Consider the following 70,380-nt stretch of genomic DNA (forward strand, 5'->3'; position numbering starts at 1 on the left):
TTAATCTTATTTTGCGGAGAAGCAAACAGGTTAAATGAAGTGACTTGAAGCATCAAAGCTGTCATGAGTCAGAGGCAAGATATGAACCTAAAATCTAGCTGATTCCAAAATCCATTCTCCTAATCTCTGCCTCACCTGCCTCTCAATTGTGTGCAAAGCACTGCTGGGGACACCAAGAAAGACAGCCTGGTGATTCAACAGGCTTTAACTGAGTACCTACTATGTGTCAGGCATCCTATCAGGCTCTGAGTACTCGGAGGTCATTGAGGTAAAATTTCTCCCTTCTATGAGGCTCATGGCCTAGAAGGAAGCAGCCACACACCTATAATGACAACCTAGCAGGAAAGACTATTTACTCCTGTATTGGGCACTTCACATACATTATCTCATCGAAATCTTTTTAAAATATATTTTTTAAATATATTTTTTATGCCCTAGCTGGTTTGGCTCAATGGATAGAGCATCAGCCTTCGGACTGAAGGGTCCCAGGTTTGATTCCGGCCAAGGGCACATGCCTGGGTTGTGGGCTTGATCCCCAGTGGGGGGGCGTGCAGGAGGCAGTCAATCAATGATTCTCTCTCATCATTGGTGTTTCTATCTTTCTCTCCCTCTCCCTTCCTCTCTAAAATCAATAAAATATATTTAAATATATATATATGTATTTTATTTTATTTTTTTTCAGAGAGGAAGGGAGAGGGAGAGATAAAAAACATCAATGATGAGAGAGAATCATCGATCAGCTACTTCCTGCATGCCCCACACTGGGGATTGAGCTTGAAACCTGGGCATATGCCCTGACCGGGAATCGAATGGTGACCTCCAGGTTCATAGGTTGAAGTTCAACCACTGAGACACACTGTCTGGGCCTCGTTGAATTTTTAAACTGGATCCCCGAGTTAACAGAGGGACAGTGAGGTGAAGTCACTCCAGGTCACTCAGCTGTTCGGGCAACTCTACCTGGTCTCCCTCTCTGGGAGCTGTGAAGGTCAGATCATCGAGCAGACAGCCATGAGAAGCACAGGTCCACGGGGAATTCAAGGCCTGGAGGCGGGGAGGTGCACTGTGGATGGGAGGGTCGAGAAGACTTCCTGGGGAAAGAAGCTTTGCTGAGCCGTGGAGACTAAGGTACAAAGTCAAGGTGTCCTGACTGGCACCGGTGCCAACCACTTCCCCACGTGCTCTGGGGATTGGTGTTTGCAGGATTCCCACCTCTCAGAATTCCCACCCCAGAATCCCAAGCAGGGAAACCTGCTCCACGCTCTCGGTATTACTCAAAACCCCACGTTAGCGTTAAGAGAATTTTAATAGCGGCCATGTACAGCCCCTTCTCGGTGCCAAAGCTTCATCACCCTGCAAGTTAGGAATTGTAGACGTTTTACAAGCAAGGAAACTGAGGCTTAGAGACAGAGTTCAGAGGTCACGGGGCCAGAAATTAATCTCCAGGCCTGACTCCAGAGTCCTTGCTTGTCCTGAGACTCTGACCCACACTGCTTTCCATATCCTGGCCGCTAGGGGTGGAAAAGGCTCGTGTCCTTCCCGCGTCACCCTCCCTCAGCTTCTCTCTAAACAGCCCTCTGACTAGGGCTCCGAGCTGTGGACTTTCTAGGACCCTCACCCACATTGTGGGTGCCCCCTCAGCAGGGAGCTGGGTTCCCCAAGCCTCTCTCAACCTGCCGCTCATTTCTCAAAGTCTTCATGGAGGAGATAAAGGCAGAGAGAAAACTGTAGCAGAAAAGGGCATGGGTTACGAAGACGCGTAGACCCGAGTTTGAATCCAGGCTCGGCCACTCACATGCTGTGTGACCTTGGGCCAGTCCTGTCTCTGAGCCTCAGTTTCCAGAGCTGTTAACTGAGAGCCAATAACCCCCACTATGTAGGTTGCTGTGCAATCCAGAAGGATGGCTCGAAGCCATCCTTGGAGCGTTTATCTCTTCCCACCCCTTTCCCATCCAATCGGGTACCAAATTCACCCATTTTATCTCCAAAATATATTTCAAATGTATCCATCTCTCTCTCTGTGTCACCTATGTCACTTCCCTCATCCAAACCACCATCATCCCCTGCCTGGACTACCACTGTAGCCAACCAACTGATCTCCCGATGCCTACTGGCCCCTTCAATCATCCTCCATAGTGTCGCCAGAAAGATCTTTATAGAATATATATTCAATGACGCCACCCCCAATTACAACTCTCCAATGGCCGCCTTTTGCTCTCAAGGAGACTCCAACATTCTGTTACCCACAGAGAAGCCCATGGGAGCTGAGCCTGTCACCCCGCCTATTGACCTCTGGCCCTCTGCCTAGGGCTCTCTGCACCCAAATTCATGGCTACTCTGTTCCCTCTGCCGTTAACACTCTTCCCCATCCTAAGCCTGTTAACTCCTGCTTTTGCCTCACATCTCTCTTCAAAGGCCACTTCTTCGGGGAAGCCTTTTTTGATTTCTCAGATTAGATCAGATTCTTCCACTTATTGATCTCACCTTGTACTTCTCCTTCGTTGCACCAATCACAGTTACAATTACATAAGTATTGGTTGAATCGGTCCTTGGATATCTGTCTTCTCAGTCATGGACAAACTATTTTTGCCTCTCCCCGCCCCCCCCCCAACTCTACACACACACACACACACACACACACACACACACCTAATGGCCTCAGAGGTGGGTCCAGATGAAGATGCTAATAGAGGAGGGGGAGCTGCAGGGACATGGGATGGGGCAGGCATCCTCTGTGCCCCACGGAGAATGCACAGATGAGAATGAAGCCCTAGGACAGAGAACGTAGAACCAAGAGACAGAGAGAGAGCAGCTGAGCCTGAACATATGCCTTTGCCTGGAGTCAGTGGTGTCTGAACATCTTCCCAATGGCGATACCCGCCCTCCCCACCACCACCACCACCATGTTTTGCTTTCTTTTGCTTTGCTTAAGCTGTTTCACCTTGCAAACTACAGAGGAGAGGAGACCAGTACAACCCTTCTTGACTGCAACTCCGTGGAGGTGACTCTGAGTTTGACTTCTTCGGTGCTGCACCCCAGGCCTAGCTCAGAGCCTGCTCCATGACCTCCTGCTGGATGAACACATGGAAAGGAAAGTGGGCAGCCCCAGTATGGGATCCGAAAGGAGTCAAGATTCTTCAGAAACGCCGTGTCCTCTTTCTCGCCCGTCACGTGAGGGCTGCCAGCTTGGTCAGAGCAGAGCCTCCCTGATGTCCCAACTCCAGGACCCCTCCCTGGGCAAGAGGGGCTGGCTTCTGTGCCAGCAGGCTCCTCTGGGGCCCCTCCTTCACTTTCTGGAATATTCCAGAGCTGACCCATCACCCAGGTGCATACCCAAGTAGCCAAGGCAACTGTTTACCCTCTGCCCTTAGAAACCACCTCCGGTTTGTGGCAGTGGGCACCCCACACAGCTGTCCTCTGCCCACAGCCTGGCCGAATAAGCAAGCGTGTTTCCTGCTAGGGGTTGGCATGGCCAGGCTGGGTTTCCTACCCCTCCATGCCATCACCCCCCTCCGCTGTTCCCCGTCCACCCAGCTCCTCACAGCCCCAGCGTGCCACACACTCGGCTTCTGGTCTGCCTGGGGGCCAAGGGACGAGGAATGAGCACTCACCTCCTTCTGCTCCTCCGACCCACTGCCCACGGCTTCAGCAAACACCAGGCCGATGGTGGAGGACCACCCTTGGGCTCTGGAGTCAGAGAGACCTGGGTCCAACTCCCCCTCTCCACTTGCAGCTCCGTGACCTCTAGCAGAGCACCTTGCCTCTCTGAGCCTCAGTTTCTCCATGTGCAACATGAGGATAGTCACCGTGACCATGAAATAGCATCGTGCCTGGCACATGACTCAGCACTGAGCGGCTGAGGAGCCCTGGCCAGGGGCTCGGGCGTCGTGAGGGGACACTGAGGGCTTCGCTCCTTACCTGAGGGCACAAGAGGACTCAGCCCTTTCCTGGGGGGCCACGGGCCTGGGAGAGCTCTGCCTCGCCCAGTGGTAACTCCTGCCTTTGGGGACCACCTTCTCTTAGTCACCCGGTTGGAAGGGAGCCACAGGGTTTGAGCTGATGCTGCATTTATGTAACCAAAACCCTGTATTAACGTGACTGGTGGTTATGTAGCGAGGCTCTGGGAGGTCCGATGGTGGCTTTGGGGTCTGAAGAGCTCCCAAGTTGTCCCTCAACACTGCTGACACCCTGGTGGCCCTCGTCCTGCCGAGTGACTGGGACCTGTCCTGACCTCTTCGGGACCCTTTGGAGCCCCATCACCCCATCACCACTCTAGACACGGGCCTTCATCAGCACGCACACCCACCCAATCCCCCAGAGTTCCGCTGTTTCCTAAACATGGGTCCCCCCAACCTGTGAGCACTGGTCTTGAAGTCGGTGATGGAGGAAGTTCCACTGGCTGTGTGGCCTCGGACGAGTCACCTCGCCTCTCTGAGTGTCCTAGGACGGGGAAAACATGACCTAACCCCCTGGACACGGTGAGGATTAAACACAGAAACTAAGGAAGTTCTGGACGGGCCAGCAGGCCCTAAATAAATGATGAACATACGTGGCAAGGAAATGACACATTTACATTCTTCTTCCCACCCCTTCCCTCGCTTGCTTTCTAAGGAGGGCGCAGGCTCGAAGCGGAGGAACCAGGGGAGAAGGAAGGAGAGGGTGAGCCAGGCACAGACCCGAGCGGCCCTGGGAACACGACTGTGAACAAGACTGGGTTTTGCTGCCCCTCAGCCAGAGCGCGTCTGACGGCTGCAGCCTAAGCCGGTCCCCCGCCCTTTCCCCCGGGCTCGGTGTGTGGCTACCCCAGCCCACACGTGCAAACTCTGCCCACGGCCACCTCGGCCTAGCGGTGCTCACACCTGGCGTGCAGAATGGCCCGGAGAACCCACAGGGACCCTGGAAGCGGGATCGGGCCTCTGGGCGTTCCAGCGTCTACAGGGTGGTCTACGGGGGGGGGGGGGGGGGGGGGGGGGGGGCGGCGCCACATCACCCTGGGAGATGGAGTGCAGGCAAAAGAGGACCAGACAGCGTCCAGGGTCAAGGTCGGGGCCTAGGTCTAAGGGCAGTTAGGAAGTGACTGAACCCCTGCTCTGGGGACAGAGAACAGAAGAATTTAAACAAAGAATTCTAGGAAAGTAGGATCTGTGACAAAAATGCCTGTGCAGGGATCAGCCTGGCTTCTCTTGGGGGTTCACCTTCTGGCACCCTCAACTGAGCCCCTACACCCCCTCCTGCTGCACAGCCCCCTCCCAAGGCCTTCAAGGAAGGGTGTTCAGGGAGCCGCGCCCATGGCTAAGCACCAGTTCCGCCACACTCTGGGCCCCCTGGATGTTTCCCAGTGTTTCCTGACCAGCTGCAGATCCCTGCCCACCCCACACCCTCCAAATCAGATCCATCCCTGGGTTGGGGCCCCAAGTCAGCACGGTTAACAAGCGCCCCGGGGCTCTGATGCGCCTTGACGTTTGCATCCCACTGTTGGAGGGGATACACCCCACTCAGGCATTTATTTACTCAGCAAGCTTTTGCTGAGCACCTACTGTGTGCCTGACACCGTTTCAGGCACTGAGGATGCATCTGTGAACAGATACAACCCCTGACCTCAGAGCTGACATGCAGAGACAGTAAGACAAACAAATCTATGACAAAATAGCTCCGACAGTGGTCAATACTGTTAGGAGACTAAAACAGAGAAGGGGTGGTCAGGGAAGGCCTCTTGGAGGAGGCGGCATCTGAGCTGAGACCTAAAGGATTCCAAGGCAGGTCTGCCTGCGTCCACACCCTGACCGCTGTGTGCTGCCGCCTCTCTCCGTCCGGTCGGCCCCCTGATTCTGAGGGGCCAGGAAAAGCGAAAGTGACGGTGGAGGGAAGGCCAGGCTTCCTCCCGCTGGAGAAAAACCTTCGCAAACTGAGCCTGGAGGGAAGCGGGGATAGAACGCCCGCCACATATAAACAGGCCCGCCGCTCCCGAGTCGCCCTGGAAACCTGCGGTCAGTGTGGACTTTGCTTAGGGCCGAGCTCCCTGCCACCAGGAGCCCAAAACGGCTGAACAAACTTCGAGCTTCACATGGGGCCGGCCCTCGATGAGTTCAAGGCCGGAGCACTTCTCCCAAGTCAAAACCGCAACAGGAAGGCACCGAAAGTCTTCTGAGGGCCCGGCGCAGGGCTCTGGGCAGCCCTCCCGAAGGCCGCCATGGAGGAGGAAGCGGGGAAGCCAGGGACGTCCCCTCGCTCCCAAGTCTCCACCCTGCCCAGGTGCCACTGTGCCTGAAACTCCACCACGAGGATGGGGGCTGTGGGGTGAGCATCGCCCCGCGTCTCACTCCTGGGAGGAACCCTACGTGTAGGCCCTGACCTGGGGAGTGGGGAGGAGGGACGCTGTGGTTTAATTGTGCTGACTCTGTCCCGGATTTTCCTGGACAGTCCTGACTTCAGGTCATCTGTCCCCATTTCCCACGGAGCCAACTAGCGTCTTGTTGGGAAAGAGGATCGTCCTAGTGGTTATTCAGAGGAAGTGGCCCTGGGCAGGGAGTCTGGAGCCCCGGTTCTTGGTTCTGGCTCTGCCTCTTGGCAAATCTCTCTTCCTGTCCCTGGAAGGGACACTTACCAGAGGGGACTGTGGCCTAAATCAAGTGCAGGGGCCCTCGGGCTAATTCTCTTCTCTGACCGGAGGGAGGGAGATGGGCTCCAGAAGGAAGGTGGTGGTGGCGCTGGTGAGGAGCTGGGAGGGGAGGGAAGGGCCGTGGGAGGAAGGATGAGGTGTTGGGAAGTGACCTGCCGACTCCCCGGTGCTGCCACCACCTGCTGCCCACTAGCCCACCTTCCTGCTCCTTCCTTTGGCCCTTGGGCCCCCGGGACCTTGACTCCACAGGGTGTCAGGCCAAGCCACGCCCCAGGGCAAGGCAAGTCTCCTGTGGGATTGAACAGAGACTTCGTCAGAGCTGCTCGGGCCGTCACACTGGAGCTCAGCCGGAGAAAGCGAGCAGCACAGAGGCCTGGGCACTGTCTGTGCAAGAACGAGCACAGGAGTTGGGGCGGACAGGGACCGGGGCTGGAATCTCCATCTTTCGTGCCCTGTATGACCTAGGCCCCTGAGCCTCCTTTGCACCATCTGCAGAATGGGCCGAATGGGCCCAAAGAGCCTATGTGAGACTCCCAAGAAATCATGGACCTACTCTGCCCACTTCCGTGCCTGGCACACAGTAGGAGTTTTAGAAATTATTCCTTTCTCCTAATAAATGTTCACTGAGTTGTGCTTTTGATCCTAGTCCCAGCATTTAACTCAGAGTCTAAGCTTCCTCCCAAGAGAAACTGGACTTAGCTCAGAATTACAACCACCCACATCACCCTCACTCCTGCCACCAAATTTCTGCACATTTGTGAGTGAGGGACTGTCCAGTGCATGGTACTACCACCATTGGTAGTAACTACAGCTTATTGCACACCTACTACATGCATGGTACTTTACACACTCACTATCCCATCACATTCTCACAACAGCCCTATGAGCTGAGGAAACTCCCATTCTACAGATGTAAAACCGAGGCCCAAGGACCACACAGAGATGGAAAGGAAGTCAAGCCAGGATTCACCACTAGGCTACCCGGCCTCCCAAAACGGAGGGGAGCCTCTGCTCTCTCAGTACTTCAACAACAACTGCTGGGGAGACCCCAGAGGAAATAGCAGAGGCCCAAGTGGCTCCCCTAACCAACCAACACTTAACCATTTCACTAAAACGGAATGTTCCCTACACTAAGGCTCCTCCTCCTTTTTTCAAAGTAAGAACCGGGTTTCAAGGTAGACCCTACAGCTGCTCTGAACCCTGGAGGAGCCAAGAGTGGGGCTGGGATGCTGGGAGCGCATTTCTAGGGTGATCACTTTTGCCAAGCCCAAAACGGACACACGCGGCCTTCCAAGGACAAGGGTCCCCAGATATGTGAACTGGGGGCCATTTGGAGAAGTCCGTGTCTGGGACCATTGCTGGCAAATTTCCGTGACACTTCAGCGCTCTCCGGAAAAGAGCATTTGTGCCTTTATTTGTATATATGTGTGTGTGTGTGTGTGTGTGTGTGTGTGTGTGTGTGTGTGTGTGTGTATTTATTATTGATTTCAGAGAGGAAGAAAGAGGGAGAGAGAGATAGAAACATCAATGATGAGAGAATCATTGATCAGCTGCCTCCTGCATACCCCCTGTTGGGGATCAAGTCCGCAACCTGGGCATGTGCCCTTGACCAGGAATCATACCGTGACCTCCTGGTTCATAAGTCAACTCTCAACCACTGAGTCACACCAGCTGGGCCAGCTGGGCCTTTTGACTGCAATTCAGTCAACACATTTTTGGGCCAGCGGTGGTGATCAGGGCTCTGTGAGCCTCTCTAGCCTCCTGGACACCCTGGTGGGGCTGGGAGCTGGTCAGGGAAGGATTCCTGGAGGAGGGAGGGCTGGGCAGGACCTGTGGACAGAGAGGATTCAGGCAGGCAGAGAGAAGGGCGTGTCTTCTCCAAAGAGGCATCCTGGCACCACAGAGGAGGGTGGTCTTCATGGTCAAGTGACCTGGGTTTGAATCCTTGGATAGACGGATGGATGGATGGATGGATGGATGGATGGATGGATGGATGGATGGATAAACGGATGGATGGGTGGATGGATGGGTGGATGGATGAGTGGATGGATGGATGGATGGATGGATGGATGGATGGATGGATGGGTGGATGGATAGATGGATGGATGGGTGGATGGATAGATGGATAGATGGATGGATGGGTGGATGGATGAGTGGATGGATGGATGGATGGATGGATGAGTGGATGGATGGATGGATGGATGGATGGATGGACGGATAAATCTTTGAAAAGATAAAAGGAGGGAGGAAGAATGATTTGTTAATCCTCAGGCTGCAGTCTCATGTGGCCCATTTCCCCACCACCCCATCCCCAAACCTATCAGTCGGGATACCGGGGTTATGTCACAGTACCAGACAACCCCACACCTCGGTGTCCTCGGCAGCAAAGGGTTAGTTCTTGTTCTTGTTCACAGCACATGCTTGTGAGTTGGCGGGGGCTCTGTTCCATAGAGTCCTCACTCAGGACCCAGGCCACCACCATCTTGCTAGTTGCTGGCTGCTGTCACATGTCATTGGCCAAAGCCACTCACATAGCCACCCCTATATTCCAGGAGTGAGCAGGGCACTCCTACCACAGATCTGGAACGAGGAGAACCCCGACATTTGTGAACAGCCCTGACGCTGCCACGTGCCCCCACTCCAGCTGCCTGGGAGCTCTGTGCCCTGAGTCAGTGAGACCAGGATTGGGTCGGAAGGGAAAACAGAGAATGAGGGCCCTGGCCCATCTCCTCAACCCAGGGATCCCAGAGGCCTGTTCACTCCTCGGCTCCGGGCCCTGTGCTGTGGGTGTTGACTTCAGGATCAACCATGAGCCTAAGTCTCCCTGTCCTGGTCCTGTCGGAGACAGGCCCTTGCTTCCAACTGTGCCCCCCTGGGCCCAAGGACTGGCCACCCTCAGGAGAAATACGGGGTGGGGCGTCCACGCTGAAATTTACAGAGAGATTTAGGTTGTCATTTACAGAGAGAAACTGAGGCTCAGAGAGAGGGAGCGGGTCCCGTGGCCCAGCTTTTGTAAAAGGCAGAGCTGAGTCTCCAGAGGGTCTGTATGAGTCCCTTTGACCCTCACACTGCAGGCAGGCACCTTCAGAATGGGACCTGGGGACAATGGTACAGAGCTCGCCTTTCCCCTGGCCACAGCTTGACTGCCAAGCTTAACACACAACCGTGGGCCTCAGGGGTTGCTGGGGGCCTTTAGGGCCTCTCCCACTGGGTCAGAGCCCCTTCCCATATGTAGGGGAAGCACTAGGTTTGAAGTCAGGCATGTTCCAGGCCTTGCCCCACCACGTAGGTCCCAGTGAGTGACCTTGGGCAAGTCACTTCACCTCACTGAACCTCAGTTCCCTAACCTGTGAAATGGGGGCAATGATAACTACCCTGTGTAGTTCGCTGGGTTCTGGGAAGATGTGGGACTGTTTCTTCCATCACGACCTGGCTATAGATGTGTACAGGAGGTGCTTTCATCCCCTTCTCCCCAGCCATCCCAATCAGCCCTGGATCCCCAGAGGCCAGCAGGAGTCCTGCCCAGAGTAGTGCTTAGGCGATGTTTTCATGAACTGAATTGTTTTGTTCTTGATTCATTTCAGCAGGAACCTGCCAACCAGGGGCCAGCACTGTGAGTGTATGAGTGACAAAATCCCTCGGTCAGGGAGGAACCCAAATACGTCCACTAAAGGTGCAGAAGAACAGAAGGCCCCAAGCCATGCTCCGTGTGAGATGTCCGTCTGTGTGTCCCTCCCGCACTGATTGACAGCCCATTTCCCCCACCAGGCTGTGAGCTCCCTCGATGTAGGGACTTGCTAAATTTCCAACGACTCAGGACCTGGCACATGGCTGATCTCCACTGACTACATATTGACTGAAGGAAGGATCTTCTGGATCCCAGATCTGTTCCTTCAGGCAGCTCCTTCTCGCTGAGTCTCAGGTTCTCTATCTGTAAAATGGGGAGGTTGGGTAAATAAACTGAGCTAACAATGAACTTAGATAACCTTGTTTGCAGAATCCCTGGATCATCACAGGCCAGCAGTGGGCATGGCTGTTATCATCGTTGCTAAGTGCTCTGATATTGTAGAGACGAGGGAGAGCGCTCAGAGATCCCTGGGGGATCCAGGCTTGCCCCCAGATTTTCTATGAGGACATCAAGACTCAAAGAAAAGAGAGAACTCCCCCAGCTCCACCAGAACCTAAGATATTTGACCCTGGGAGAGAGCATTTCCTGAGTGTCCACCGTGTGAGCATCTACAGTGCCAGGAGTGACGCTTCCCTTGCCTCTGTGTGTCATCCCCACCTTACAGGTGAGGAACTGAGGCTCACAGAGGTCATGAGACTCTCCTGAGGTCCCCAGCCAGTGAGTGAAGGAGCACCTCCCGCCCCTGCCCAGGGCCTCAGCCTCAGACCTCAGTCCCCACTCCACCCCCCGGGAGGCTGGGATCTGAGCAGTGCCCCGGCCACCCTCGGCTGCTCCCGGAAGTGCCCCGTGTCTGCACCTTGATCTCCACGCCCACGATGCCAGGAAACCCCAGCAGGGCGGCCGAGCCGAGGGGTATTTATAGCGGACATGCAGAAAACTGCCACCCCCATCTGTTTACCCAACAACGCTCTTCTAGCTGGACACGCTCAACCCCGCCAGCCACAGACAGACCCTCACCGCCGCCTCATCTATTTTTTCCTCCCCACTTAATTTTGCATCATTCCAGCTTCCAAAATAAACTTCTCCAAACCAGCCGGACTCATTCTGGCCCAGAATCCTTCACGGAGAGCCCCCTTCAGCCCCAGCCCCAGCCCCCACGTTAGCCCATAGGGCAGAGCCACCAAACCCGACCCCGCCCCTCGGCTGCCCTTGGCCTTGATTTAGAAGCAGCTGCTCCTGCCCCGGCGGGCTCCTGACACTCCAGTGCCGGGATGTCTGTATCTGTGGGGATGCCGGCGGGGCATCTGTGTGCATGGTTCCTGGCTGGAGGCCGAGAGTGCTGCCCCCCCAACTGCTCCCTCACACACACATACACGTACATATATGCACACACACACACACACACACACACACACACACACACACAGCATCCCACAAGCTTCGTCTCCTTCGGGGCATTCCTGACATGTTAGGTGGCCTCCACCTCCTGCTCTTGCCCTGGCCCCTGCTGACTCCTTCCACCTTCATCAGAGGACACGCCCGCCACTCTGAACTTCTTCCTTCCTCAGACAGGCCATGCCCTCTCACCTCCAGGCCTGGAATACCCACTTAGTCTCTCATTTGCCAAGCTAACCTGACCAACCCTGCAGGCCTGAACTTCGGTATCACTTCTGCCAGGAAGTCTCCCCTGACTCGCCAGGAAGTCTTGCCAGCATTTTCCACCTCAAAGGCCACTCCCAGGGCAGAACGGAGTCCCCACAATTCCCCGTGGATTCCGCAGCCCAGCCCTGGGCCCCGCACACACAGGCAAAACCAGCTCCCTCATCCCCACGAGAAAGCACTCCTTCACCTCAGGACCTGAGAGAGTCGTCTATTCGTCTCCCTGTGGCAGAAACCAGGGACATCCCGACCATTCCAGGCTCACAATCCCAACTTTGTGTTTGCTCCCTGGAGTTGTGGGGTTTCCAGGCTAACAACTCAAAAGACCATTTATTTCTTTTGAGTTTTTTTGCAAGAAGTGAGAATAGAAAAGAAACTAATGTTTGTCAAGAATATCTGTTCCCAGTTAAAAGAAAGGGACTCATAGGCCCATTTTTTGGATGAAAAAACTGAGGCTTCGAGAATTGTACATCATGTATTCATCCAGCACTGTGTATGTGCCAGGCACACAGCAGCACCAGGAACACAGCAGTGAGCAAAATGGGCATGACTCTCCCCTCCCCTCGCCCCCCCCCCACCTGAGATCATAACCCATGGGAAGAAGCACATTACAGATAACTTTACAAATAACTACTTAATAAACATGTTGATGCGGTTGACAGTGCTTCTAGGGAAAAGTCCAGGGGGCTGAGAGAGGATATGGAACTGAAGCCCAGGAAAGCCTTCTGGGACGTGGCAGGGAAGCTGCATCTGACGAGAATTAGCCCGTGAAGGGCGGGTTGAGGGGCATCCCCGGCCCGTAAACAGCACATGCAAAGGCCTGGAAGGGAGATGGAGGGGAGATGGAAGAAAGAAGGAAAACAGATAGAGGGAAGAGGAAGGGGAGATGGAAAGGCAGACGGAAGGGAGAGGGAGGGACACAGCGGATGGTTTTCTGAAAGCCGTACAGCCCGTGAAGGACATGCCTGGGTCAGATTTCAGGCTAGCTGACCTCAGGGCCTTTGCTGTGCCTCTCCCATATGAGGGCAGTGACTGCTGAACGGAAACAGCCCCGGTAGCTGCCTCCATTATTGCCTCGTATCCAGAAAGTTGGTTTTCAGACATAAGCAATACAAACAGATTAACATCACTCAATCTACTTGGGAATGTTTAAGAAAATTAACTCCTCTACTAAAACATCTTCGCAATCCATTTTTGTAAAGGTTCTAATAAAAACGCGTCAAGAAAATACATATTCAAGGGCTATTTAGCACCTATGCAGTAATCCTTAGCTGTCGATTAAATTCCCTGTGACCATGAACTTAACAGAATGCCTCTTGTAATTTATCTTGGATGTTTCTTTACAGGTCAGACCTTTTTTTTCTGAGACTCCAGGATTTACAAGTGTCCGAGGCCTTGTGGGTAATGCGAGTTACCTTTGAGAAAAAGTCAAGTTCATGCTGCCCATCCCCAAGTTCCCTTCAGGCCAATGAGCTGCTATAGCGTGCTGCCAGATGCAGGGGATGGGCCGCACAGGGCCCTCCCCACCTGAGGAGTTGGTTACCCAGATTGAGACCTAAGAGCAGCTTCGTTGCAGGCTCAGATTCAAACTTCTGGCGCCAGGCATAGCGCTAAGGAGGCAGTCATAGTCCCCAGGCGCCTCTTTGCTTCCCGGAGGAACCAGCATCTCTTCTAGATCAAGCCATTTTCGAGGTTCAGGCAGAATGCTCCCCACAAGAAGTGTTTTCACCACAGCTCCCTGTTTCTGGAAGGAAAGAGCCAGCTCCCAACTGAGTCAGTGAGTTGGGGTCGGGCCTCAAAGGAGCAGACAAGAGGATGAAGGTGCGGAGGAATCAGCTTCCAGGATTTGATCCAGAGGGGAAAGTGGGCAAGGACAGGAGTCCTATGGGGGACCAGAACCAAGACATGACGTTGGGTTGGGGGACAAGACCACAGACCTGCCAGCCAGGTGCACCGGGGGATGCCAGGACAGTGGCCCGTGAGGACCCCCATCCTTCAGGTGCGTGGAGAAGGTATGCACAACTCCTTCTGGGGCTGGGGGCACGAGATTAGAACCACCTCTGGGTGAGTGATTACCACTTCAAGTACAGGATTTACAATCCTAGAATCACAGGCTATTCATGGTTGCTTTTCTCCTCGGCACTAGGAGAGACTTGAGAGGAGGGAAGTTAAGAGATTCCAGGGTTCCCGGTAGAGAAAATGGGCTGCACCTAAAGCAGGGAAGACTGCAATTAGACATGAGGTGGAACTGCCTGACCATCCAAGTGAGAGTACCCTGGAATGAACTCCTGAAGGCAATTCTTCAACCCTGAGACCGGAATGTAGACAAACCTGCCCAGACAGGTGAGGCCCAATCAGAAGGACCGAGCTTGCCTGACTCTGAAACCCCTCCTTCCTAGCAGAAGATTCTATAATGGGTGTGCTTGTAGCATATGTTGATGATAAAGTAACCAAAGCCGCCATAAATCTAAACATGCTTTTCAATAACTCTGCATTTCATTCATCACAGGTCATCTTCTACGCACTGGGAAATGAACTGTCCAACCCAGCACGGTCCAAGAAGCCTTCTGGCACCTCCCAAGAAACAACAAAATAAAAATTGAACCTGAAGCTATTCAGACTTTAAAGACAGGCAATACGGGAACAGAGGAACGCTTTAACTAATCGCACAAACAGCGAACGCAGCCCGGGGATCCTCCACAGATCAACCCCCCTGGTGTCTGCAAGGGTCAAGGGCGTAAGAAAGCTGCAGGTGAGGGACAGAGGGGCATGCCCTAAGGCAGTGGTCGGCAAACTCATTAGTCAACAGAGCCAAATATCAACAGTACAACGATTGAAATTTCTTTTGAGAGCCAAATTTTTTAAACTTAAACTTCTTCTAACGCCACTTCTTCAAAATAGACTCGCCCAGGCCGTGGTATTTTGTGGAAGAGCCACACTCAAGGGGCCAAAGAGCCGCAGTTTGCCGACCACGGCCCTAGGGTAAGAGATATTAAGAGACATAACAACCCAATGCCATAGGTGGGCCTTGTTTGAGTCCTGATTAGACAAGCAACCTGTAAACACACATTTCTTTTTTTAAACCGTTGGGGACATTTGATTAGAATGTTAGCATTAATTTCATTAGGTAAGATAACAGCATGATGATTATGTAAGAAAATGTCTGTCTTTTAGACAGTGGTGGAAAAGTTTAACAACTCGTTCTCTGGGATGGGATTTGGAGGGGAGCCCTGGTTTGTCGCGTTTGCTGATTTCCGTGGTGTAAATGCTCCCACCGTGACCGATTTCAAGCTACCAACAGGACGTCACTAGCCTCAGAATTAAAAAGAAGTGAGCACGGTCCGCTCTTAGCAGCCGGAACCAGCTGGCTCCCACACACCCCTGGTTTCAGAGACCTGCACTGAAGTATATAGGGGTGACATGAGATACCTGGAATGTGTTTTGAAATAAATCAGTAAAGAAAAAGAGAAACTGCCCTAGCTTGTTTGGCTCAGTGGACAGAGCATCAGCCTGCGGACTGAAGGGTCCCAGGTTCGATTCCAGTCAAGGGCACATGCCTGGGTTGCGGGCTTGATCCCCATTAGGGGACGTGCAGGAGGCAGCCAATCAATGATTCTCTTTCATCACTGATGTTTCTACCTCTCTTTCCCTTTCCCTTCCTCTCTGAAATCCATAAAAATATATCTTAAAAAAGAAAAAGAGAAACAGAAAAAGAGTAGATGAAGCAAATGGGGCAGAATATTGATAATTGCGGAGTCTGGGTGACGTGTACGGGCGGGGGGCGGTTATTATACTACTACTTTCTTCTGTTGTGTATATTTGAACATTTTGATGATAAAAAATTTAAAACTATGATCAATTTATCTGAACGTAGGTGGGAGAGCTTTATTCCAACAATTCCAGGTGTACACATTGATTCTGGATCCCTACCCTAGCTCCACACGCCCCCGGGGGTCTGAACATAAAGGATGGGAGCCACGGGCATTGACATGACCTGCCTAAACCCATCTATCAGCCCATCAGCAGGCCGTAACCAGGGTTTCTCCATGGGCCCTGTGCGAGGCTTAGGGTGGGAAGAGAGTCCCAAAGGTGACGAGCGGCAGGGGGCCTGGCTAGAAGTGCTGGCTGCACCGTCTGCTAACACTGTGAGCTTGGGCAACTTGTCACAAACCTCTGAGCCTCTGCTTCCTCATTGGCAAAATAAGGAATTAATAATGTATGGTGATGGTAAAATTCAATATGTGGGCATCGCAGCTGATGCGGTCCCTGGCACACAGGATGCTCAGGAAATATTGGCTCTGCTGGGGGTGCAGGGGCATGAGTGAGCTGTTAAAGATGTGTGGAGGTCGCTCCTCTTCACCCAGGAATGTGGGTGCCCTGTTGCCAAGTCTCCCCATGTTTTAAGAGGAACCAGGGATCCAGCTTCTTATGTGAATCTCCCAGTCTTGAAATGTTGTCAACAAATTCATATATCTAAAAACACACCTGCAGACTCCCGGAGTACAGTTTAAACTTCCGGTTTAAACCCTAAAACAAGAGGACGCGCTAACATCCATGACGCTGGGCCCGTGCTTAGAAGCCTTTACACACATTACCACATCGATTCCTCACCACATCTCTTACAATCTCCATTGCACAGATGAGCAAACTGAGGCTCAGAGAAGCGAAGGGATCTGGCAGGGCTGGGAACAGAGGTCTTCCCGAGAACGTGATGCTCCACTTTATCCCCGCTCTAAATTCCTAGAAGGGTCTTTAGGGAGCAAGTACCAGGCCCAGAGAGAGCAGGAGGCTGCCCAAACAGGCATGGCTGGCTGAGATTGATCGGGTTCCTGTCTGCCTCTTGTTCGGGGCCTCAGGGTGGACAGACCCATCCAGCTGAGCCCGAATGGTGTGTGGGCCATGATGGCGGGAGGAACCCTCTACTTTTTAGTTCCTTGAACAATGCGTGTATAGGCTTAAGAGTGTCCTAGACCCCAAGTCCTCATTTCTCCACCTCGGAAGTCGGGGAAGTTGGACTGGAAATCCCAGTCACCAGCTGCCCAGACGATCCATTCCCGGGCGCTTCTGAGATTGGGCTGGAGACACACCCACACATGGCTCTAGACCTACTCGCCGAGACCTAGCGATCGTTTAGACCCCTGCATGTGATTCTTTCTGATTGAAAATGGCGTGGCTCAGTGGTTGGACGTCGACCTATGAACCAGGAGGTCACGCACGGTTCGATTCCCGGTAGGGGCACATGCCCCAGTTGCGGGCTCCATCCCCAGTGTGGGGCATGCAGGAAGCAGCTGATCAATGATTCTCTCATCACTGATGTTTCTATCTCTCTCCCTCCCCTTCCCTCTCTGAAATAATTTTTCCCCCAAATGTGGCCAGGTTTCCCTGCCTTGATGGATTTTCAGTATTACGAATGAGAAAGGTCTCACTTCAAAGGTGAGCCCACTCAGAAAATTAAGAAATTGTTTCCTTCAACCAAGGATGAGGAATAAGGAAGATGTGTTCAGATGGGCACTCAAAGCTCTGGGAACAGAGAGGGGCACAGAGAAGAGAGTCCCCACCTCAGGCCTTGGGGACGTACAGTCACTTCCGGGAGGAGCCTAGAGAAACCCCAGGACCTTCCCCTTCTGGACCCAGACATTAGACTCTTGTCTACTGAACAGTATCGTGGGTGATGCATCACCCAGGCCTCCCCCTTCCCAACCCTGGCTGTGCCGCTGAGTAGCTGTGTGACGGTGGGCAATCCGTTATACCTCCCTGTGCCTCAGTCTCTCCACAAGGAAAATGGGGATTCTGATAGCAGTGCCTGTGTTGTAGGGTTGTGGATAGATAGATCTTCAAGCACTTAGGGCAGCCTGGGCTTCAGCACCCTTACATCACAGCAGAATCCACCTCCCAGGGCTGTGGCCAGGATTAAATGAGTTAATAGAAGCAGAGCGCCCGGAATCGTGGCTGGCACCGGGGAGCACTTGTCCTTTGCCATTACGCTGTGCGGTGACATATGAAGGAGTTGTTGACCATTGAGCTTTTTAATTAATTTGCATTTGTATCTTCACAATTAAACTGTCCCGGAAAGTTAGAAGAACATTTCCTCAAAGAGACTTTCACATTAAGACTTTCCACTGACTCAGAGACTCCTCCTCCTCCTCCTTATCACCATCAGGGTGGGCCTCTCTGGCCCCGGGCCCAGTTCCCGCCCTCCCTCGCTGGCTCCGCTCACTCCAGCTCCCAGGGCTCCGACCCACGGCGTCATGTGTGTCTCCCAGCCGCCCCCGGAGAAGGTGAGGCAGGTAACGTTGTCCTCAGCTGATGGATACAGACACTGGATGTCCAGCAGCTCCCCAAAAGTCAGGGGGCACATGCGGTGGGAGAGAGGCTAGAGCCCAAACACCTGAGCCCCAGGCACAGGGCAGCATGGGGGCCAAGGACATGGCTCTGGAGTCTGGGGTCCACCACTTTCCTTGGACAAGTCATTCACTCCATTTTCTCGTCCGTAAATGGGGGGAATGACCGTACCTTCTTCCAGGATGTGTTGCGAGGCGTGAATGAGTGGCAGCACGTGAAGCTCTTAGAACACCGCCTGGCGTCCTCGTTTGCCAGGCACAGTCCTGCTTCGTGCCTGGTAGCCCAGCAAATCTCCCATTAGAGTCCCCATCCCACTTAGAAATGTCCTGGTTTGGGAGAAAATTACATGGCCACCCTAAAATAGCTGCCTGTGCCATTTAAGTTATTATCAGTATTATTATTATTATTATCCACCAGACCACAGAGAGATGCCAGGAAGCAAATTCATTGGCTCAAAACAGTTCAGTAATTTTAGTACCACCCTTAAGTGAGAGTGGGCCCTGCCCTGGGACCCCCCACTCTGGCCCTCCTCCAGCTAAGCTCTCATCACAGGAAAAGACCATGGGGCTGAAGGGGCGTGCCCACCTGGAGCCTATGCCCCCTCCTGCAGACCACACTCTGGGCACCCAGGACCCTGGGATTGCCTGTCCAGATGAGCAGGACCTGGATGGGTCTTTTCCACAGAGACCTGAGGGCAGACTGCACCCCTAGGACGCTCAGCCCTGGGCAGCTCTCGGGGGCAGGTGCGGTGTAGACAGAGCTAGCATGTGCAGGCTGAGTTGTCCACATGTGTGTGCACAGGCCCCTTGCAGAGCAGGCCGAAGGCAGGGCGGGGGGGGGAGGGGCGGGGGCGGGAGGGGTTCTTCTCCCTGCTCCACTATTCTCCAGTGCAGGGTCCGAGTAGCTGGGAATGCCACACTCAGAGCTGGTCTTCCAGGTTGTTATGAAAGTGTTCTTGTCAAGGGAGGAGAAGAGAACATATTTTATTTCACATTTTGTTAGCCTGATTTATAACTTGCAAATATTTAGACATATGGTATGTGAGCCTCCATCTGTACTCCTGCTCGGCCCCACAAATCCCTGCCACCTTCTGCCCACTCTCAACACCAAGTGTTTACTGAGCCCTTCCTCTGAGCTGAGCCCAGGGACTCCCGAGTGGAGAGCACCATCCCAGCACCCAAACATAACCATCCGCGTGCGATCAAACCGCAGGCCCCTAAAACAGCGAGGAGCCCTGCCGAGGGGGGAGGGCGTAGGCCTGGCTTGCGGCTCTGCCCCCAAGCCCTAGTGAAGTGGGGCACCCCCATGCCCCTCTCTGGGCCCTAGTTTCTCCATCTAGACAAGAGGTCCCTCCCGGTCTGAGCTGCTGTAGGACTCGGCCGGAGGCAAGGTGAGGAGGCACACAGAATCAGATCAGGAACCTGGTCACTGGTTACCTGAGGATGGGCAAATAACTCTTACCAGTTACTATGGTGTGGAATTGATCACTCCACACTATCAAGGCACACGCTGTAGCCCATTCCATTTCAATCATTCATTCCACAAACATTGCAGCCAGGCGCTGAGCTAGGGGCCGACTCTGTTGGACTGGGAAGGGTAAATAAAACAAGCGTCCCGAAAGCAAAAACGCCAAGCACGACTTGATGAGTGCTAAAAATAATAATAATAAATTTAAAAAGACCTTCCTTAAGCTCCTTCCACTCTCACAGCCCCTGGGTCTTATGTTTATCTCTTGGATGAGAAAACGGAGGCCCGGAGAGGTAAGGGACTTGCTCAAGACCCTGCTGCTCAGGGCGCGCCCCGGTCTTAGGCTAGCCAGAATCCCGGTTTCAGATTCCCGCAGTCTCGGGCCCCTGTCCCAAGCCGCCCGAAGCTGGGGAGGCCCCGTCCAGCTCCCGGAAGGCTGAGGGAGGTGAGCGCCGGGGAGGGGCTGGGCCAGAGGACGCGCTGGCCGGGAGGCGAGGAGGGGCCTGGCGGGGGGCGGCCCGGCCACCCCGAACTTTCGGGTGTGCGGCCGGAGCGCATGCAGCTGGGTGCGTGCGAATGGCAGCAGCGCTCCGGCCGGTCCGCTCCGGTCGGGCCGGGGTCGGGCTCCGAGGCGCCGCCGAGGGGGGTCGGGGGGGCCAAGGCGGGGCGGCGAGGGCGGCCCTGCAGTGCCCGCAGCGGCGGGCTGGGGGAGCTGTGCCCGCCTGTCCCCAAGGCCCGGGCGGGGACCAGGCAGCTGGGTCGCCGCGCCTCTAATCGGGCGGGCGAGGCGGCGCGCAGCCAGGCGCGCCTGGAGAGGGCTCGGGCCCCCCGTCCGCCCGGGCGCCGGTCCGGGGAGGACCCCGGAGAAGCCCAGTCCCGCGGGCCAGGGCGGCCGCTCCTGCCGCCGCTCCGGCCCGCCCCCGGGGGGTGTCCCGGGCCGCTGGGCCCGCCCAGGTAACCCCATCCTCGGCCCGCCCCCGGCCCGCCCCCCCGGCCGCCCGCCCGCCTCCACCGCCGCCGCCGCCGCATCCCGGCTCTGGGGCGGCGCTGACAGTCTGGTCCGCGCCGGGCAGCGGGCGCAGCAGCGGGCAGGGCTGCCGGCAGGCACGGAGGCAGAGCCCCGCCGCGCGCCCCGGCCCGCGCCCGGCGCCGCACCCCAGGCCGCCCGTGGGGTGCCCACCTGCCGCCCCGACGGGAGGCCCCCCGCGGCCCCAGCCGCTGCCCAGGGTCGGGCGCCCGCGGCGGCACCATGAGTCCCCGCTCCTGCCTGCGTTCGCTGCGCCTCCTCGTCTTCGCCGTCTTCTCGGCCGCCGCGAGCAACTGGCTGTAAGTCCGACCGGGACCTGGCTGCGCCGGGCGGGGGCCGGCGGGGCGGGGCGGGGCGGCGGGCGCGGGGGCGCCCGGCAGGTGTCTCGGCCGCGGGGCGCAAGGCTCGCTCGCGCTCTCCCCTGCCCCGGCCGCCCTCTGGGCACCCCTCCTGCCCGCTCAGCTCCCAGCCCGGAGGCGACAGGGGTGGCGGCAGCGGCGTCCGCACCCATAGGCGGCGTGGGGCGCCGGAGAGCGCGAGGGGTGCGAGCGCGGGGCGGACCCCGGGATGGCGTGGTCGGGCGCGGGGTGCAGCCCGGGCCGAGCTGACAGGTCCCCGAGGAAGTCCATCACCGGGAAGGGCCCGGGTCCCAGCAGCAGGTTAATCCCGAGACGTCCGGGATCGAGCTCCGCGCGCCGCGCTGCGGGCTGGGCTGGAGGCGTGCAGAGACCTGTCTCTGCTTGGGGGGCGGGAGCCGGGGAGAGACGGAGAGAAGGGACCAGGACACGGGGCCTCCGAGAGCCCGTGGCCGGCCTGGGCTCTCCCTGGGGCAGGAAGAAACAACGTGGAGCCCTTACGAACGACAACAGCCCCCCACTTCTCGGTGTCTCGCCTGAGGAGGGAGGGTTGGTGACTGCTGGTGTCTGTCGTCGTCTTGCGGAGGCCTGACTCGGGGGACTCCCTGTGAAGGGTCAGAGGTGGACTGGGAGGTGCGGGGTGTCTAACGGGATGCGCCCGGCTGAGTGAGTCCACAGGGAAGCAAGAGGACCCGACTCCTCCATCCCCCTCATCTTCTGTGGGCAGCCGGTGGGGAGCCAGCCTCCAATATTGATCTGAAAAGCGTGAGGTGGGAAGGGGGTTAGCCAACAGTGTAGCTGGGGTTTCCATGGAGACAGCGGGAGAGGGAAAAATTCTCTCTGCATCAAGACCAAAGAACAAATATCGCCCGTGAAATTGCCCCCAGTGTGCAATGGCTGTTGCTATGAGGTCATTGCGGCCGGTCCGGGCCCCGCAGGCTGGAAGAGAGTGTTCGCTGGGGTCCGAGCCACCCAGGGCTTGGGGGACGGAGGTGATGTGGAATTCTCCCAGCTGTTGGGAGCGAGGACGCTGAGGCCGCCTGAAGTGGCTGCAGCGCTTTTGTTTTTCTTGGAGCTTTAATTTGATTAACACTTCAGGGGCCGTGGCACGGCGTCCAGAAACCAGGGCATCAGCACGTCCTCCCACTGCCCCCTGCAGACCAGCCCCCTGCGTGGGGATGAGTCACAGAGCTGAGGTGGGGAGCTGGCTCGGACTTGGGGGAGCCTGGGCTCCCTGGAGCTGACTCTTGAAAGCGTCGGTGCAGAGCTAGGTCTCCACAGTGAGCGTGCGCATCCGGAAGCGTGAGGACGGGGTCTGACCGCCCAGCATGGTCACGAAAGGGCAGAGAGAGAAGTGGTCATGCCAGGGTCTGACCCAGGCCTTCGGGGAAAAGAATAACATCCACCGAGGAAAGTCCTCGAAGAGCATCTAGTGTTTGGGCTCAATTCACAGATGAGAAAACTGAGGCCCCAGGAGCTAGGAACTGAACCCAGGTGCTCTGACTCCCAGGCCGTGACATACCCCCTTCTCTGAAGCCATTCCAGGGTCGAACCAGTGTGTCCCAGGTGGTGTCACACCTGGGCATCGAAGCCCAAAATCCCGGCCCCAGCTTTGGGTCCCGCAAACCGTGGGGAATTCCAACAGCTCAGTTCTGGTGCTGGCGCCGTGGGGGGCGGGGTGAGGAGGGCGGCCTAGAGGGAGAAGCAAGGTTGGCAAACCTGTTCTCTGCGACGGTGATGGTTCAGGTTGCCACGGAGCGGTCTCTGGATGACCCCGCTCACGCCTGCGCCACCCTGGGCTTTGGGCCTCGAGCCAAGGGTCTCTGCTCAACCCAAGGCAGAAGGAGCAGGGGCTCCCCAGGACCCGAACCCAACCAGAGAGGCTGTGATAGAGAAGAGATCTCTGGGCTCATTCAAGACAGGGTCATCCGCCTTGAATTTATCAGCCTCCATCGCTGGACTTCTAGGAGCTTGGGATCTAGGGAGAAAGACAAGATACAGGCAAAACCACGAATGGGTGGGGCAGTGTACGTGCTGTTGCTGGCAGAGGAAAGGGTTAAGTGTGAGCCAGAGCAGTCACGAAATGGGGCACTTGGCCTGGAGGTTGAATCGTGACAACAAGAATCATAATTATAATAGCTCCCACTGTACTCTCTCAACCCTGAAACATCTGAATCCCATTTCACAGATGAGAAAATTGGGGATCCCGGAGGTAATTGCCCAAAGTCACCTAGCTGGTCAACAGCAGAAGGGGCTGATACAGAAGCTGCTTCTAGAAGGAAAAAGTTTCAGGCAGGCAGGCATGGTGGCTGGCACTGTCCTTCAAGTGGGAACCATGCCAGAGGTGGCTCTCAGAGGGGCAAGGCCTGGCTGTCCACTCCCCTCCCGGTACCTGGAGTCGGGCGTGAGTCCCGGGGCGGCTGGCTGGCCCGTTGCAGGAGCCGGTGCTGTTTGTTGTCTCCGGAGGCCTGGCAGGGAGGCCAGGTGTCCCGCTGCGTGCAGCTGTTGGACAGGAGGAAGCCTGGAGCGGGGAGGCTCCGCAGCCTGAGGCCTGGGCAAGCCCAGAGAAGCTGGAAGCTGTTGATTAGACTTGTGTCTGGCACCCGGAGTGAGCTGACAGCTTGTGGCAGCTCCCACCACTGAGGGAGGGATGGGTGGAAAGATGAAAACAGTCCATCGGTGGATGGCCTGCACTCTGCCACGGACTTGGGCTCAGAAATGTCTCTAAATGTTCCCCCCAAGCAGCAGGGCTGTGCTGGGAGTTGGGAGACTGGGGTTCCAGTCCCAGCTCCGCCCCACATGTTGGGGGCCTTGGATGGGTCTCTTCCATCCTCTGGGCTGCAGTCCTCAGCAGAGGACTAAACCCCACGTGGAAGTACTGGGAAGAGTCAGAGAGTAGACGAGCTGAGGTCTCACTGTTGTGGATTTGCTGGAGGAAAGCAGTGGTGCACTGAGCCGGGGTCCTAGCAGAGACCTGTGGGCCGGGGCAGGGAGCCCGTGCCACACTCAAAGACAGTCCAGCAGAGCGGCTCAGAACCGGGTCTCTGGGACGGCAGGTCGCCCACAGTTCCATCCCGGTTCTGCCACTGACCAGCTGAGTGACTTTGGACAGCTTACTGCACCTCTCTGAGCCTCAGGTTCCTCATCTGCAAAATGGCACCCACTCTTGGGGGTTTGTGAGGCAAGAGAGAGGCCGCCCATGCAGCATCTGAGCACAGCGCCAGGCACAGCAAAGGCAATGGGATGGCGGCTGCTGGAAGCTGAGGGCTGCTGCCAGTGAGATGGGAGTCGTGTCCCTGTTTACAGGGACAATGGAGACAACAGGCCTGCAGGCTACTGCTCCCAAGCCCTGTTTACCCCAGACTGTTCTGTCCGAGTCCTGTGATGCTACATGGGACACTCAGGGGGGATTTTAGGCTGCCACCTGCCTGTTCTTCGACCAGGGCCCCTGCAAGAGCCTCAGAGAGTGAGGGCGGCCCGGCCTGGCTCACAGGCACGTCCTGCTGGCGCGCGGAGTTGTGGCTGGGACAGCCGTTGGGTGCCGCTGGGGGAGGCATCACGTGGCTCCACTGGATCCGACTTCCCACAGGTGCGCACCTCCCAGCCAAGCTCCCGTGCATCTGCTTGCCCGGCGGGCTGTGTGATTCCCTTGGCCATGGCAGAGTGAGGCCTGGCACTCCGGGCGCAGCTCGCCGGGCCAGGGGCGCACAGAACCAGCCCAAATGTCAGTGCCAGCCCCACAGGTAAAGGTGTGGCCTGTCTCCCCGAGTCTCCCGCGGGAAAGGGTACCTCTCTCCCTTCTAAATAGTAAAAGCCCGTCCCCTGGGAGCTCCTCATAAGGGCTCTGGGCACTGAGTCGCCATCACTAACACGCCCACAGCCCTTTACAGTTGACACTAGGATTTCTCGGGTCACCCCATTGATAGTTAGGGCCTGTCCTGTGCGTTGTAGGATATTCAGCAGCATCCCCGGCCTCTACCCACTAAGAAGCCAGTAGGAACCCCCCAGATGACAACCAAAAATGTCTCCAGACATTGCCCACTGTCCCCAGCAGGGCAAGGCCACCCTGGTTGAGAATCAGGGGTTTACAAAGCACTTTCACACCCATTACCCTCCTGGAGTCACATCACCTCTTCCCCTGCCTTGTTCAGAGGAAGGAGAGTGTATTCTTTTCAGTCCCACTTCGGAGGCCAGAGGTGCGGTGACTTCCCCAAGGACATCCTGAAAGTCAGAAGCAGGACTTCAACTTGACTGACTCCCACATGTTCAGATCTCCCGGTCTTTAACCCCCTGCCTCAGTCCCCTCAGCTATTCTGTATCGTCTACAGCTACCACCCAGCAGTGTGGCTGCTGTTTCTGCGAGGCTATAAACATCTGGGGGCCTAGGTGAGGCATAAACACCTCCGGGCACCTGACACACGTCTGATGTGCCGTCGGGACTCAGTCACCATCTGATGGGTAAAGGCAGAAAGGGCTTGCTCCCTCCAGAGCGTTTTCAGTTGTGGTCGAATGGTGCCCTGTCTTCAGAGACCTGGAGAAGGAGGGAGGTTCCGCTCCACTTGCCTGAGCCTCAGGTGATGCTAAGATGTGCCAAAGTGGGTGTCAGGAAGTGTGGCTGTCACCCAGCAGATTGGCTGCTCTGGCCTCGGATCCCCAGCGAGGGCACACCCCTCAGCGCCAGGCTAGCGCTGTCTCCCCCTCACCCTCCACTGCGGGGCCCCGGGACCAGGCTCTGCCCCTGGGGTTTGCTCAGGCAGCAGTCACAACCCAGCTGTCTGCTATGGCTTGACTTTCTTCCCTCAACCCTGGATTAGCAATTGAGCAACTCAGCAAGCATCTGACAAGACAGTGCTCCCCAAACCTGTTGAAACTCGCCCAACTCGGGCCCTGTGGGTGCGTTTGGAAAGCTGAGCGTTTGCACCAAGCCTCCTCTTCTTGTTCCTCCCTCTGGGAAGAAAGGCTTGGCCTGAGCCAGCCTGGCACAGAGTGGGCCAGGGAGCCACCAAGGAGGGTGACAGCTGCACGCCGCTGGCCCCTCCAGTCACCCCCACTCCAAACATGCCTGCGAGAGCCTCCGCTGCTTTGCTCGGCAAACTCCGCTGGAAGGCCACGCTGCGGCCCCGTGGTTGCTGTCCAGATTTCCACGGGAGTTGCCAGGTTTTTATCTCTGAGTCCTGAACTGCTTCTTCTGTGATTCAGCCAAACCCAGGAGAAGGCTCGCTCCCTGCCATGACCCCACCAGCTCCCCTTCCCCATCCAAACCCCTCTCCCCTTCCCCCATCTCCTGGAAAACTTGAAATGGATCTTTAAGAGTTCCCTGGCCAAGTCAGAACCCCCCCCCCCCCCCAGTGGAGGGGACCTGGTCTGAGAAGAGGGGGAGGGGGGGGAAGAGGGAGGGACGAGCCTCCTGACAGCTCCAGCTCAGGAGGGAGCGTTGCAGAGGCCCATTAGAAGCAGCAGGAAATTGCTGATGAGACCAGAGGGGCCTCTTTTCTGCTGTGATTCTGAATGGTCCTTTCAGACCCCATTTCTCCCTCTGCTCCCGAGTCCCATCACACAGGACTGGGCCCCAGGAACTCTGCCCGGAGAGCTGGAGACCGCTGGGCATTCCTCTTGATCAAGGCTGCCCCGCTGTGCTGGCACCCCAGGCAGAGGGGACAGAATCGCAGCCATCAGCGTGAAAGGGGCTCTCAGGGATGGTCTGCTCAGCCCCCTCCCCGGACACTCAGCCTCTACGCAGGGGAGGGCCTGCTGTGCCCCATTCCGTCACGGCAAGCACTAATTTGTCAAGACCCACTCCCAAAACAAGAACAAAACAATGCCCACTCCATCCACCCATCAGGCTCTGGGCGTGGCACTGGGGTCTCCATCCCAGGTCTCCTGTCTTCCCAGGACTTCCCTGCAGCGGATGAAAGCAGCCCTGCAGCCCCCACCCTGGCCAGTCACCTCCTCCACTCACAGTGGTCCGGGGGGAGCAGGCGGTGAGCAACTGGAGCAAGAAAGGAACCAAGGTTTTCCCATCTGCCCATTGGGGTGGGGGTACGGGTTTACCCACCGTGTCTCCCAGGATTGGGCCTTTAGAAGGGCCACCAAGGCCAAGGAACTCATTAGGAACCTGGAGCCACCAGGGTACGAGCCTCACTCCAGGAGGCCGGTGCTGGACAGCTCAGCTGGGGTTTCACCCATCCCCGCTCCCCACCCCCAGGCTCCCTCGGTGGAACTAGGGAGGACAGATCAACGGTTCAGTGGCTCCAAGGGCGAGGCAGGCACTCCGGACAAAGGCTGGGCAGGTCTTTTCGAGGGAGAAGCTCTCTGCTGGCAAATTAGGAGACAAGGCAAGGTCAGCAAGTGCCCTCAGTTTGACACCCGCTCACCCCCACAAACACCCCGCCCCAGGGAGAGAAGGAAAATTCGTACCTTCTGGCACAGCCCGGGGTCATCCAGGCTCAAGTCTGAGTGGCCACTTCCCAGCCCTGAGTCAGCCACCAGCTCCCCTGGGGGGAAAAAAAAAAATACTGTGAGAGGGAAATGGGGGAGTGGGGTCATTTCTCAAACAGGAAGTGGGGGCCACAGAGCCCTCAGGAATGAAATGTGAGGAGCGGGGACACCAGGTTAATGGGAGTAATGGAAACTGGGAAGCCAAGAGACAGGAAATGGGGGTGCTGACTCTTCTGGGGATGGGAGAAAGGGGAGCTAGGAATCCCAGGAGACAGGAAGAGGGGGGCAGTGCCCTGAGGTACAGGAGTGGGGACTTGTGCTCCAGAGGAGGCCATCATCTCCCCGCAACTGAGGACATGCGCTCAGAGCCAAGAGAACTGGGCCTGGGCCCTGAGGACTCTAGTTATGCTAAAATGGGCAGCACCCACTACCCCACGGCCACTAGGAGTATCTCCAAGGCCCGCCCTCCTCACGGGCTGCCCCTCCAGGGCTTTCAGGCCAGTGGCAGCAGCTTCTTTCGTGAGCCCACAAGCTGCAGAGACCACAGTCCCAGATGCTGTCCAGGCAGCCACGTACCCACTGAGACAGCTCCCTCCCCGGGACCCTCACCCCTGAGCAGCCCCCGCCTTCGCTGTGGTGCAGAAAAGACATGGGCTCTGGAAGGCCCCTCAGTGGGAGGTGGAGCCACGTCCTCCAGTCACTGGTGCCAAACCATCATGCCTTTGTGCCTGGGCCACCTCTGGACCAGGCTTAGGAGCCAGAGTGACCTATTTTCAAGTCCTGACCACCCCTGACTAGCTGCGTGGCCTTGAACACCTGACTCTGAGCCTCAGTTTCCTAATCTGTAAAATGGAGGGGATAATACCCACCTGGGCAACCCTACATGGATGCAATACGGATACATGAAAGCACGTGACTACTGTTTGCAGAGCACAAGTGACAGGGACCTAAGGTGCCTCTCTTCCCACCATCTAGTCCTACAAACCGTTTCCAAATGCCCTGGGCACACCTGAGCTTGTCCTGGACACCCGTTGGCCCTGCCCGCCTCAGCCCAGTGTCCCCAGCTCCTGACAGCACCATTACCCCCCATCCCATCGCTCATACTCCCGGGCCCTGAAGGATCCATCTGATGGCCCAGAAACACCGGGAAAACAGGTTCCCCAACTCGACATACTCCGTCTGGAGTTTCTGTCCAAAGTCTGCAGTTGGGATCGAGGCTGAAGGGACCCACTATTCCCGATGGGAGTGTGTCTTCGCCTAAGTATGTTCAGCTGAAAAAAAAGTGTCAGGAACCCAGGACTAAGAGAGCCGACGGAGCCAAACAAAGACCAATGAGCAGAACTGGTCTGAGGGTCCAGCAGGGGGTGCCGCGATGGAGAGGCTTTGAGATGGTGGGGATGATGATCACGATGATAGTGAACATTCTAACGATGATGGTAACATGATCATGCTGCCAACAGGGGAAGGGTGCCTGCCATGTGAACACGCAATTCATTCGAGCCTCCTGAGATACGAACCACCGTTCTCCCCATTCTGTAGATGAAGACACTGAGGCTCGGCAGTGTTCCCTAGCTTGCCTCAAGTATCGCAGAGATGGGAGCCTGACCCAGTCGGGCCATCTCCCTTGCACAGTGTGCCACACTGCCTGCCACGCCGAGGGACAAGGGTGGCGGGGACAGGGGCGCCATGGGGGAGAGGCCAGCGGGATGCTCAGACCCTGGGTACAGAAACGTCCAAAGCTCTGAACAGCCGGGGGTGTGGTGGGGATCACCGTTCTGGACGGGCTCCGTGTCACTGCTGCTTTCATCGGCCCACACCTCCCAGGGTGGCTCGCTATTCCGCAAGCACGCTGCTCCTCGGGCTCCTCCTCCCTCCCACTCCTCGCTGGTGCTGGTGCTGCGGGCAGGACCGCTCCTGAGGAGGCTCTAAATGTGGCCCGAGCAGGCAGGGAGGCCAGAGGGAGGGGGCGGAGAGGCCTGGGCCGGCGTCCCAGCCCCCACCTGGACACCCGCAGGGCCAGGACCCATGACACCGATCTGCTTGGCCTCCCAAACGCCCCAGCTATTTCCCGTCTCCTCTCCTCTGGACGCGCAGGGTAAGAGCCGGGGAGGAGTCCGAGAGGTGCGGATTTTCCTCCAGGAATTTGTGTATTTTTTTAAAAAAGCAAGCAAACCTGGGAAAGCTTGGGACAAGCCCAGCTAATTTTAGTTTCTAATGAAAACAGCAGGTGGCCGAGAGGATCTGATCTCCCTGGCAGGGCCAGGGCCCTCCAGCCTTGCAGGCTGCAGGCACGGGCCGGGCGCGGGGAGGGCCTCCTGGGAGGAGCCTGAAGGACCTGCAGCCCCTGTTTGAGAAGATGGGGCACGAGCTGGCTGGCAGCAGCCTGGGGTGGTGGGGTAACCTGATCGATGGCACGGCTGTGGCTGGAGTCCTGGGTGGCCGGGGCAGCAGGTGGCAGATTGCTAAGCCTGTGCTCAGCAGTGGCAGGAAGAAGCCTAAACTGGGGCAATGCCACTAGGACCGGAGAGGAAGCAGGGATGGTCAGGGCCCTCCGCAGGCCGGCCCAGCCCAGCGGCAGCCAAGACTGATCGTGCCCAGGCTCTCTGTCTCCCCCAGAAATGGCTTGTGCAGTCGACATTTGAGCCCAGCCCAGCTCCAGGGTCAGCAAGTGGCATGGGTGTCTCTGGGGGAAAGGTTGAGCCGCCTGAAGGTGCACAGAGGGGTTTCCTGAGGTCCCCAGGACCAGGTGGGCCCCTAAGGGTCTCCAAGCCCTCGGCAAACTGAAAGGCAGAAGCTGTCTCCATTGCGGCCCCTCAGCCCCACACACTCCATTCTTACCTCCCCTGAGTCCTCTGCCAGGAGCTGAGCAGCGGGGACCTGGTCAGGACAGAGCCCTCTGTGCAGCTGCACGTTTTTATTCAACGCCTTCTGGGTGCTGCACCCTGTGCTAGGCGCTGAGGAGACCCCGGGCCGGACATGACACTGAGGGTGGCATCAGCCCCCTGCAGCTGTCAACGGGGCAGACCCACAACCGGGGGACGGGGAACAGAGAGGTCCCAGTCAGAGCTGGGTTTGTATTCCACACTTTGCCATTCACTAGCTGTGTGCCTTGGAGTGAGTCACTACACCTGTTCGGGCCTCAGTTTGCTCACCTGTAAAATGAAGCCAGACACCCTAAGGATACCGGAACAAGCAAGAAATGCAGGGGATGCCCAGGGTCCTAACTCTCTCCACCCCATTTCCAACTCCATTTCCGGCCCCCGCACCCAGTGCTTCCCAGGCAAGACCCTGGGCTCTGGGAGAGCCTGGGTGGGGGTGGGGGTGGGGCTGTGCCTCCTGTGGCATGGAAGGGGACAGCTGCCGGGCCAGATAAAGGCAGGGGTGGTGGGCATTGGTGCCAGCCATGGGGGCAGGGACACTCCTCAACGGAAGAGGTTTCTCAGCTTCTTCCTGGAAGCTGTCCCAGTGACTCAGGGCCCTGGCAGCCTCGCAGCTCACCCCTAAATCCCCACTGCTGTTATTTCAGCCCATCTCCCCTCGTGGAGCCCTGAGCCTAGGGGCGGGGGTGGGAGGCCTCTCCGGTCCATCTCACGTCTCGTTCAATGGCAGAACCGCCATCTCTCAGGAGGCCTTCGAGGCTTGGAACCCCCCATCCCAGTCCACTGAAGGAGAGCTGCCAACTCTGACAGTGGGGATGGCCACACAGACCCACCTGTACCCATGAGGAGACAGCCTCCGAGAGGGGCGGGGACTTGCCCAAGGTCACACAGGGGGTTGGTGGCTCAGCCAGGCCACCCTAGCCTGCTCCCCCTGCCCAGACAACCCCTGGCCTTGAACCTCCCTTCACCAGAAGCCAGGACCCAGCATCCAACCTGGCCCCTGGCTCCATGCAGGGGGGCACAGGTTGAGATGGGGAGAGGCCAACTCTGGTCCCCCGTGTCACCGAGGACATAGGGGCCCCCTCCCTTCTCCAAGAGGCCAGCCCTGGGTCTGAGCAGGAAAGGATCCAACTGGAGGCCCAACTTCTTGTCCCCTCACCCCTGGCCTCCCCAACGTGGACCTGGCCCACAGCCAGTAGCCGGACTCTTGGCGCCCCCTGCAGGCCAAGAGTGCCAGGTGGACTAGCTGCATAGGGGACCCCTTCCCTCTGCTGGCAGAGGCAGGGGGGCACGCAGGCCGCACTGAAGAGCCAAGTGGTCCCCTCACCTTCCAGATCCATCCTCTCCCTGCCCCTCAGCCGTCTTCCTGCCCTGTGTCCTCAGAGACTCAGCGTCGCCCGGACACTACCAGTCTGTGCATCCGCTAGGCAGGACCTGGTAGAGAGGATAGGGAGGCCCGGGGAGGCCAGGGGAGGTTGGACTGCCTCAGCCGAGACCACCCACCTCCCTCTCGCCCGTGCTGCCAGGGAAGGGAGAGATCCTCACCGTCACTGCGCACCCACAATGCGCCCAGCTCAGAACCAGATGCAGCAGCCACGTCAAATCACATTAATTTCCCCCAGCAGCCCTCTGGGACAGGGACCATTATCTCCACTTCTAGATTTAAAAAAAAAAAAAAAAAGCCAGACCCAGTCAGGCCCACAGCCAGGGGCTGATGCTGCAGAGAGAAGGAAAGTGGGTCCCACAACCACATGTCCCTCCGGCTGCGAAGGAAGCACCCCCAGTGGTGACCCAAGAGCTTCCCCTAAAGTGCTCTGCAGGCCAATGCCAGCCTGGCCTCCCAGCTGCTCCTGGGAACGTGTTAAAAGCCCAGATGCCCACCTGGAGTGGGGCCCAGGCACCTGCGCTTTCAGCAAACCCACAAATGTTCCAGTGCACAGCCAGGTTGGAAAGCCATCGCCCTGGACCAGCCCACATGCCTGACAAATAGAATCCAGCTGCTGCGCGCACACCTCCAGGACGGCCGACTGCACCTTGGCTGTCATCCTCGGGGTGAACGAGCCCAGCCCCCCGCGGCTTCTGCCCGCTGCTGTCAGTCCTCGTCCTTGAGCCACAATGGCTCCACCAACGGCTTTGCAATCAGGCAAAACCAGGTTGGAATCCTGGCTCCACCTCTCCCGGCCTGTGATTTTGCACACAAGGCGGATTGCTTGGCCTGTCTGTGCCCCGGGGTCCTCCTCTATAACATGAGAGTTTGTTGTCTTGCTGAGAGGCTAAAGGCAATAATGTAAGCAAAGTACTTCGCCCCCTCACTCAGTGCCATAAAAGTTCACTATTGTTTTTTGCCCTGGCCGGCATGCACAGTGGTTAGAGCGTCGGCCCACACACCAAAGGGTCTCGGGTTCGATGCCCAGTCAAGGACACATACCTGGCTTGCAGGCTCGGAGGCAACCAATGGATGTATCTCTGTAACATCAATGTTTCTCTCTCTCTCTCTCTCTCTCTCTCTCTCTCTCTCTCTCTCTCTCCCTCATCTTCCCTTCCATTCTCTCTAAAAAATCAATGGGAAAAATATCCTCAGGTGAGGATTAACACACCAAAAAATTTCACTCTCTTTATTATCATCATCATAAGAATTTCCCATGTTTTAACAGGGATTTCTGTGTACTTTTCTATGTGGTCACCATTCAACAGTTCACGCCTTCATTCATCAAAGAGTTGTTGAGTTCCTGCCCCGTTGCCTCGGGCTCGCGTCAGACCATCTTCCACATGCAAGATCCCTTTTGCCTCTGACAACAGTTCTTGGCTTAGCCAGGACCCGTGGTATCTTCCCCACGTTACAGACGGGGAACATGAATCCCCAAAATGGTCACCTTCCCCTCTTAAATCTGCTTTGGACAAGAAATTTGCGGCTTCCCTTGTAGGACACAACAGCATCTTCACCTCCACCCCAGCAAGCTCCCCCGACCCGGTTTGCTGGCCAAGGGTTCCCCGTAGACACGGTGGCAGAGGGACGCTGGCTGTCTTGCTCTGAGCCCCAGGTCTGTGTGGCTGAGGCTGAGGGTACAGGCAGGATCTGAGTTTCCTCCTGGGAGGCCATGAGAAGGCGCTCTGTGCTCACCTATAAAATGAGGGGTCCGAACCAGACCCCCTGTCTGGGCATGTTCCTTAAGTCCGTGGTTCTCTGTGCTCTGCTGCTCCCCCAAGAACCCAACAGGCACCCCAGGCCGCCCTGCCTGGGAGGTGAGAAGATGGATCTCTCACTGAGCAGGTGGGAAAGGGAGGCTGGGAGAGGAGAGCGGGCTTTCCAGAGTCACCATCAGCTCTCCTCCCATCATTAGACAGCCACTTGTAGACCTACTATGTGGCAGGGACCCTGGGGTGGGGGGTAGGCTGAAGGGCAGCAGTTCTAGAACAAGTCATGTGGACATCCACACCTGGGCTCTGATCAGGTCCATCCCTACAAACCAGGTAACCTTGAGCCAGTCACTTTGCCCTCTGAAACATAACTGACACTTAGTAGGTGCTCAGTTAACGCACTCCTCCTTCCCTTGAGAGAGGGATCACTTCTTCCTCACCCCCAGGGCCTTTTCCCATCCTCGGGATCATGTTTGTGTCTCGCTCCCAGCCCCCTTGCTTCCTGGTCAACATCATAAGTGTCTGTCATTAGCTGAGACAGAGCCTTCCTAGGCCCCTCAGGAGGAGGACAGGCAAGAGGAAGGCCCTGGCACTTGCTATCTGTCCCCTGGGGCACACCCCCCTCATGGCCTGCATTCTGGCCACAGCCAGCCCTGCCTGCCTTCGCTGTCCCACCCCAAGTGCTGCAGCACTGATGCTGGTCTCCAGCTGGTGGCCCTGGGATGCAGCTGACAGTGAGGATCTGGGATTTGCAGCCAGAAGGTGGGCTCCATGGGGACGGGAAAGAGAGACACCAGAGCAGACAGTGACTCCCAGCTAGTGGGCATCTCAGCAGGAAGGCGGGGGAGCCCAGGGGCTGGGACCACCCGGGTCCCACGGGGCTCTGCCTGCTTTGCCCAACTTGAGGCGGAGGCCTTGTCCTGGGAGACCGCACTTCCCGCCTCCGGCCCCAAGAGCTGGGCCAGAGGGCCTGTCGCCGGATCCAGACAGAAGCTGGCAGCCAGGCCCCAGGCTGGGACAAGTCGGTTCCCAGAGACCTGGGCTGGGCATGGCCTCATCCTGGGCATGGGCGGGGGCGGGGCTCTGCATCACATTCCACCCCCACCGCCCTCTCCCCAGGTACCTGGCCAAGCTGTCCTCGGTGGGGAGCATCTCGGAGGAGGAGACGTGCGAGAAGCTCAAGGGCCTGATCCAGAGGCAGGTGCAGATGTGCAAGCGGAACCTGGAGGTGATGGACTCGGTGCGCCGCGGCGCCCAGCTCGCCATCGAGGAGTGCCAGTACCAGTTCCGGAACCGGCGCTGGAACTGCTCCACGCTGGACTCCCTGCCCGTCTTCGGCAAGGTGGTGACGCAAGGTGAGGGAGGGGCTCGCGGGGGTGCTGGGGCAGCGGTGCGGGGTGTGGGCCCTCCGCCAGGGGACCCCGGGAGAGATCGCCATTCCCTTGGGTGGGGAATGATCCACTCGCTAGTGGCCGGACTATTCAGTCACGTATCGAGCAAAAACAGCACGCTGCTCCAGCGAGGGCATAGGGTGCGTGATCCAGGCGGGGGTTGGGGGGGCGGTGGAGGGCCGTCAGAGGAGGCGGCTGTCCTTCATGCTGGGTGGGCAGCACTCCTCAGGGTGCAGCGCCCACAGCCCTGGGGCTGCCATCTTGTGTTACAAAGGAAGAAATCGAGGCTCAGACAGGCTCCTCGGAGGGTGAACAGCAGAATCAGAATTCAGACCTGGGCTCCTGACCCCCAGCCCCTTGGCACTCAGCCTCTCGTAGGCAAGCCCATCTCATTCACCTGAACCTTTGACCACCCATCCAGAGAGCCTCGCCGTGCCAGCCCTGAGACCAGGGAGAAACAGCACCAGCTCCTGCCTCCTCGGCTCAGTCAAGTCAACCGCAGCTCGGTAGGGTGGTGGCTTGCACAGCGATAGCGCTCCCTGGGGACGAGGCACTGTTCCAAGTGTTTTAACTCACCCGGCCCTTGGTTACAAGACAGGCCTCCGTGTTCCAAGAGAGGAAATGGAGGCACACAGAGGCGCGTAACTCGCCCCAAGTCACAGAACTGGGAAGCGGCAGAGCCGGGACGCAGGCCCCGAAATCCTGCTCCAGGGCGTCGCTCTCACCCACGTGAGAAAACGCTGGGGTGGAGGGCACACGGGAGTGGGAGCACAGGGTGGACCCCTCCTCTGGCCAGGGCTGGGCTCAGAGAAAGCATCCCCAAGAAGGTCAGCCCTCCGCTGGGCCCAGGAATGGGAGCGGGCACTAAGCCAGAGGACGGTGGGCCCGGGCGGAGGGAACGTGCCTGCAGCTAACTGGAAGGCTCCCGGAGAGCCAGCGGGGCGGCTCTGCCCTCGAGGAAGTGCTGGGAACCAGCTGCCTCTTCCTCTGCTTCCTGAGCGTGAAACTGACACTCCGGAGCCACCAGCAGCCCCTGGGGCCGCGTGACGTGCTCGGGCAGCAGGAAGGCGTGGCCTGGGCCAACCTTTGTCTTGGCACCTGTGGTCCTGGACAGCGAGGGCTGCTGGGCTTGTGGCAAACTGTTTGGATGTTGTTGGAAACCAACTGTGATAGACATTTGGAAGCCATTCTCCCGGGAGCTGGCAGAGGCCAGACAGGCACGATCATGCTTGGCATGACTGGACACTGCTGCTCGGAGAAGGATTGTGGAGGGTTTCCCGGGACGATGGGGCCACTGCTGAGGGCGGGGCTGCCTGTGTGACGAGGCCCAGATACGAGGCTCAGATAACAGACCCTGAGCCTGGGAAGCCCCTCTGACCCAGAGGTGCTTGCTGTTTGGGGAGGACTAGTGGGTGTCGGGAGTGAGGTGCCAGGCCCTTCCAGACCCCCAGGCCTTTGCACATGCTGTGTCCTCTACCCCAACACGCACCCGCTTTCTCCACCAGCTCAGTAGGTCCCTCCCCCAGTCTTCCCAGCTCCGCAAGCAGGTGGTTGCTTTTCCTCTTGGCCCTGAAACTCGTTGTTCATGCTCGGGTTTTCCCTTTATTTTTATATATAATGTTTGGTTTTGAAATAATGTCAAACTTACAGAAAAGTTGCAAAAATAGTACAAAGAATTTTTAACCCATTTGCCTTTATCAGCTTCTCTCTCCTCTCTCTCTCTCTCTCTCTCTCTCTCTCTCTCTCTCTCTCAAAACACACACGCACACTTTTGTTTAAACCAGTGATGGCGAACCTATGACACGCGTGTCAGCACTGACACGCGTAGCCATTTCTGATGACACGCGGCCGCATGCCGAGGATGAAACATTTGCTGCTCCTGAGGATGAAACATTTGCGACTAGAGTCTTGGAGTTAGTTTTTTCCTCAAAGTGACACACTACCCGAGTTATGCTCAGTTTTTTGGCGAAGTTTAACACACCAAGCTCAAAAGGTTGCCCATCACTGGTTTAAACCATTGGTGTTCACACGGCTTTCGTGACACCGTTTAGACTGCACCGTGAGCCTGTCTCCCCACCCCACGCCCCGGACCCTAACCCTCCAGCTCTTCCAAGGCAAGGGCGGTACTCAGCACATGGCCGAGCCTGGAGGCAGGAGACAGTCCATGGGGGTCTTCCAATGACAGGAAGCGGGTCTGGGCAGGGACTGGAAGGGGCAGAGGAAGGCAGCAGGGTCAGTGCTGGCCTGCAGCCGGGAGGGACCCCATTCCTCGCCTGTGCTTGTGACAGGAGCTAAGGAGGGGGCCCAGCCCTGGCTCAGCAAGTTTGGGAAGACACTGAGAACCGACCGGGCGTGGCTGGAACCTGCTCCGGATTACAGTTGGAGTGGCTCAGTCCCCTCCGGGCCGAGGCAGGGTACCCTCCCCCCGAGGTCCAGCACCCGGGCTGTCGTGTCTGCGGGAGTCTGTCTTCCTTTCCATCCATCTCCTCGCTTTTGTATCTTTCATTTTCTTCCTGAGTGAAACGCCTCTTGGAAAAGCCTTCCTGTGGCCCCACGAGAGAAGGGACTTGTCCCTCCGAGGGCTCAGTGCTGCTCACAGGAGGTGCAGGGCTGGCGAGGCAGCTGAGGGAGCGCGTGGCAAGCATGACCTTGGGCGGTGACTTCCCTCCTCCGAGCCCCGGCATCCTCACCTGTCAGTGAGCCCGGCAGGTGTGCTTACCTCATGGGTCGTCGCGAAGATTCGGTGACGTCATGCATGGCAGCGCTTAGTGGAGACCCTGACCCCAGAACAGCCGTCCGTCATCACCAGCTGCTGTCGTTTTTGGCTGCGGCAGCGGCAGCAGCAGCCGGCCCGGGCAGGCCTCCCTCACAGCCCCCAGCTCTGGGGGTTGGGGGGCTTGGCCAGTACCGCATTCATGAGCTGCCTGGCTGGGGTCGTGACCTCAGACCCAGGAGAGGCCACCGCTGACAGGTGGCCCCCAGAGCCAGGAGCCCCGGTTTGTGGAGGGCCTCCTGCATGCCGTCCGCAGCACATCGCACTGACTCTGAGCGTGTGCAGCCTTGTTCCCGTTTCACAGCTGAGAAGGGGCTCCGGGACCTGCCAACTCTTGGCTGTGGCATCTCGGGTGAGGGCCTTCGGCCCCAGGCCTCACGGTCCTGCTCCCTGTAAAATGGGGACAATCCCAGACCGACCTCCTGGGCCTCCCGTCAGGACTCAGCGAGGTGATGCCTCTGACGGGCTCACTGGCTCCCACAGAGATGCCCCCTCGGGCTCTCTTACTGCCTGAGGCTCCCCAGCCTCCAAGCCTGCACTCTCCCCACCCCCAGCAGCGGCGGCCACCCTGCTTCCGTCCTACTGGGGCAAGACAGATGGTGAAATAATGGTGACTGGTGAGGACAGTGGGTAAGTTAGGGCCAAACGGTGCGTTCTAGGCTGAAAATCTCCTGGAAATTCGGTAAAATTGGCGTCTGGGGAAGCCAGGAATGGGGGCAGGTAGTGGCAGTTCTTGGCTGAGCAGGCATGAAGGGCCAGATGCGGGACGGCCTCCGTGTTTTAGTCACTGCTTCACCCTGGCGCCCAGGGCAGCGCCTGCATCGCAGGTACCTGAGGAGACTTGCTGAATGAATGGGAAGGGTGAGTCCCGAAGGCTGGAGGTTGCCCTGAGCAGGGCGGAGAGGGCGGGAAAGGCGCGCAGACTCCTCTTCCCCGGCTCCCCTCCATCCGCAGACAGCCCCGGCCCCCCTGCCTCTTCGCATCTCTCTGTGACCTTCATCAAGTTCCTGTCCTGAAAAAGGGACTCAGTGAGCCCTGAGGCCCCTCAGGCTCCGGCTGCCATGGCTGGGAGGGGATGTGGTGCACTGGCCCTAGTGAAGAGAAGATTCAAAATCAGGCCCATCTCTCCTTCCCCACGCGTCTAGCATCATCTAGGACACCTTACTGGCTGTAGCCTCGGGCTGGATTTACAAAGTAAATGCTTCCCTAGCCATTTTGGCTCAGTGGATAGAGCGTCAGCCTGCGGACTGAAGGGTTCCGGCTTCGATTCCGGCCAAGGGCACATGCCTGGGTTGTGGACTCGATCCCCTGTAGGGGGCGTGCAGGAGGCAGCCAATCAATGATTCCCTCTCACTATTGATGTTTCTCTCTCTCTCTCTCTCTCTCTCTCTCTCTCTCTCCCCCTTCCTCTCTGAAATCAATAAAAATATATTACACACACAAAAACAAAAAGCTTTAAAAAAAAAAAAAGAAAGAAGTAAATGATTTTCAGTCCGGGGCGGTGACTCACTGAAACCCGTATTCTCATATTTGTCCTCAATACTTGCATGACGTTGGACCTGAGGAGGGTGAGAACGTGCCTTCCTTCTGGTGCCATCAGATAATCTCTGGGGCGTTCTACCACTGGGAGTTCCTTGAGGGTGAATTTACCTCCGGGGCCCCAGTGCCTGGCATGGGCCCAGCTCACAGCAGGTGGTCGGTGACCGTGGGTGAGGCAGCAGCAGGAAGGAAGGGTCTCTGCCCTAAGGAAGCCTTTAGCCCAAAGGCAAAGACATGGTCAGCTGACCGAGGTGTGCGTGCCCCACGGACATTGTTTGCAAAGGAATAAAGTGGCACCAATCACCCAAAAATAGCCTTGCAATAGCTACTGTGTCTTGAGCACTCACTCTGGGCCAGCGACTAGACCAAGCACGGTCCTACTTACCTGACTAGATTTCCAGAGCCAGCTGCCGAGGTCAGTACTGTCAACAGCCCCATTCTACGGGCAGAGAGCCGCCGGCTCACGTCGGGGAGTGGCAGCGCCAGGACTCGATCTCAGGCCTGCCTGGCGAGCGCCCCGCTCTTTCCCCACCCCACCCCCGTCTCCAAGCAGCTGTGAGGGGCCTGCTCTGTGCCCAGCCCTGTGCTGGGTGCTGGGTGCTGGGGGCTGGAGGAGAAGTATGAGGAACAACAGCCTGGTCCCAGGAGCTTCTAGCCCGGCTGCAGAGGCCAGACAAACGCACAGGACACGTGGAGATAAAACATTCTGCGACCCCGTCCAGATTGCGACGCACGGGCAGGCCAGGGAGGGCAATGCCTGCGGGTGGGAGGAAGTGCGGGAGGCGTGCAGGGTCTGCCTGCGGGCAGCAGGATTCCCCATGTTCCAATTGGGGAATGAGGCTCAGAGAGGAAGGTCACACCACTAGGAAGAGTCTCAACACGCTTTGTCCAGCCCCGAGGCCTCTCCTCTTCCCCCGTCCTACATCATCTCTTGAATCCAAAGAGGCTTCCTGGGGGTGATAGAGTCAGGACTCAGACACAGGCTGATTTCAAGAAAAAGTGAGGTTTTGCAGAGAAGAAAGCAAAGGAGCCTGGCCGGTGTGGCTCAGTGGTTGAACGTTGACCTATACACCAGGAAGCCACGGTTTGATTCCTGGTCAGGGCACATGCCCGGGTTTACAGCCTTACTCCCCAGGTGGGGGTATGGGGAAGGCAGCCACTCAATGATTCTCTCTCGTCATTGATATTTCTATCTCTCTCTCCCTTCCTCTCTAAAATCAATTTAAAATATTTTATTTTTTTATTTTTTTAATAAAGAGAGAGCAGGGAACTGGAAAGGCGGGCTGGAGCAGGGATAAGGAGAGAATGGAGAATGCTAGTAATTAATGTCTGAGAGCAGTGCCTGTCCTGCCCACTCCCTAGGACCCCCACTGAGTCTGCTTTGGGGACATGTGAGTTATGCTGGGAATGGCACTTCCACCAGGACACCGCCTGGTGCCGGGGGGTCACCATGCCCAAGGCTTCCTTTCCAGACCAACTCAGCCTCGTCTGGCTCTCCTCCAAACCCTCCTTCCTGCCAGGAGGCACTTCCTCCCGGCACCTGGGAGGGACATCGCAGGGGGTGTGCTCAGAAGAGCACAGGCCTTGAGTCGAACGGGTCTTGTTCAAGTTCCCTCTGGGCCACGGACCGGCTGGGGGACCCCAGACAGGCCACGGAGCCTCGCTTTTTCCTCTGGAGAGCAGAGCTGGTGGCTAAGGTGGTTGTGAGCGTAGATAGTCTATGCAAAGGCCCCGGTGCCCTCAGAATGGGGAGCTACTGCTGGATCCATAAGGCAGCTCTGAATTCCCAGCCCCAGGCACCTAGCACCTTGGGAAAGATGGCGCTGAGGCGGGACCGGAGGACACACAGCATTTAGACACGTGGCCCCGGCAGAGGAGGTGCCCTGGGAAGGAGCCAAAGCAGGCAGAAAGGAGTTGGGTGTGGGGTGGGCAGATGGCTCTATGGGAAAGGCAGACGGTTGCAGGGCGGCTGCTGGCACCTGAGAGAGTCCTGCCTTACCCTGGGCCGGCTCTGCTGTCCCCAGAGGACAAAGCCGGGACTGTCTTTCCCCGCAGCTGGGACAGGCCAACCCTGCCCAGGCGGCAGTTATCTACCACGTGGCTGGGAACTCCCTTCTGCTGCGCTCGCAGGCGCCCCGCAATCCGTTTCCTCTCTCAGCAGTTTCCTCTCTCAGACGTCGCCGCCAGGTGCCCACTAGTCAGCAGGGCTCCAGCCTGGCACCCGGCAAAGAGGCGGAGCCGGGAGGGGCCGCAGCAGTAGAGGCAAAGGGCTGGGACGCAGGGCCCGTGAGCAAAAGCTGGAGGAGCCACTGCCTCCGGCTTTAGGGGAACGGGGGCTTGGCCACGTTCTCATGGCCTCTGGGGCCTCCTGTGCTGAGCACAGAGGCCAGCTGCTCACCGCCGCCAGTAAAGAACCCACGAAAGGAACTGGACTTGTCCTACAGCACGTGAGACCGAAGGGTAGACCTAAGGAGGTCCTTCTTGGCTTCAGGTGCTAAGAAGGTGGGAGGTGGTAAGAACGTGGCTGGTGTTCTCTTGTTGTTGTTGTTTTTATATGTTTTTATTGATTTCAGAGAGGAAAGGAGAGGGAGATAGAAAGATCAATGATGAGAGAATCACTGACCGGCTGCCTCCTGCAGGCCCCCCCACTGGGGATGGAGCCGGCAACCCGGGCATGTGCCCTGACCGGGAATCGAACCATGACCTCCTGGTTCACAGGTCGATCTGAGCCGCTGAGCCACGTGGCCGGGCAAGAGTGGCTGGTGTTCATTCCCAGCGGCTCTGCCCGGAGGCAGGATAATGTCAAGGTTGAAAGCGCTGGAGCCAGGCTGCCTGAGTCCAAGCTTCGGTTCCACCACTTCCCAGCTGGGTCTTGTTGGACAAGTTGCTTCACCACTCAGTGCCTCCGTTTCCTCAGCTGTAAAATGGGGAAACTGAGGGTTTCTTCATAGGGTTGTTGTGGAGAGTATACAAATTATGTCAAGTGCTTAGTGCCCAGCACAGAGTATGCGTCCTATAAGCTTTAGCTCTTTGTATTATTATCTTCCTTCCAGAATCTCTTCCGTCAGGCCCACTCCCGAGCGAGAAAACCATAGCATCTTTGTCCCGAAGCTAGAGCCAGGGGTCCCAGAGTCCTGGCTGATAGATGGGTATTGGTTTGGGGGATGAGGCAGAGCTCCCTGAGCAACCTTTCAGGGCGTCCTGCACCCCAGGGCCAGGAGCGCTCAAGGGAAGTGGTGAGGCCAGAGCTGGGGGTGGGCCCAGGCTGCCTGAGAGCCCGGAGAGGCAAGGGGGAGAGAGGACCACATCGGGCCGGAGCTGGGGCCCATGGCCCTATCTCCTGCTTTCCCTCCCCCTGGTCTTTGGGGCAAAGAATTGTGCTGGTTCAGGCCTGGAAATACCAGAAATACCAGAAACTAAAGTCGTCTCTCCTTGGGCGGCCACAGCACAAAACCCGCCAACATGATCCTGCTATTAACCTCGATTAACTTGGAGAGGATTCCGTCTCGGGCCGTCGAGGCCCCGGTGGCCCCAGCCAAGGCCCCTGATGCCGGCCCAAAATGGCCAGGGCAGGGCAGAGGGCGGGCAGTGGAGAGCGGGTGGTGGGCCGTATCCCCAGTTCAGGGCTGAACCGGGAACAGGGTATCCTGAGCCACCAGGGCCTGAGCTGCCCCCACCCCAGCTCCGCTTTTTCTGCTGCCCGTCCACAGACACGGGCACAGAGGAGGTGATTGTTTCTGTCTGACCACGGCGACTGCTCCCCAGGGCAGCCGAGAGCGCAGGCCTGGGTGTCGCAGAGGTAATTGCCAACCACGGGGCCAAAACCTGCCCCCTCCACTCCTGCGGACACAGACGCTCCAGCAAGAGACAGAAGGACAGTCACGGGCACACAGAGGCCCTCACAGGGCCCAGGAGAGGAGCTGGGCCTGTCTGGTCACACTCCCGGCCAGCCATGCACACACGCACCACACTTGCACTACACACACAGGCACACTCCCTCCCACCACCCACACCCCAGAAAGAGGCTCCACAGAAGCTACACCCCGAGGCACAGTTCCTAGGAGGATAAAAACACCCATTCAGGCAGGGGGCGAGGGCAGGCACCAAAATAGAACCTCTGAGAAGTTCTGGGCGGAAGGGAAAGACGGGCCCAGAGGCAGACGGACTGCGTCTGAGTCCTGCTCCTATCACTTCCTCGCTGGGTGCTAGGACCAAATCTCTTCCCCTCCCCAAACCGGCACTGTGCCATCTGTGAAATGGGCACAGATAAAGGGCTGGTGGTAGGAGGGCCTGACCTCATTAGCTGTGGTCCAGGTGAAGAGTAGGGGCCACTGTGATTACAATTTACTCTTCGAGATAAGGAAGCAAGAGGAGCTCAGGGATGAGCGCAGCCTGAGCAGGAAGGGCCGGGCAGGACGCTGCGGCGGGGACCCCTCAGAGCTGGGAAATGGGCGCTAGAAGAACTCGGGTTTCAGAGGGAGCCCACGGGCTGGCAGCCCAGCCTGCCACGTCACAGCCCTGTCGTCTGGGCGGGTCAGTTCTCCTCTCTGAGCCTCTCTGTCGAAGACGACGTGAACACCACTAGCCTTCTGCAGGGGTTGTGAGGACAGTAACCCCACAGAAGCTAACAGCAATGACGCTGGCCTGTCTGCCTGCTCAACCAGGTACCGTGTGACCAGGGACAGGTTGACTGATCTCTCTGTGGGATGGGGACGGTGGCAGTGCTGACCTCACGGGCGCTGTGAGGCTGACATGCTCAGCACACGTCAGGATGCTGGATGCAGTCAGTGTACTCAGCATCCGCGTGGCGAGAATGATCGCCAGCAGTGTCACTCCTGGCCCAGGGAAGGTAGATCTCTCCAGGGGCCTCCGGCGTTCAGGTCCCAAATACCCTCCACCTCTGAAAAGGAGGATGCGGGGAGGAGCCCCGGGACCCAGCCTGCCCTCCCTCTGCCGCCCACAGGGACTCGGGAGGCGGCCTTCGTGTACGCCATCTCTTCAGCAGGTGTGGCCTTCGCGGTGACGCGGGCGTGCAGCAGTGGGGAGCTGGAAAAGTGCGGCTGTGACCGGACAGTACACGGGGTCAGCCCCCAGGGTAAGTGCGGGAGGTGGGGAGGCGTGAGTGGGAGAGCAGGGGCCTGGCCGTCACTCATCTGTGGTCCCATCTGCCCCCGTGCCCCAGGCTTCCAGTGGTCAGGATGCTCAGACAACATTGCCTATGGCGTGGCCTTCTCACAGTCGTTCGTGGACGTGCGGGAGAGGAGCAAGGGGGCCTCGTCCAGCCGGGCGCTCATGAACCTCCACAACAATGAGGCCGGCAGGAAGGTAGCGTGGCCTTTCTTCTGCCCCCATCACCCTGGGGCAGGGGCGGACTCAGGAAGGTCCCTGAAACACTCTCCCACCCACATGCGACTCAGAAAACATTTGTTCAGGCTCTCACCAGCACCAGGCACCTCCCGGGAAGGCAGGGGAGCAGGAGCAGTGAGTGGCCCCCTGCACAGCACACACATCCCACCACGTATGGATGTGCACAGGAGTGTGTCCCATCCCTCTGTCACACGCACACCCCTAACAGGTAGCACGCTAGGATTTGAATCCTGTGTCGTAGCAAAGGCCATGTGCTTCTCTCAGATACCATCTGCCTTCTCAATACCTACTCAAGGTTCCTGTGCAGATTCAATGCAAGTGATGTCACCTGTCACTTGCTGTTTCATATGACACTGCCCTTTAAAATGTCTCTCCCTTGCCTGGCCGGTGTGAGCATCAACCCATAAAGCAAGAGGTCTCTGGTTCGATTCCCAGCCAGGGCATGGTCAGGGCACATGCCCAGGTTTCAGGCTCAATCCCCAGTAGGGGGCATGCAGGAGGCTCAATCCCCAGTAGGGGGCTCTCTCTCTAAAATCAATGAAAACGTATTTTTAAAATAAAATAAAATGTCTCTTCCCCGCAACTGTAAGTGCCCCGAGGGCAGGGCCAGTATCTTCTTTAACTGTCCCCAACACAGCTTACCAGCCCACCACACATACAGTAGGTGCTTAATACAGAGGAAGCCTGGCAATCATCTTTCTCCGATTCTGCAGCATCCGCCCAGCCATGCCCCCTCCGGCCCCTCCACAGCCTCCCCTGACATCTGTCTGCTCTCTCCCCTGCTGGTCCCGTGCAGGCCATCCTGACGCACATGCGGGTGGAGTGCAAGTGCCACGGGGTGTCGGGCTCCTGCGAGGTAAAGACCTGCTGGCGAGCCGTGCCGCCCTTCCGCCAGGTGGGCCACGCACTGAAGGAGAAGTTTGATGGCGCCACCGAGGTGGAGCCGCGCCGTGTGGGCTCCTCCAGGGCGCTGGTGCCGCGCAACGCGCAGTTCAAGCCGCACACCGACGAGGACCTGGTGTACTTGGAGCCCAGCCCGGACTTCTGCGAGCAGGACATGCGCAGCGGTGTGCTGGGCACGCGGGGCCGCACGTGCAACAAGACATCCAAGGCCATCGACGGCTGCGAGCTGCTGTGCTGCGGCCGCGGCTTCCACACGGCACAGGTGGAGCTGGCCGAGCGCTGCAGCTGCAAGTTCCACTGGTGCTGCTTCGTCAAGTGCCGGCAGTGCCAGCGGCTGGTGGAGCTGCACACGTGCCGGTGACTGCCGCCCGCCCGCGCCCAGCACCGCCTCGGGGCCCGGGGAAGGCCCATAATTTAAACAGTCCCCCACCACCCACCCCAAAAGATACTGGTTATATTTTTTGTTTTGGTTTGGTTTTTGGGTCCTCATGTTATTTATTACCGAATCCAGGCAGGCGACCCCAAGGGCACCAACTGGGGTCTCCCTGAAGCCTGGGCCTTCGTGGCTGCCACTGACCAAAGGGACCTTGCTCGTACTTCCGGCTGTCCACGCGTGGCTGCTGCCGACCACTCGGCTGTTATCTGTGTCCGTTTTTCTACTTGTAGACTCAAAGTGGGTAGCAGGAGTGTTACAGCCACGTGCCTAACCCTGTCATCTAGGGAAAGAGGTGGCCTATGGTGGGGGAATTCAGTGCCGTTTTGCTGGAAGTTGCGCCCCCACACGTGCACACGGACCCTGGCAGCTTCATCCTGGTAGCCTTGTCCTCTCAAGGCCACTGGAAGGGGATGGGCAGATACCAGGCCAAGAGCAGAGGGTTAATTTCAGCCCTCCATGAGCAGCTGAGGTTCAACTTCTGTGGGACCTTCCAGGCAGGAAGAGCAGGTGAGGTGAGGGCAGTCCCACCCTTGAGCCCAGCCTGCCGGGCCTCCCCCTCAGAGAGGGAAACCCCACTCCCTGGTCCCTTCCAGGCAGGAGTACAGCCTGCCGTCCTGGATCAGCGATCCCAGCGGGGCCTCTGCAGTGATGCCCCGTGTGAGTCTCCTCCTCACAGAGCTGCTTCTCTGTGAAACTAAGAATGGAAACCGCTCACACAGAGAGGAAAGGGCCGTGTAAGAAAGCCCTCTCCCAACCAGTTCGTGCACCCAAATTTACTGAGTAAATACTACGTTCTAGGCCCTATACTGGGCCATCTCACTGGATGATGGAGAAGACAGGGATGCTCGTGCCCACTTTGTAGCAGAGGGGGCAATGCCCAGCGGGGCCCAGAGCGAGCAAGATGCAGAGGTAGAGCCGAGGCTCTGCACCTGAAGGCCCAGAACCAGCAGGTCTTCTTGGGTCTGAGCCTTGGGGAGGGGGCTCTGCTGGAGGAAGAGGGGCTGCGAGGCAGTTGGAGGCACAAACCACAGGCTGAGCGAGAGCCCCCACAGTTCCTGAGGGCAGAGCTCTGAGGGACAAGGCAGACAGCGGGAAGGCACCCTGCCCCTGGGGACCACGGTACTGAAGAGTCCCCCCCAAGACAGCACCAGCTGCCTGGGCCTGGCCCTGCACAGCAGCCACACCGTCAGGAGTCCAGTCCAAACTTCTGTGAGCAAGACAAGCACACAGCAAGACCTGGCCTGACCCAACTGCCTCTAGGGTGGGCTCCCAACCACCAAAGGAACTCGCTGCCAGCCCAGGCTCCAGGCTTCCCCCACATTAGGGCTCTAGGCTTCTGGTTTGAGGTCTTGAGCTCTGGGATCCCCTTTGGAGGTTCTCAGACCCAAGCTCTTGGCTCCATGGTTCAACGCCTGAATCAAAGTCCCAGATTCAGAATGCAGGCTCTGGCCTGTAGAAGCTCTCCAGGCCTGTGGTTTGTGCCTCCTGGTATCGGCTCCCTCGTGAAGAGGTCAACACTTTTGGCCTCCAGCCAAGCTCTCTGCTCAGTGTCCATCTGAGAAGGCCAAAACCAAGTGAGATGCTGGAGCCACATTTGAATGTGGGGATAATCTTGGGGCGGGCAGGCTCTGATGTGGATGAAAGCTGAGCCGACTTTGTCCCCACAGCTGCCCAGCGGGGCTCGCTGCTCCTCTGGCGGGCTCTGTGCAGCCATATGCTCAGCGCCAGGGAAAATACCATTCCTCACTGGCAGAGGCAGACCCAGACAAAGGGAACAACAGGGACCCCTCCCCTTCCAGAGATAGGGCTGAGCCACTCTCCCCCACCCCCAAGTCCTCTCTCCAGAGCCAGGGGAACAGTAGGTCCAGGCTGAATGCTGGTATGATGGGCACTGCCCCCAGGAAGAAGGGAGGTCTGTGCCCATTCATGGGCTTCACCTTCCCGCCTGCCTGAGGGCTCCTCAAAGCTGGGGTTCTGAAGGGTGTAACCTCTTCCCAGCCCTACCATCACCACCACCAGCCCCCCAAACGCCAAAGGGAGCCCCAGCCACAGGCAAATGGAGCTTCCTCGGACACACCCTCCTCCAAACTGTCCCAGATCGAGGAAGAACCAGCACAGGCCTGACAGCCCACCCACTCTGGAAGCTGGCCAGAGGGTCCAAGTCCTGCCCAAAACCTTCTCCACTAATCTTGCCACAGGCAAAGGTGATGTCCTCCGCGGCCTCGGGCTGGAGAGGCCCTGGCTCTGGATGCTGCTGCCCCTCTGCTGCCCCGTCCCATCCTCCAATTTTTATACGAGGCTCCTTGCCATTGTGACATCCCCGTGAAATAGTCTGATGCACGATAAAATGATTATTTCTTTATCTTGCAATTGTGGTAGTGACTTTTTTGTAGAAAAGGGAGAAGAGAGACTTGGGAAAAGAAAGAGAAAAGCAAATAAAGAGTAGCAATCTCTAGGAATGGGCACCGGTTTGCCCTCTTTCCTCCTGAATAACTGGGTTGGTGGCCACGAGTAAAGCACCCACCGCAGGCTCTCTGCACGTCGCTTTTAACACAGAAGCCGTATCTGCATCTCACTGAGCCAGGGTCAGCTACTTGACCCTCAGCCCTTCTTGAGTGTGACATGGAGAAGAAGGACTAACACCATGCCAGAGGAGGTTCTGGTAAAGTGGGTGCCAATGGAGACAGGGGACAAATGGAAAAGAACTTAGTTCCTGTCAAGGACACAGGGGTTCAAAGCCTGTGGCTCGAAGTAAACTCCATGATTGGAGCCGAGCCAAAATGAGGTGTCTGGATAGAAAATGCCCTATAACTCAAGTCACCGCTGATGGGGACACCCTAGGTGGCTCTGAGGAACCTCACTCTAGTGAAATCCTCATCCTCACCAGGGCGGGCACGGCCTGTCGCCCCACACACCACCCCACTGCAGCAAATTCACACCAGGCTGGGAACTGCTCGGCTTTCCAACGGTTTAGTGCAGGCGTCCTCAAACTATGGCCTGCGGGCCACATGCGGGTGTTTTTGCCGGTTTTTTTTTACTTCAAAATAAGATATGTGCAGTGTGCATAGGAATTTGTTCTTTTTTTTTTTTTTAAACTATAGTCCGGCCCTCCAACAGTCTGAGGGACAGTGAACTGGCCCCCTGTTTAAAAAGTTTGAGGACCCCTGGTTTAGTGGGATAGTAAAGGGCTGATGCAAAGTGCTTTCAGGAAGCTGGGGAATAGTGTACAGAGGGAAGGGATGGGGTCTAGACGACAGATGGATAGAAAATAACACTTTTTCCTCAAATCAGGGTCCAGGTGGGGGGTGGGGGGGAGACAGGAGAGACTGGTAATTGAGTCCACGATGGCAGAGCGAGGAGATGGTGTCCATCCAGCCATTGTTTAGAACTGTGAAAAGGACCCAAGCCTTGCAATCAAGACAGACGGGGCTGCAATCCCTTCACTATATGGAACCTTGGACACTCACTGTCCCTCTCTGGGACTCATTTTCTTCATTCATAATATAGTGCTACTCCCTTTGCCCCAGTTCCAAATGGGGCTAAATAATAATAGAACCTATTTATTGGAGATGTTAAATAAAATAACACATATAAAGCTTAACAAATGGCAGCTATAATTGTAAGTATTAGTATTATCCTCTTTACAGGAGTGTAGGAGGCGGTTAAAATAGCTCTAAGATTGAGGGGCCAGAACGAGGAAAGCAGAGACAGTGGGAAATTGGGTAAGAGTTGAAGGCAGGTACCTCAAGGCTGTGGTCCTCCTTTGGCCTCATCCCAGAAATCAGAAGCAGACAGGTATCTCGGGGCAGAGATCCTAGGCTGGAAACAGAGACAGAGAATCCCAGGGTGGGATACCCAGGCAGCAGAAAGCAAGGCAATGGCAAAGCTGCCCCTGGCACCAAGAGGAGAAGCTGAACCAAGGTCCAGTGGGCAAGAAGCAGGGCTAGGACAGGGAGCGGGGGACAAGGAGGGCCCAGTCAGAAGTGGAGTGGGAGTCAGAGCTGTAGGAAGCATACGCAGTGCGGCCAGGCTCCGCCTGTAAAGACGACGTCTTTCAGAACTGCCAGGTGGGGTGGGTCAGCTCAGAGGCTGTGTGCAGATCCATCTTTGACAGCTGCCCTCAGAGCTCAGGGCTGAGGTCTGGGTGATAAAGCAGACCTCCTTCTCAGCCCCTTCTTGGCAGCCAGTGGTCCAAGGGAAGTCTGGGAAGACCCAAGGCCAGGTTCAAGGCAGATCTTGGGCCAAGGAAGGGCCAGAGATCGCAGCAAGGTATAAAAGGAAGTATAGGATCTAGGCAACCGAGAGGAGGCAGCTAGGGCTGAGAAATGGAGTGAGGAAGAAGCAGAGGGTGGGAGCACAGACACAGGAACAGAGGGAGAGAAAGGCATGAGAAGGGAGGAAGGCACTGCGGAGCCGGAGGGCATCTGGGCAGAAGAGCCCAGCAGCTTCCTAGTAAGAGGAGAAAGTGCTGAGCTTCAGGAGAAGGCGTCTGACTCAAGAAGGGGGGTATGAGGGGATGTCTAAGGGATGTGGGGGAGGGAGGAGTGTGGCCTGGCCCAGGCGATGACTTCATAAGCATCTCCCCCCACTCCTTCCTGAGCCGCCAGCCCTAGTGACCCCCTGCCCGCATCTCAAGGGTCTAGGCCAAGCAGGCGCTGACAGGGGAGAAAAGGGGCCCTCCTGGGCCAGGCCCCCTAGCCTGGCATAGTGCCTGCTGGGAAGGAGGGGCCTAGAGGCCCAGCCCTTGTCAGCATCCCGGCCGGCACTTCGGAGGCAATTAGCAGCCCAGCTGAGCTAATCCCCCGCCTGGCGAGGCCAACACAAACAGGCCCAGGCCGGGTGCACACTCGCCTGCCTGTTTGCTGAGGGGCCCGGTGGTCCGCCAAGAACAACACCAATAACCCGGGGCCTTCTCTGGGTTAAGAGGAGGACCGAGGCTTGCTGAAGAGCTGACCATGCCCGACAGGCATACTCTGGCCAGGCGCCCTGACTGCCCCAGAAAGGCAGCCACTGTTCCCAAGCCTTGGGCCAGCCAGGAAGAGGAAGCTGGACACAAGGAGCCATATACTCTCATTCAGTACCCACCCCTACCCCCACCCATGCCACCTGTGAGGGAGAAGGGCCAACTCAGGCTTGTGTTGCCTTGACCAGCCCAATAATTGAGGCCAGAAGGGCCTGAGCCCTCTGGTTAGAACCCAAGGATTACAGGCTCCATGTTGGACACGGGAGCCCAGAGGCAATTCAGACCTGGACCCTGCCCTCAAGGGGTTCACGGTCCAGCAAGGGAACAGACCATGTACAACCCTGGAGCAGGGCCAGACTCTACTCCCATCAGCAACTACCTGTCCCCCCAGGTGGAACCCCCACAACCGAGAAGGCAAAGGGGGCCCAGGAGAAGAAACAGAGGCCCATAGATAGATAAGTGGGGAGATGGTGCCAAGAGGACAGGAGGGGATCAGAACAAACTTTGGCACAGACTGGTCCTGGACCAGTACCTCCTTCACAGCCCAGCAACCACTGGGAGAGCAGGCAAGGCCCTATTCCTGCACCCCGACTTCTTATTCCAGCCCAATTCCACTTTCCTCAGCCCTTGACGAGGGAGCATCTCCTCTGAGATAAGCCCTCTATCTGCAACATGGTTCCTCGCCTACGTAGGTGCCTGGACTTTGCTGCAACATCAGAAACTGCAGCCTCCTGGGAGCTTCTACTGGGGAAAGTGATACGGCCTCCCTGAATGGGCCAGGCCCCTCGGGAAACTGCGCTGATCACTGATATGCAGTACCACTACCGTTTACTGAGCACCTATCAACAGAGGGCCAGGCCCACGCTAAAGACCACCACCAGCATTAGCCCATGTCAGAGTCACAAGCAAATAATGGGACATGAATGTATCCTGTTGGATAAACCAACTGAGAGGCAGGTGTATGGTTTATCCCCACCTTACAGATAAGGAGACCAAGGCTCACGGCAGAGACTTGCCTATGGTGGCAAGTGTGTGTGTGTCACTAGGCCCCTCCGCCAGTCCCACACACCTCTCCATTTTCCCTCACCCCATGCTGGCCTAGACCTGATGCTTCCTGGGCCAACAGGCCTCGGTGCCTTGAGCCCACCCTTTCCCCACAAAACAGCATTAACTGTCTCTGGCTGAGCTAAGCTCCACTCTGTTGCTCTGCTGGGGACCTATACATTGTAGACAGCTTTCTGTAGGGGAGAGGGTGAGAAAGGCTGGAATCACACTGCTAGAGCTGACAACGCCACAGCTGGAAACAGCAGCCCTGCCCACCACCCCCTGCTGGCTGGAGACTTCAAGTCCACTTCCAAGCCCGCCAGATAGGCTGTCAGGTCCCTGCCCAAAGCAGGAAGGAGCTGACAATCCAGTCTGAACTCTCTTTGGGCTGCTCCCACACCTGGCCCTAGAATATCTAGCCTGAACCAAGGTATAGATGAGTAGATGAGTCTTATTCCCCTTCAGTTCAGCCAAAAAGGAGGTATTTTTCAAAAAAAGTCTTTTACTAGGAAACTGAAGAAAAACAAACAGACCCTAAGTACACAGAAACAAGCAGATTCCTAAGCAGGCCTTTAACCAGTGCCTAACCAGAACCCTGCAGATACTGCATCTCCCTACCTCCTTCTAGACAGGGGCTCATTCTAGCTCCACTGCCGACAGCCTGTGAAATCTGAAGCAAGTCAGTCAACTCTGAACCTCAGCTGTTTAGAGAGATGCTGATAATGGTAGAGCCAGGACCAGATCCGGTCCTAATTTGAAAGCCTCCCACCCATGACATTGTGGCTGTTGGAGGACCGAGTGTAACCCTGAACCAGGAAGTGCTTCGTGGACTGGGAAGGGCTGTAAGGGATATTGATGGTTGTTCTCAGCTAGCACTGGCTCTTTCTTTAAGTGTGAGGGAAAGCGTGTGTGGGAGAAGTGGAGATCCTCCTGGTCCCATCAGGTTGAAAAGACACTAGAATGTGCTGGGTCTCTCTTCTCCTGGGAGTCTTCCCACCCCTTCTTCTCCCTCCCCAGCACCTCCTGCAGCCTGGGCCTCCTCCTCATCCCCTGCTTGGACAGCGGCTGGAGCCACCTGTGAAGTTTCAGGAATGGCTGATGGTTATCAGAGCCAGGACAGGGCGAGTTGCTGCCCCTCTGATTCATCACAGAACTGGAGTGGATCCAGAGAACTGACCAAGAGGATGCAGGGCTGCTGCTATGAATTCAGACTGTTTCAGTCGGGAAAGAGGCTGAAAGAGGGCAGTTCAATCATTCAAATCAGAAAGGAATGAGGAGAGGGGACTTTAGACTCATTCCTCAAAAGAACAGGCATGGTGTGGTGGAAGAAGTCTGAGGGCTGAAATCGCACAGATCTGGGATTGAACCTCTTCTAGGCCTCTCACTAGCTGGGTGACCTCAGATAAGTTAACCCCTATGAGACTCAGCTTCCCCATCTGTATCATCTCAAATGCTACTATGGGAACTGAACCATAATGTAGATAGGTGTCCAGTAAATAATTCCCTGTGCCATTCCATTCACTTCTGGCCTAGGACATGCACTCTCCCCTTCCCACCTGGCTAGTTGCCATTGCCATATGTTTGGTGATGGCACTGCATACACTCCGCTTCAACCGTCTCCTCTCAGCACCTAGGGTACTTTCAAAATGGCATGATTCCTGGTTGCCAGGCAGCCCAGAAGCCCCTTTAACCACAGCAAACTTCAGTTTGACAGGAAGACCCCAGCATGGTGAGGAGAAGAGACTTGCCCTCAAGGGTCAGAGCTCTGTCCAGCTCACCCAGCAGAGGCATCAGCTCATTAGCAAAAATGAAGTTCTCAACCTTTAACCTATGACCCCTGCCTCTGAGAGACAAAAGCCCTTGCTCTGTTAGTTCTGACATTTCAAAATAAATCTTGTGATTAAAATGAGCATTTCAAATTACATACACCATTTGTCAACTGGCTATTCTAATAATCCCCACCCCCCCGGCCCGCCCAACAAGAGAAGCCTAGTAGTTAAACACTCTGCAGTCAAATAACTCCAGCTCCACCGAGTCCTAGCTGTGTACCTTGGGTAAGTCATTTAACCTGTTTCCTCAGTTATAAGGGAACTATTGCAAAGATAGAGAATGTAAAGCACTTAGCACACTGCCTGTCACACAGCTGCTGCTCAGCCATCCACTGCTGATAACATTGGAGAATGTGCCTGCCGCCACCCCCACTCTGATCCTGAGACTCACGGAGCCAGATGTTCCAGTGTGGGCTCCCGAGACTTCAGCTGGGCAGAGGATACTTTAGAGAAAAATGGGTGGGTGCCCTTTTACAGACCTTGTGCCATACACACTATTGTTTACACATTCCACCCTCCCCCTCGAACCGCGAGCTCTTTCAGGGTGCGATCTGGACCTACTGTTTTATGACGGGAGGGAGTCAGGAAGCAGTGAACAAATGCCAAATGAACTGAGGCATGCACTCTAGAAAGGAAGGCAGTGCAGTCATCTGCTGGCACTGGAGGCCAGGTGGACGGCCAGCCTGATGAGGGCAGCACAGGATGGGCTCACATCCCTGGAAGCTCTAAAACGCTACAGCACCAGGCTGGCATTCTGGACTCCTTCAGAATGAAGGAGTCAGGGGAATAGATTAAACTACCTCCACCCACTAGTATCCCTGGATTGCAGGACCCCATTCCCCCTTCAAGGCCCCAGAGAAAAGCTTCAGCCTGGGTCTGCAACCCTTGGTCCCTGTGCAAGGCCCCCTGGAGGGCCAGCCCACGCGGCTTTGTTATAAATGATGCCCTGGACAGCCATCTGACCCACTGTCTCCTGGTCTCATCCTCAAGTTCCTGGAGCCTCAGCCAAAGACAACAGTGTGGACTCATTTCTTCGGGGCCCAGAGTGGAAGGCTCCCCAGCACCTGGGAGCAGCTGGAAGTTGGAACTCAAGGACTCATCGCTGCTGGTCTCCCCATCCTGTGCCAAGTGCATCTGTAAACAAGACTTCTCAGTGGTTCCCTGCAGCTACTCCCAAGGGGTCAAAGGGAGAGAAACAGACTAGAATCCGGGCAGCCCATGGCTTAGAGAACTGAGCCAGGCAAAGCCTGGTCTGAAAGATGGTCCCTGGGTGTGGCCAGGTCTGCGCTGCTGGCCCTGTGCCCAGAGCCTTGGATGGATTCGCCATTGCCCAGGATTGCTGCTCTATGCCAGCTGCTGAGACCCCAAGAGGCATGGGGCCTGTGTCACACTGCTGTAGGTCCCACTGTTTTACAAGTTGGCAGAGAGAAAGAGCTTGCTGGGGTGGAGATGCCTGGATGCTGGGCTGTTGTGCGTGATTCTGTTTGCTATAAAACAGCCAGACATTCCTAGGACCTGGAATCCCGCCGAGGCCATGGAGCTAGCCTTCCCGGCCATATATCTCCAGGCGGGGGACAGGCCTGAGACATCTGAGATAATAAAGACATGATTGTCTCAGCCCTGGGGCTTGTCTCCCCTTTGTCCCAGGGCCCAGCAGCCAGCAAGAAGTTTAAAGACATCCTCCCCCTTCTCCTGGGAAAGTACAAATGCATCAGATTCTATAGCCCCTGGGGTGAGCTTCCCAAGAACCAGGCCTGGGATTCCTGCTCTGGCTCACCAGAGCAGAAGGCAATCAGGGGTCCATCCACAGGCAGCACACAGGAGAGACTGCGAGCAACCAGATGTGGAACACTCACTTGGGGCACATGCCCTCCCCTCTGGGCACGCATCTCTAATTCTCACCAACCCTCTAACATGGGAACTATAATTTTAGGAATTAAGAAACTGGAGCTGAGAGAGGTTAACGAACTTGTCCAAAGTCACAGATACTCGATGGCAGGGATGGTCTGAAACCTAGATGTTTTACTCCAAAGCCTGCAACTTCCACAGTAACTCTAACAAACTCCACCCCCTCCCTTTAAAAATATATATATATATTTTTTTTTTTATTGATTTCAGAGAGGATGGGAGGGAGGGAGGGAGGGGAGGAGGGAGGGAGAGGGGGAGAGGGGGAGAGAGAGGGGGAGAGAGAGAGAGAGAGAGAGAGAGAGAGAGAGAGAGAGAGAGAAACATCAATGATGAGAATCAGTGATCGGCTGCCTCCACACTGGGGATCAAGCCCGCAACCCAATCATGTGCACACACAAGGAATCAAACCGTGACCTCTTGGTTCATAAGTGGACACTCAACCACTGAATCATGCCGGCCGGCCCCAACACCCCTTTTTTATAAAAACTCTCAGCAAAGTGGGAATAGAGGGAGCGTATCTCAACATTATAAAGGCCGTACATGGCAAACCTACATCGAACATCATACTCAATGGGCAAAAACTAAAACCATTTCCCTTAAGAACAGGAATAAGACAGGGATGTCCGCTTTCACCACTCTATTCAATACTAGAGACCCGGTGCACGAAATTCATACCTGGGGGTGGGGGGTCCCTCAACATGGCCTGTACCTTCTTGCAATCAGGGACCCCTGTGGGATCGGGCCTAAACCGGCAGCTGGACATCCCTCTCGCAATCTGGGACCGCTGGCTCCTAACCACTTGCCTGCCTGCCTGCCTCATCACCCCTAACCACTCGCTTGCCTGCCTGATTGCCCCCAACTGCTCGCCTGCCTGCCTGAGCGCCCCTAACCACTCGCTTGCCTGCCTGATTGCCCCTAACTGCTCGCCTGCCTGCCTGATCACCCCTAACCGCCTCTGCCTCAGCCCCCGCTGCAGGGGCTTTGTCCAGAAGGACATCCAGAATGATGTCCGGAAGGTCGTTCGGCTGTCTGGTCTAATTAGCATATTACGCTTTTATTATTATAGATAGTACTGGAAGTCCTAGCCACAGCGATCAGACAAAAAGAAATAAAAGGCATCCAAATTGGAAAGGAGGAATTAAAACTCTCATTATTCGCAGATGACATGATATTGTACATAGAAAACATTAAAGACTCCACTAAAAAACCACTTGCTTTAATAAATGAATTTGGCAATGTAGCAGGATACAAAATCAACATCCAAAAATCTATAGCTTTTTTTTTTTTTAATCCTCACCTGAGGATATTTTTCCATTGATTCTTAGAGAGAGTGGAAGAGAAAGGGAAAGACAGAAATATCGATGTGAGAGAAACACTTCGATTGGTTGCCTCCTGCACCAGCCCCGGGCCTGGGCCTGGGCCAGGGAGAAGCCTGTAACCGAGGTACGTGCCCTTGACTGGAATCAAACCCGGGATCTTTTAGGTCTGCAAGCCAACGCTCTATGCACTGAGCCAAACCTGCCAGGGCTCTATGGCCTTTTTATACACTAATAATGAATTATTAGAAAGAGAAACTGAACAAACAATCCCATTTACCACTGCAACAAAAAAATTAAGATACTAAGGAATAAAATTAACCAAGGAGGTAAAAGACTTGTATTCGGAAAACTATAGGACATTGACAAAAGATAGAGAAGATATAAACAAATGGAAGAATATACCATGTTCATGGATTGGTAGAATTAACATTATTAAAATGTCCATACTACCCAAGGCAATCTACAGATTCAGTGCAATCCCTATTAAAATACCAACAGCATATTTCACATATATTGAACAAATACTCCAAAAATTTATATGTAACCCAAAAAAAAAAAAATAGCCGCAGCAATCTTGAGAAAGAAGAGCAAAGTTGGAGGAATCACAATACCAAATATCAAGTTATACTACAAAGCCACTGTAATAAAACAGCCTGGTACTGGCACAAGAACAGGCATATAGATCCACAGAACAGAAGAAAAATCCCAGGACTCAACCCAAGCCATTACGCTCTATCAATATTTGACAAAGAAGGCAGGAACATACAATGGAGTCAAGACAGTTTCTTTAATAAGTGGTATTGGGAAAATTGGACAGATACATGCAAAAAAATGAAACTAGACCACCAATTTACACCATACACAAGAATAAATTCAAAATGGATAAAAGACTTAAATGTAAGTCATGAAACCATAAAAAATCCTAGAAGAAATCATAGGCAGCAAAATCTCAGACATCTCTTGTAGCAATATTTTTACAGATACAGCTCCTAGGGCAAAGGAAACTAAGAAGAAAATAAACAAACAGGACTACATAAAAATAAAAAGCTTCTGCACAGCAAAAGAAACCATCAACAAAATGAAAAGAGAGCCCACTGTATGGGAGAACATATTTGGCAATGATACATCTGATAAAGGTTAAAATCCAAAATATATAAGGGACAAAATAATCTGATGAACAAAATACAACTTAACAAAAGGAAGAAAAGCAATCCAATTTAAAAAATGGGCCAAGGACCTAAATAGATACTTCTCCAAAGTGGACATACAGAAGGCCAAGAGACATATGAAAAAATGCTCAAAGTCACTGATCATCAGAGATGCAAATTAAAATAACAATGAGGTATTACCTCACACCTGTCAGAATGGCTACCATCAACAAATCAACAAATGACAAGTGCTGGCGAGGATGTGGAGAAAAGGGAACCCTAGTACACTGATGGTGGGAATGCAGACTGGTGCAGCCATTATGGAAAACAGTATTGAGTTTCTTCAAAAAATTAAATATGGCCCTGGTTGGTTTGGCTCAGTGGATGGAGCGTCCGCCTACGGACTGAAGGGTCCCAGGTTCGATTCCGGTCAAGGGCACATGCCTGGATTTCGGGCTTGATCCCCATTAGGGGACATGCAGGAGGCAGCCAATCAATGATTCTCCCTCATCATTGATGTTTCTATCTCTCTCTCCCTCTCCCTTCCTCTCTGAAATCAATAAAGATATATTTTTTTAATTAAATATGGAACTGCCATTTGACCCAGTGATCCTACTTCTAGGAATATATTCCCAAAGTACCAATCAGAAAGAATGTATGCCCCCTATGTTCATAGCAGCACAATTTACAATAGCTAAGATCTGGAAACAGCCCGAGTGCCCATTAGTAGATGAGTGGATTAAAAAGCTGTAGTACATTTTATACCATGGAATGCTATGCAGCAGTAAAAAAGAAGGATCTCTTACCCCCTGAGACAGCATGGAGGGAGCTGGAAAGTATTATGCTAAGCAAAATAAGCCAGTAAGAGAAATACAAGTATCATATGACCTCACTCATGTGGAATCTAATGAACAAAATTAACTGATGAACAAAATAGATCCAGAGGCACAGAAGCATAGAACAGACTGTGGAATCTCAGAGAGAAGGCAGAGGAGGATGAGTGGGTAGGAAGTGATCAACCAAAGAACTTGTATGCATATATGCATAACCCATGGACACAGACAATAGGGTGGTGAAGGCCTGGGATGGAGGGTGAGGGCTGGGGGCAGGCTAGGAGGGGTCAATGGGGAGGGGGGAAAGGGGACATATGTAGTAAAAAAAAAAAAAGAAAAGAAAAACTAGTGAAATATGAACAAAGTAAAAAATAAAAAAAGAATCAACCAATGAATGTATAGATAGGTGGAACAACAAATCCATCTCTCCCTCTCTCTCAAATCAATAACACACACACACCATTTTTTAAGACATTGTTATTTGAAAAATGGCAAGCAAGATCATTGGCTCTGGAAAGTAGTAATGGTTCTCAGAATTGGAAGTACCGGCTACAGATATGGGTGACAAGACACTGTGGGTAGTGGGCTCTTTTCCCATCAATTTGAGCGTTTGCACTCTTCTCAGGGGCAATGAGAAAGGCAGAAACTTAAGAAACCTTGCTAAGTCCCACAAACAACCACTTTTCTTGCTGTTTCTCTGCCATCTAGTGGCTCCTCTGGAGCATTACAAGTTAATATTTACTGTTAAACCATATTTATCCTAAAAGCAAAAACCACATCAGTCTTTACTGGACACTGCAATATACAAAAGACTATAGATTGAACCAAACTTTATAACCTCTCAAATACATCAATGAAAACCTGATTCTTCTTGAAGACTCAATAGTCTACTTGTATATTTAATACATAGGTTTTATATATTTTTATTAATTACCTGTCAATAGCAAAAAATTCCTCGAGTTGTAGAGATGTCCTACACCAGTGGAGTTCGAATCTCTTGGCAAAGCCCTACAGCTCCCATAGGGGAGCACAAAGTGTGTCCCCATGTTTGGGACAAGGAAGCAGTCAGGGGAGCGAAACTGCTGGGCTTGTTTCAATGACAGCAGTTATTTCATTCACCTTTTTGGTTTCCGTAATAAGGTTCCATGTAAGATTTTATTTGGGGGAAACAGAGGTCTACTGCTGAAAAGACACAAATCAAAAAGGAATAGAAAACTGCTTTATTTACACATGGGGAAACTGAGGCCCAAAGAAATATAGCTACTTTTCCAAGGAAATTCTGGTGCCCCAATTAGAACCTGGGTATCCAACTCCCAATCCAGAGCTTTTTCCAGTAATGACATCACCACCCTGGGAGTAATGAGGAGATAACATCAAACACCATAATGCAAAATAAACAAATAAACAGGACTCCGTTTAGTCTCACTACATTTACCAGGTGTCAAGATCCCTATGGGCTAAGGAAAGGCTGGTCTTAGAATCAAGTGGCATTGAAGGCAGGGGAATTTGATACAAACCACAGATAAGTCCGTCCCCTCCCCCCCCCCCCCATCTGTGGTTTTGCTTTCTGCAATTTCAGTTACCATGGTCAATTGCGGTTCAAAAATATTAAATGGAAAATTCCAGAAATAAACAATTCGTAAGTCTTAAAGTGCATGTCGTTCTGAGTAGTGATGAAATCTCACACTGTCCCATTCTGTCCCAACCTGAACATAAATCATCCCTTTGTTAAGCATATCCGTGCTGCATATGCTACCTGCCAGTTTGTCACTTAGTTGCTGTCTCAGTTATCAGGTTGACTGCCGAGGTACTGAATGCTTATGTTCAAGTCACCCTTATTTTACTTACTAATGGTTCCCAAGTACAAGCGTAGTTTTGCTGGCAATTCAGAGATGCCAAAGAGAAGCCATAGAGTGCTTCTTTTAAATGAAAAGGTGAAAGAAAAAAATTGTATATTGAGGTTTCTCAGATCCACAGTAAAAAAAAAACCTATCTGTGAAATTGTGAAGGAAAAAGAAATTCATGCTAGTTTTTTGCTGTTGCACCTCAAACTGCAAAAGTTACAGCCACAGTGTGTGCTATGTGCTTTACAAAGGAGCAGAGTGCTGGCATGAAGCTCCCCTGTGGTTCTGGGGCTCCAAATACCCAACCCTGTCACAGAGTTATAAATGAGACATAGGAGGGCATGATACACTCTCAAGCTCCCTGAAAGTCTTCTCCGGGTTCCTGGCAATGGGGCTGCGGGACCCTCACTCATGTAGCAGCCTATGACCCAGAGCCAACAGGGCTCTATGGCCCTGGGACTACTTGCCAAGCCTGTGCTAAGTGCTTTACATGAAGCATTTCATTTAACCCTCAAAATTCTCAGATAAAGTTAATATAGCTATTTCCATTTCACAGAGGAGAATGCAAGGCTCAGGTTTAAGTTACTTACAGAAGGTCAAAGATCAAATGACAAGACCCAAACTCAAATCCAAAGCCTATGCATGCAGTTTCTTTCCTTTTTTTTTTTTTAATACATTTTTATTGACTTCAGAGAGGAAGGGAGAGGGAGAGATAGAAACATCAATGATGAGAATCATTGATTGGCTGCCTCCTGCACAACCCACTGGGGATTGCCCTGACCAGGAATTGAACTGTGACCTTCTGATTCATAGGCCGATGCTCAACCACTGAGCCACGCCAGCAGGGAGGGCATATGCATGCACTTTCCATCACAATGCCAAGTTGTTTAACCTCAGTCTTGCCATCTATCCTGCCTCCCTTACAGGGCTGTATTGAAGGTGAGTGAAATCACTAATACAAACATGATTTGAAATTTGAGTTTACTACCTAAATTCAAAACTGTGAGGACTCCTGAGCTTTGTGAAGATGTAGCTCCAGAATCCCAATCACCTCCCTTTATTTGAGTCTAGCTAATGAGCTATTCCCTAATAACAGGGTTCCTTCCTCCTGATGAGGACGATATTAGATATGTGGAAACAATGGTGCTATTCTAAAGCCTTTATGTGGAATGGTAAAGAGAAAGGGTGCCAGATCTCAGAACTGGCACTCCCATCATCCCCCTGGCCTTGGTAATCAGTAAGGTCCAGCTTTCTCAACAAACCCTGCTCTGCCAACATACAAGGCTGCTCTAATGACTCCAGGGGCTCACTACCCAAATGCAAAGGCATCTCATACAAAAGACAAAGGCTATCTTTCTCTCATGCTACAATTAAGTCACCTTCCCTATAAAGCTCCTATCCAATCTGCCACTGTAGATGAAGCTTTTATATCACTACTAGAGGCCCAATGCATGAAAATTCATGCAAGAGTAGGCTTTCCTTTGCCCAGCTGCCGGCACCGGCTTCCCTCTGGCACCCGGGACCCAGGCCTCCCTCCTCTGGCCACCGCAGGATCCAGGATCTGGACTTCCCTCTGGCCCCGGCTTCATCTGGAAGGACGTCTGGAATGATATCTGGTCTAATTAGCATATTACCCTTTTATTATTATAGATGCTTGCCCTGGCATTAATGATGCTTGAACTACAATTTTCTGCTTTGTAATTAGTCACATGTATTTTATTTTCATAAGATACATATGGTTAAACATACAGGCTCCAGAATCAGACAGACCTGAATTCCAACTCTGGCTGGAGATACCAACCAATTATAGTGTCTAGGAGTCCGCATCTATAAAATGAAGATACCTGTAGTATCAATGTCATATAGCTGTCGTGAGAAATAAATGTGGTAATACTGTGGGTTTAACACAGTCCAGAGCACAGCAAGTGCTTAATAAACAGCTATTCTTTCACCAAAGAGTATGTTCCATTTCTTTTATGATCCTAGGACAGTCCTCCACCAGTATGATTAATGTTCCCTCTTTAATTCACTCATTTGTTTTGGGGGGCCCTTGAGAACTAGCTTTCTACCTACTACACCTATCCCTAAGCAGGTGACTACTTCCCAAACATGCCAGGTGTCCCCCATCTTTGTTCACATTCCTCGCTTCCAGAAATCTATACTCATCCACCTGCCCCCGCCCCCACCCCATATAGCTCATTTCCAAGTCAGACCCATCCTTTAAATACATCTAAAATGTCACCTTTTTCAAGAAGCCTTTCCTGATTTCTTTCCACCCCTCACTCCATCATCCCCCAACAAAATACACACACAACTGTGCTTTCTCTTCCTTTCCTGGTATATTAAGTTACCCTCCCTTACTCTCATTCTTACTAGAACCATCTTCATCCACCATGCTATCTAACAGAGGGCCTCTCGGTACTAAATAAATATCTGTTAAATTGACTTTACAAAAAACTAAAGCTTAAGGGAGATTTGTAGTTTTTAATATAATAACATCTTCTGAACATTTCTTATCCCTTGATGTTCGTAAACTAGCTTGGACCAGCAAGATCCTCAGGCTAGCCTCAGAGGTTTGGCCAACCTAAGACAACCAGTCCTGGTAACTCTGAGACACTGGGGAAACTGCACAACTAACCTGACCTGCAGAGGTTTTGTTTTCCTGCCTTCCAGTGGTCCTAAAAACAAAGCCATTTCAGAGGTAAAGTATCTAGAGCTCTTTAGATACAATTTAATGTGTACATGAAATACTTCCACAAAAGTAAAAAGCTAGGAGAAAACTCCATCTCTAGGTCTTAGCTTCTTCTTAAAGAAAGCTCTAGCCCTAGCTGGGTTGCTCAGTTGGTTGGAGCATCATCTTGCACACCAAAAAGGTTGTTTGATTCCTAGTCAAGGCACATACCTAGGCTGCAAGTTCGAGCGCCAGTCAGGAAGCAACCAACAAATGTTCCTCTCTCACATCAATGTTTATCAATGTTTCTCTCTCTCTCTCTCTCTCTCTCTCTCTCTCTCTCTCTCTCTCTCTCCCTCTCTCTCTCTCCTCTCTCTCCTCTCTCCCTCTCTCTCTCTTCCTTCCTCCCTTTCTCCCTATCTTTCCAAAATCAATAAACATATCCTCAGGTAAGAATAGAAAAAAAGCTGTAATGGAGCTTGAGCTCAAACATCCTAGTTTTATAAATACTAAATCTGTACTCCTGTAATTACTAAAATACAAAATCCCCAACATACACCCAGTAGCATGTGACAATGATATACATAAGTAAACTAGAGACCTGGTGCACGAAATTCGTGCACTTGGCAGTGGGGGGGTGGTCCCTCAGCCCAGCCTGCACCCTCTTGCAGTCCAGGAGCCCTCGGGGGATGTGACTGATGGCTTAGGCCCACTCACAGCGACCGGGCCAGAGCCGTCAGTCGGACATCCTTAGTGCTGCCGTGGAGGTAAGGAGAGGCTCCCGCCACTGCCACTGCTCTGGCCAGCCGTGATCCCAGTTCTGGCTGAGCAGCACTCCCCCTGTGGGAGCACACTGACCACCAGAGGACAGCTCCTACATTGAGCTGCCCCCTGGTGGTCAGTGTATGTCATAGTGATGGATAATGCCGCCATCGGGCTGAAACCGGCTAGCCAACATCCCCCGAGGGGTCCCTGATTGCGAGAGGGCGCAGGTCAGGCCGAGGGACCCCACCGATGCATGATCTGGGCCGGGGAGGGATGCAGGAGGTTGGACAGCCGGGGTGGGACTGCGGGAGGGCTCCAGGGCATATCCAGCCCGCTCAGTCCCGATCATCAGGACCCCAGCAGCAAGCTAACCTACCGGTCGGAGCGTCTACCCCCTGGTAGTCAGTGCACATCATAGCAAGTAGTTGAGCAGCCTTAGCATATCATTAGCATATTACGCTTTGATTGATTGAATGGCCCACCAGATGACCGGACACTTAGCATATTAGGCTTTTATTATATAGGATAATTCCTCATACATAATCTAAATTCTTTCCACTGCAATGCAAATCTGGTAGCTGTTAATATTTGCATAGCACTTTTGTGTTTACAGAACATATTCACATATATGACCTCATTTAATCTTCACACTCAACCCTAAGGTGTAGATATTTTTATTCCTAATTTACAGATGAAGCAAAAGAAGATCAGGGACATTCACTGTTTATCCAAAGTCACACAGCTAGTAAGGCCAGAAAAGAAACTCAAGGCCAATTATTTCCCTACAGCAGACATCACCTTGGATTTTTTTTTTTATTGACTATGAATTCTCAGACTGACTCTTCACCTCTCCTAAAGAATCCATAAGTCTCCCTAGTCCACCAGTACATTTACTCAACCTTATTTCCTTCCTTCATCATCTCCTTCTCCTCTCCCTTCAGACATTTATCAAGACCCCATTAGAAGTGGTGTCCAGAAATTAGGTACCCTCAGTTCAACAACCAGAATTTTAGCAAATTCACCACTAGGTGGAGCTCATCTCAATAATCCAAGAAGCCAACAAGCAAGTTCATTGGGAACGAGTAAACAGAGGAGCCAGAGTTAAAGTAGCACAATACATTGTTTAAAAGAAACAAGAAATAGATAACCTGGTACTGGCACAAGCTTTCCCATCTTCATCCCAGTAGCCCATGATCAGAGAGTTAAGAAAGAACTCCTTGCCCTAACCAGTTTGGCTCAGTGGATAGAGTGTTGGCCTGTGGACGGAAGGGTCCCAGGTTCGATTCCGGTCAAGGACATGTACCTTGGTTGCGGGCACATACCCAGTAGAAAGTGTGCAGGAGGCAGCTGATCAATGTTTCTCTCTCACTGATGTTTCTAACTCTCTATCCTTCTCCCTTCCTCTCTGTAAAAAATCAATAAAATATTAAAAAAAAAAAAAAAAAAAGAACTTCAGTCCAAGGCTTAGGCCCAGAAACAAATATTTGCAAACCCACACAGGTACCCCTCCCCAGTTCCTGCTTCTGAGAAGGCTGGCTACTGGACTTTGCATCAAATTACAGCTAAATCAGCCCTAGTTGATTTGGCTCAGAGCATAGAGCATCGGCCTGTGGACCAAAGGGTCCTGGGTTCAATTCCGGTCAAGGGCAGGTACCTTGGTTACAGGCTCCTTCATGACCCGGACCCTGGTCAGGATGCGTACAGGAGGCAACCAATTGATGTGTTTCTCTCACATTGATGTTTCTGTCTTTTCCTCTCTCTTCCACACTCTCTAAAAATCAATGGAAAAATATCCTTGGGTGAGAATTAAAAAAAAAAAAAAAAAAAAAAGAAAACTTACAGCTAAATTACAAATCAAGACACAGAAACTAAAAACTAAGATTCTATCCAATTAAATATCAATTCACAGTATCAGGCTAATACACAGAGGAAGCTGATACATGTTTAATCACTCAGATGTATTAAAAAAAAAAATCAATCCACCTAGAACTATTCACTGACAAGAGGGGGAAATAAAGCCACTTAACATTGGTTCACACCCTGCCCAAAGGTCTGACAAATAATGGGGTTGGGGTGGGGGGTGCAATCTGCAGCAGAGGAATAAAATGATAAAATAATGGTGTTTTTAAAGATTTCTTAATTGATTTTCAGAGTGAGGAAAGGGAGAGATTGAAACATTGATGTGAGAGTGAAACACTGACCAGCTGCCTCCTGTACGCCCCCTACCAGGGATGGAGCCCAAAACCCAGGCATGTGCCCTGACCGGGAATTGAGCCAGCAACTTTTCAGTGCATGGGACAATAACCAACTGAGCCACAAAGGCCAGGGTGAAATGATGGTGTTTTTAACATAGCAAGAGACTTCACATCCTAGAAGACCAATTTAGTCCTGGAATAACTTCAATTTCATACTCATTTCTAGCAGTAACTTACACTATTTGGAATTTGTACTCTCAGATGAATTAGGATATCCTGAGTGAAAAAGATATCCACCTCCATCCAGTGAAACTTGTAGAGCACACTTGTCTTGAAGTTATCAGGAACATACAACCTTCCTCTACATTCCAGCTTTGACTTAGAAAACCTTAGTTGATCTCTACAACTCAAATACTTACCCTCTTAATTTAATTACTTAGGAATCTGCTCAAAATATCTCTGTGCCAGTCTACCAGTAAGATTATTATGATATGAACTTTGTAAACTTCTTTCTAAATAAGGAGTCAAGAACTAAGTGCTAGTTTGGGACCACAAGTTTGGAAAACTTCCTTCCGAAAAGAACAAATAAAGCTGTAAAGACATGTAGCTTGAACTTACTCTAAAACTCATGTCAGGTGTAAATGAAACCTTAAGAGATCATCTAATGTCATGATTCTCAAACCTGGTTGGCATCTATACTAATAAAAGAGTAATATGCTAATTAGACCAGGAGACCTTCTGGAGACCTTCCGGATGTCCTTCCGGACAAAGCCAGGGGCTTGGCCGGCCTGCAAACCACCCCCAAACGGCCATCAGCCCCTTGCCCAGGCCCACCCCACCCCCAGCAGGGACCCCCACCCCGATGGGGGCATGGCCAGCCTGCAAACCACCCCAGGCCCCTTGCCCAGGCTGGCCCCACCCCCCCAAGGGAACCCCCACCCTGATCCGGGACCCCCTTCAGGGCAGACCAGCCAGCCCCCACCCATGCACCAGGCCTCTATCTATACTAATAAAAGGATAATGTGCTAATTAGACCAGGAGACCTTCCAGACATCCTTCCAGACAAAGCCATGGTGGCAGGGCCGAGGCAGAGGTGGTTAGGGGCAATCAGTCCAGGAGGAGAGGGCAGTTGGGGGTGATCAGGCCGGCAGTGGGGGACAGTTGGGGGCAATCAGGCCAGCAGGGGGGAGCAGTTGGAGATGAGCAGGCCGGCAGGGGGGGCAGTTGGGGGCGATCAGGCCGGCAGGCAGAGTGGTTAGGGGCGATCAGGCAGGCAGGCAGGTTAGCAGTGAGGATCGGGCCTAAACCGGCAGTCGGACATCTCCTGAGGGGTCCCAGATTGGAGAGGGTGCAGGCCGGGCTAAGGGACACCCCCTCCCCCCAATGCACGAATTTCGTGCACCAGGCCACTAGTATTAAAATAATCTGGTGAGCTTTAAAGAAGTGATGCCACTCAAAAAAAATAATTTGAAAAACCAGGCTCTATCTCCAGGGATTGATTGAAATGGCCCCAGGCAGTATTTACCTCTCTTTAAAATGAGCTCCAAAGGTGATATTCACACAGCCAAAGTTACAAAGCACTGAGGTGTACACTAATCGCCAAGCATAGCTCATCTAAATACTACTTGGGGAGCCCGTCTGGCATGGCTCAGTGGTTGAGCATCAACCTATGTTTCTATGTCTCTCTCCCTCTCCCTTCCTCTCTGAAATCAATAAAAATATCTTTTAAATCCTACCTGAGGTGCTTTTAAGAACTAGCAGGTCCCACTCTAAGGGGAATTTTTTAAGCTTCCCATTAATTGAACCAGGCACCTGACTTGCATCTGAGACCTCAACAATGATAAAATACATAATTATTTTACAGATAGAGACCAGGAGAGTGAAAGTTACCTCCCAAAGGATACGCTGAGTTAGGGCTGTCCTTCCCCAGGTCTCCAGTGCCCAGTATGGAACAAGTGCTCTGACCAATAAATGTATGGCATGTGCAAGCACACACATAAAAGTTTTACTTTTTGTTCTTTTCTGATTTTTACTCTCTTGAGAACCACTAAATAAAAGTGGGATGAGACCACATGGCTATCAGGAGGAAGTAGATATTAAAATTTAAGGAAAAGAAAATTCCAACCTGGCCAGTATGGCTCAGTGGTTGAGCATCAACCTATGAACCAGGAGGTCACAGTTCGGTTCCCAATCAGGGCACATGCCCGGGTTGCAGGTTCAATTCTGGGGGGGAGGGAGGGGGCATGGAGGTGGCAGCTGATTGGTGATTCTCTCTCATCATTAATGTTTCTATCCCTCTCTCCTTCCTCTCTCTGAAATCAATAAAAGCATTTTTTTTTTATAAAAAAATCCAACTACAGGTCAGGAGCCCACATTTTTAGTTATATTCTTAGAGTCTTAGTAAATGCTTTTTAAAAAACTCTATTTTTGAATTTACTAAATATGAATTTTGAATGAATAAGTGGCACAAACTTTGGGGTTGGGTATATGGAATCTTCTGGGTAATGAAACATGAGAAATTTTAAATGTGCTTGACTTCACACCCCTTTGGCTCACCAGGCTCACCATGAGAAAGAAGTCAACTCTCAGGTTGCCTGTTTTCTGGAGCCAGGCTCCAGAATAAAAAACATGAAGCCAACCTAAGCCCAATCTGAAGCCTGGAGGCAAAACCCAACTGACCCATGCATAAAAAACATAAGTGTTGCCGAAACCGGTTTGGCTCAGTGGATAGAGCGTCAGCCTGCGGACTGAAAGGTCCCAGGTTCGATTCTGGTCAAGGGCATGTACCTTGGTTGCGGGCACATCCCCAGTAGGGGATGTGCAAGAGGCAGCTGATCGATGTTTCTAACTCTCTATCCCTCTCTCTTCCTCTCTGTAAAAAATCAATAAAATATATTTTAAAAAAAAAAAGAAAAGAAAGACCCAGCCCCTGCCTTCAGGGAGATTACATTTTTAAAAAATTAATTAATTAATTTAAAAAAAACACATAAGTGTTTATTGTAGTAAGCCACTGTTAGGATGGCTTATAATGCAATATTATTGTAGCAATAGCTAATAAAAGTAACTTTCTTTTTTAAAACGTAAGGGCACTTTGGAAAAAACTCAAAGTAATATATAAACTTAAAAGTATTTAAATAGCCCTGGAAAGCAAATAGTAAGGTGAGGCCTTCTGTTGTTCTAAGTAGTTAAATCACCATGCTCTGAGTTAAGAGGACTTGGGGCAAGGCCTACAGAAAACAAGGAGAGCTAAACTAGAACAGTGATTTAAAGCTACTTCCCTCACATATCAATCAGTGATACCCTAACCACTGAAGAGCTCAGCCCTCCCTGAAAGTACTAGAGTTCTACTTCCTGGTGAAATGTTGCCTCTCTCCCACACTGTTAAATTTCCAACGTATGTTAGCTGTACCCAGCGGGGACTAAGTTCCAATCCTTCTCAAGAAGCATTGACCTTATATACCAGAGTTTCTTGGCACTCAGCAACCAAGTAACCAACAATAGCAAAATGGGAGAAAATAGTCCAAACCTAACAATGAGGAAAAAGAAATATACCTTTATCCATTTATGAAGATAAAAATTATAAGACACTACTGATTTAATGACAGCTCTTCGAAAAAAAAATGTACTCTACATTAAATGTACACAGAAGTTTTAAGCGGTGCTCTGATTATAATATGAAAATGTGAGGAAAAATACATCTTAGAATAAGGAAATACTGCAATTATTCCTTTCATGCCACAACCCTTTCTTCCCGTTAGAATATACTTCCCTACTGGCATAAAACCCAGCTCTAAGAATGCAACTGTAACAAACTACAGAACCTATTACTAAGACCTTCAGTAAAACATTGATTATTTTAGAAAACCAGTGATGTATTAGCCTAAATAATGTAAATTTTGTCA

General features: G+C 54.1%; 2 protein-coding genes across 3 annotated transcripts in view; one reads left to right on the forward strand and one right to left on the reverse strand.

The window, feature by feature from the left end:
* Window positions 1-20,292: 20,292 nt before the first annotated feature.
* Window positions 20,293-45,983, forward strand: WNT4 (Wnt family member 4). 2 transcript variants are annotated; one of them, XM_079778179.1, is made up of 5 exons: window positions 20,293-21,038; window positions 34,670-34,905; window positions 44,259-44,348; window positions 44,436-44,578; window positions 45,417-45,983. In XM_079778179.1, exons 1-5 carry the CDS (start codon window positions 20,962-20,964, stop codon window positions 45,882-45,884), a joined length of 1,014 nt encoding a protein of 337 aa, XP_079634305.1. In that variant the 5' UTR covers window positions 20,293-20,961; the 3' UTR covers window positions 45,885-45,983. The 2 variants fall into 2 exon arrangements, with proteins under 2 accessions (XP_079634305.1, XP_079634304.1); XM_079778178.1 differs by having other exon boundaries at window positions 20,305-21,038; window positions 44,217-44,348.
* A 21,467-nt stretch (window positions 45,984-67,450) lies between these two features.
* CDC42 (cell division cycle 42) overlaps window positions 67,451-70,380 on the reverse strand; it is a 40,390-nt gene continuing 37,460 nt past the window's right edge. The window contains exon 6 of the mRNA XM_079776885.1: window positions 67,451-70,380. This exon is cut by the window's right edge and continues 2,736 nt beyond it. The gene's annotated coding sequence lies outside the window, so the exon portion shown is untranslated.

Source organism: Cnephaeus nilssonii (assembly GCF_951640355.1).
Source record: "Cnephaeus nilssonii genome assembly, chromosome: 7".
Taxonomy (NCBI): domain Eukaryota; kingdom Metazoa; phylum Chordata; class Mammalia; order Chiroptera; family Vespertilionidae; genus Cnephaeus; species Cnephaeus nilssonii.

Bases quoted from the DNA above. Each gene is read 5' to 3' on its own strand.
- WNT4 (XM_079778178.1), top strand. From the start codon at position 20,962: ATGAGTCCCCGCTCCTGCCTGCGTTCGCTGCGCCTCCTCGTCTTCGCC. The intron at 21,039-34,669 runs GTAAGTCCGACC...CCCTCTCCCCAG, and splicing joins GCCGCCGCGAGCAACTGGCT to GTACCTGGCCAAGCTGTCCT. The intron at 44,579-45,416 runs GTAGCGTGGCCT...GGTCCCGTGCAG, and splicing joins ACAATGAGGCCGGCAGGAAG to GCCATCCTGACGCACATGCG.